Raw genomic sequence first — 72089 nt, forward strand, 5'->3', positions numbered from 1 at the left:
TTTTTTCTTTTTTTTTCTATTTTCTACCATTTTTGTTGCTACCACATAGGCATTTTTCAATGCCATGTCAGCATATTATTACTAACAATAGTGAACAAACAAGAAAATGGGTGTTTTTTCATACCACACCTTTCCTGATTTCCAAGGCATGGTCTAAGAAAACATGTTCTTTTTTTTGGAAAAAATGCATAACCAAACATGAGACGTTATTTGAAAAAATAGATTTCATATGTGATACTGATGTGTCACCGTTTTTTTAAGAAACGATATCAGTTCCAAACACCAACTTAATCCCCTATTCAAATGGAAGATGGAGTTTCATTTGTGCAGGTATATATGCCATCGAAGATGTATCATAGTTGCACTTTCAAAGTAATCATGTCTAAATTGAGCCACATGGTCCCCCCATTGGAAGCATGTTCCGACTTTCCACACTCACCTTTGAAACTTGATTCAAGAATTGTTCTTTTGATGCTTCTTCCAATGGTTGTTGATTCCAATTTCAAGCAATTCATTATATGGACGTTTTTAGTTCAAGTACCCCCAACCAAACTTGATTATAACCATTAGATTAATAATGCCCATGTAGTGTTGATGTGGCACCATTTCTACTTGAAATAACTACAGTTTCAAATAGGACAAAAAGTTGTATGGAATTCTTTTCCTTGAATTTAATTAGGGAGAATATATTGGTTATGTTTGGTAACATGGTTGTGTAAGTACATGGAGTTGGTCACCCCACTTCTTGCAATGTGTGATGAGTGCAATGAACACCTAGTAACACGGTAAAGCATATAAAATTGTAACATTGCATTGAAACTCATTGCATCGCAACCTCACATCACATTTAGTCTCTCATTGCATTCTCTTTAACCCCATTGTGCTTTCATCACATTCTCCAAACCCTATTGCACTCATCGCATCCTTTATGACTTTATTGCACCCTTGTCATATTTCCTCATCATACTTAGCTCCCCATCGCAACTCCTTAAGGACTTGGGAAGGGTTGTAGCTATTCACATCCTCATGTGTGCATGTTCAAAAAAGGTGGGAGCCCAAGTACTGAAGTAATTGCATGGGAACATGGTAAAGCCCTAACTAGTCCAGGTGGCATTAACTAAACTACCTTGTAACAAACTCAAAAAGAAACCTTCTAGAAGATGTGGGAACTAAATCACTTTGTAAAACTCAAAAAGGAGCTTTTAGAATGGTAAAGCTTCCTTCTTGAGGAAATCTATAAATAAGAGATATTGTTAAGAGACTTACACCTTTTACTTCCTAGTTTTTAATAGTTCCTATGAGTACTATTTCCAACATCCGAAGACCCCCCTCACCCTCTTGAACCTCGAGACTGAGATCTAAACATTTCTCCTGCAATTCCCTTTAGCCTTCCCTTAATCTTCCCTTGTGCCATCTACCATCTTTCAAGTAGACTACCTAATGCCTAACTCCATAGTTCTACATTTAGAATCTTTGGTTACCACCTAATCACATAGATGGTATCAAAGAAAGTTAAGACTTCTAAGAGGACCTGATGAAGGAGAATCAACAACAACAACCAATCACTAGTGTATCCTACGAGTATGAGGACAGGACAATGGGGAACTAAAGATCCTTACTGATAAGGTGTATGGTGTCAATGACCGAGTAATTGGAATGGAGAGTTAATTAGAAGGAATTGCTACTGGACTCCAAAAAATGAACCAAATTTATCGCTTAGAACAACAATAAAATAAAAATAAAAATAAAATCGAGGAGACGATTTGACAACTCCTTCAATAGTCACACCAAGTTCAGCAAAATCATCATTAGCAATAGCATTAAGCAAGGCCGCCATAGACATTACAACTAGTAGTTTCCGAGGTATCAAATCCAATACTCTAGCCACTAGATCCTCATAGGTCCATGTTCTTAGTGAAGAATGCAACTTGAGTCATTATGTCTACATTGTCACCATTAAGAGGAACTACACAATTATGTGCAAGGGTTGATTAAAACCAAGGAGGTAAATCCCATGCTACCACAATATTGTAGAAGTTGTATACTACCCAAATCCTTCAAAAATCCTACCTAATGGTCTACCATCTTTTGTAGTAGTGGTCTCTTTACGGTGGACAGTTCGAAAGCCTACAAGAACACATCAAAAAGTTTAAGGACTTGTTAGGTCCCTTTGCTCTAGACAAAGACCTCAAGATACATGAATTCTCAAAATCTAAGGGTCTTGCTTACTTGTGGTTTGTAAATATGGACTTAAGCAATATTTATTCTTAGGAAAAACTAATAGAGAGGTTCGTTAGAAAGTGGTTTATGTTGGAGTGAAGAATGGTAATGGCTTACCAACAAAACATCGAGCAAGGGTACGAGGAAGAATTGCCCAACTATGTATTTATTGCATTTCAAAAGGGTAGTCTCCTTGTGTTTGACAATCATGTCCTGGAAAAGGATTTCATTAAGTAGTGCGTACGAGGGATGAGGCTCTAGTGTAAGGGAACAGACTTATATATCACAATCATATCATCATAAGATAACCATAAATAGGATGCCACAACTCTCTTACCATAGGATAACCACATCCATGAACTAAAGATTAACCGCAATGTCCTCCTTATAAGTTACAGCCCTCCATATGGGTGTGCAATATTTGCAACACACATGTGGTAGAGTTGTAGAGGAATAAGTAATTGCAGCCTTCACAGGATGACTTGTCCCCATCCTATGATTTAACACATGTTCCCATCGAATTAACTTGGGCACTCAAGCAAGTAACTATCTTAGGAATATTCTAGAACTCTTCACTCCACGCATGTATGTACCCTCCTCTCCTTCTATAAATAAAGGTCCTCTTGATAGGGAGGGGGACATTCATTAAAACACTCATTCACTCATTTGGTCATCCATTCTTGCTTCCAAAGCTTCCCTAACCAAACCTTAATCTCCTTTTCTCATCTCATCATCAACTTTAAAGCCAAGACCTCCACCACCACTACCTTATATTAAGAATATTTGGTTATAGTTCTATCTTGATGAGAAGATGCCACCAAGAAAAGCCATGGTTAGGAAGAATCTCAACAACAACCTCCGTTAGAAATGCCATTGAAATCACCCACCCAATCACCACTTGATTAGCCAAAAGACAAGACATTCTACAACCATTTGGTCGGTCTTGCTAGAAAGGTTTATGAAATGGATGAACACTTAGACAAGTTAAAGGGGTTGCAACAATAGAAGTTTGGAAAACTGAAGGGAAAACAAGACTAGCTCTTTAGCTGGTTAAAAGAAAAGTTCTCATCACCATCATCCAAAGTAACAACAATAGTAGGAGAGCCTTATTCCTCAATGAAGGCATCCATTCACCAGCAACCAAATCCAAAGATGTCAATCATATTGAATCTTCAATAGAAGTTGAAGCAGTAGTTGCTAGTCAATTCAGTCTGTTAATAGCCACATCATCCACCTTTGTCTCCCCACCCTCTTTCACTGACATTTGTTCCAATTGTGAGTCTCAGATCTAGTCCCCATAGTGGGAGGAGAGTGGAATGAAAAGATCTAGAATCTAGAAAAGAAGAGCTCTAGACTATTTATAGTCCATCAATGGAGGTAGTTCCACTAGTAGGTCCTACCAAGCTCTATACAAGAAACCCTATTGTCAAAGAATTGCATAGAACACAGAAGCATCATCCTCCATGCTATTTACCACCTTCTACTTGGCAACAATATGATGGAACAAACAGGAATGCTCGAGAGCATGAGAGTAAGTTTGAGGATGCACTCAGATCCTTTGTCATGGATGGAGACCTGAAGACATAAGGAATGTGAGAGATGGATGAGGGAGATATTGGAGTATGTTTAGAGATTTAGATGTGCAACCCAAGAGCTACACGATGGCTAAGCACTAGAGTCCGATTTGTTGGAGGAGTGCATAAAAAACATGCACCCTTACTATAGGGTCAACAAAGAGAACTTGGATTTGCAAGGCCTTGGTAAACAAACTATGGGAGTGCATACAAAGGACAATCAGGACTTTGAAATGGTTGCAAGATGACTAAAAATGGGTGTCAAGGACAAAGGAAGTGTATACAGTAGAAGCCAAACAAGGAAGGTCATCCTCTATAGTCTTTTCTATGTGGAAAGAGGGAGGTTATCACGGTTATGAATAAGTTGCTAAAAGGCAACAAGATTGAGAAGCTACACTTACAAAAATTAATAATGTAGAAACAAGTGAGACCGTCGTAGAATACACGACAAAGTTTACACCTACTCCAAGATGTATGAATAGAGCATTGACACAGTTAAGGAAAGGCTAGAAGAAAAAAGTGTTTTACTAGGCACCTACATAAGCCAAATAGGGCTAATGTAGCCAAAAGTGCAAAATTGCAATTTTGACAATTATGGACCATTATGGTGATTCAATTAGCTAGGTGGACACAATATTTTAAGGGTGGATTTGGAAACCAATGTTTTAAAAAATGACCTAGAATTGGAATTGTTCTGGCCACCAGTTTTCGAGTTGATGGTTTGACCATCTGGTCTGAATGGATAGCCCATTCTGACCAAAGATTAAAAAAAATAAAAAATATAATTAAAATAAAAAATGGCAAAAAACTATTGAATGAGTCGATGGTTTGACCACTCGGGTCAACGGGTTGTAGGTCGATTCGACAGGTTTTTGCTAGGGACCAGGTTTAGGGTAAAACAAAATTGGTTACCTAGATGGTTCTTGGGTTGAATGGTCTAATCTTCTGGGTCAACGACGGTTCAAAAACCATGTTGCAAACTCATTTCACCGACAACAAAGTTGGTTTCAACACATGCACACATCAAGAAAGGCCAGGTCAACCAAATTTTTGAATGATAAGTTTTAACCATTAAGGACCATGGTGGTGGTTCTATGGTTAGGTGCACACCTTCTTTTAAAGGTAGATGTTGAAACCAATTTAACAAATGGCAGAATTAGTGGACACTTGGACATGCTTGGCAAGCTTGGACAACCAAAATTGTGATTTCACAATTCAATTGTCAAGGACTATCATGGCCAACACCACTTGGCAAGGCATGTCACGGTGTTAAGACCAACTCCATCATCCGTTAGATGGGTTTATACATCTAACCATAAAAAATAGTATCCATCCGACCATCAAAACCACCATAACGGTCCATAATGTTAGAGACTACAAAATCATAATTTTGGCCAAACAATCATTTACTTGAATGTTAAGTGTTAAGACCAACCATCCATTAAACGGGTATCCACATCAATCACTAAAAGAAAGTACCCATCTGACCCCTAAAACTACCACAACAGTTCTTAACAATTAAAACTTCAAAATCATAGTTTTTGCTATCCCAACCCTGCCCAGTGTGTCCAAATCTTGATACCAATTTTTCCATCTATTAAATGGATTACCATATCCAACCATAGAATACAATGCCTAACCAACCACTAAAACCACCATAACCGTAATTAACAATTAAAACTATAAAATAGCAATTTTGTCAATCCGACCATGCTTGATGTGTATATGTGTTGAGACTAATTCCCCCAACTGTTAAATAGGTTTCCACATCACCCCTAAAAGGTGGTTTCCATTTGGCTGTCACAACTAGCATAACGGTCCTTAATGGTCAAAACTTTAAAATTGCAATTTTGGCTGGCTCAAACTTGGAAAGCATGTATAGGTGCCAAGAACAATTCTACTATTCGTTAAAAGGGTTTGAACATCTACTACTAAAACACTATGCCCATTCAGTCACTAGAACCACCATAATAATACTCACACAAAACTACAAAATTACATTATTGGTGGTGTAGACACCCCATTTTTGTGCCCTTTAATCTTTCTACAACACTTTAAACTTCAACCATGCTTCAACTAACTTCTCAATTAACTTAGGGGTATTTTTGGAATTTTATAAAAGTTTGGGGCTCTAGGATCCAATATCATAGGTATGTAGAGCAAAAAATTCTAAATCTGATGGCACTAAGATCACTCAAATCCAACACCATTTACCCCTTAATCTTAAGACCTGAATCCAAAACCAATTATAATCGTTCAATTTGGGGTCATTTTGATCTTGAACCTCATCTCACATTAAGCCAGAAATCCAACACCATAGGTATGCATATAAAAAAATTCCAAATATGATGATACCAAGGTCACCTAAATCTGACAACATTTACCCCTTCGTCTTAAGACTTGAAACTGAAATTGATTCTGATCATGATCATTTTGATTCTAAACCATATCTCACATAAAATAAAAAAATTCAACCTTCTAGATCCATAGAGCTCAAAATTCTAAGTCCAACAAAACCAAGAACATCCAATTTCAACATGGTTAACTCCTCCATCTTGAGACCCGAAGCTAGACTTGATCTGAATCCTTCATTTGGAATCTTCTTTACTACAACTTCAAACTTAAGGACACACAACCAGATCTTTCTCCATAACTATCTTTAAATTTAAATTCAACCAGCTAAGGAGTCGCCAATCACTTAAATTTGGAATGTTCATTTTAAGCAAGTTTCTAAGACATTCCATCAATTGTCTTGATTGATTAAGAAGACCTCTCACAAGGCTGTCATGCCATCCCTTTCTCATATTTAATCTTCTCAAACTCAAATCTAAGCCATCCATTCCCTTTTAGAATTCTCTATAAAACTCTAAAAATACCCATTCTTTCTCACACAAACACACACAATGGGAACCTACAGAGAGCCCTCACCACATACAAGGGCCCAAGGCAATCCTTACACGCCTATCACATCCAAACTTGAGAAATCTTTTCCACATCCCCACAAAGACCCCTTGGATGCTATGAAGCAAAGAAAGAACCATGCTTGAATTCAAACAATGTAACGATAATATGACTTTCAGTAGACATTCTACACTACTTGGGCCATATAACCAACTTCCTCATCACCTTTTAATGGTTAAGGTTTTCCACCAAGCTAAGATTGACATCTAAAGAGTTCAAGACAACCCAAGGAACGTGTAAGGAGATTTGTCATCTTTATCATTTTTTTTGTGACCATGCCTTTGGTATGACCTTATGTTCCAATCAAAATTTATCTCTTACATACATTTTCTCTCATGATGACATTGTCAACACCTAATTTTTGCTTAGCCCGTTGCCTGAACCCCTAATTCACTCCAAAAACCCGATCAGACCTTTTTGATCCCTTCAAAACACCAAAAACCCAAAGAACCTGAATTTTAGCCTAGAAGCCCCTAGATCCACTACTAAATCTACCAAATACCAATATGATGGCCCCGATCAACCCTCATCTACACCTCAACCCTTAGATCAAAAACCACCATCATACCCAGGACATCTTATAATACTTGCCTGTAAATTTTGATTCAAAACCCCTATTTACCCTTCATCAATCCATTGGCTTCATTTTCTTCGATTTGGACCCTACTAAACAAATCAGACATCACCATTAGATACCGGATATCCTAAAGTCTCTACATACAAAATTTCAGCCAAATCTACCCTTTATTGCCCGGTCATTACAAAAAGATTCCATTTTAAAGATTTAGATTAACTAAATCACTTCCCCTCCAAATCTACTTGACGTGAGACCGGTTGAACCAATCTAATCTACCAATTGATCCCAAATGCATAAAAGCCTCACGCTGCAAAATTTTGGCAAAAGAATATCTTTGTTTGCTCCATCGCATAAAGTTTCTGTTTCAAAACTCTAGATTAACTAAATTAAGCCCCTTCTAGATCTACCTAATCCGGACCCAATTGAGCCAATCTGACCCCACCATTCAACCTATTACTTAAAAACCCCAACTTTCCAAATTTCAACAAAAATCCCCCCGATTGCCCACTTATCTAAAAAGATTCTATTTTGGACAATCTCGTTAGCCCCCACACACAAAATCGTTGTGTATACTCAAACCCATCTCCAGCCTCCACATTTTAAATCAAAATCCCCACCATTGGATTGGAATCACGGTTTTACGAAAATTTTCTGAAATAAAAAAAATGCCCTTACTCCTCTGTATAAATCTAATCTAATATTTTGAAATTTAACCTAAAGAGAGGCACTATTTATCCTAATAGTGCGCACCAACCAAAATCTCTCCACTCTCTCGGTTTTCTCTCTCTCTTTCTCTCTCTCTCTCTCTCCCTCTCTCTTTTCCTCTTCTTCTTTTTCTTCTTCTATCTTTAGTTTTACTCATCGTCTTCACAATGAGAACAAAGGAACGATGACAACAACGCCCACTCTCATTATCCCCTAATTTCTAGCATATACTTCATCATTTTTTAACTCTTCTTCCCCCTTGCCATTTCTTTTCATTCCACCATTCTCGGCTCCCCAAAATCAATTACCGAAGCTTCTATTGTTTGCCGATAAAGCAGAATCGTTGGTGATAGTCGTTACCCGGATTGTTCCATCTTCTTCTCAACTCCAAATAAGATTTATACCTTGAAGATCGCCTCTCTCTCTCTCTCTCTCTCTCTCTATTCCCACGGTTGCAAGCTAGTACCACCACTATTGTTATAGGAGACAATCAGAGGCGAAGAAAACTGAGATCCTCTATAGTTAGAACTCAGGCTATAAAGTAATCCAGGTAGGTTTCCTTTCCCCTATAACCATCCTTTTTTTTCTTTTCGATTTTTTTTTTATTCTCCCTCTTTAGCCATAGAATAATAGGAATTGGGTTGTGGAAGTTGGTGATGAGACTTCCGCCATACCAACTCCCGTGAAGTCTCGGGCATTAACCTAATCTTATCAGTTCATTCATGCATTTTTATTTTTATTTTTTCTATTATTATCATTTTCTTTCTTTGACGATCAAATTCAGTTCGAATGGATGGCTAATGAACTCTGAATCTTAATACATTATTCATTCTATCTTAATACTGCCTTAGTGGATCAATGTTTGTTGTGTTCGACGTGTTAAGGACTGATATGATCATGATGTTTTCCTCTGCTTCTTTGTTAGTTAGTGATCTGTTTAGAATGGGTATGATATCGTTTTCTTAGTTGTAGGAATATGTCATCTATTAAATTGAATGGTTGCCTGGTTAATTTTGTCGCCTGAAATTGTGACTGAAGATGTTGGGTTTATTTTGATTATTTGGCCTCAATGACGTTGAGGTCAAAAAAGACTCTTATGTAGCCCCAGTTCTAGAAACCTGTTTTGATCATAACAAAAATCTAAAATAAATAATCACAAAAAAAATAATGGTAATAAACTAATAATTAAAAGGGAGTAAGCTTAATGTGTAAAATAAAATGGGTGCAGAAAGGCGAAAATCGAAAGAGGGGAGCGGAGTTGATCTCTTAGTGTGACTGGGAAGAGGGAATAGTGGTAAAGAAAATAAATGTAAAACAAAAGGAGTAGATAAAAAATAAAGAAAGAAATAATAAGTGTCCACAAAATATCTTAAGGTAGAATAGGATAAATAAATTCAATAAATAATTGGTAGATAAGTACATAAATAGAGTTCCATGAGAAAATAATAAAATAAATAAATAGATAATTAATAAAAATAAAAAAATATTGAAAATAAAAAAGCAAAAATATATTAAAATAAGAATATATATAATAATAAATATAAAATAAATAATAAAAATATATAAAAAAATAAAGAAGATTCCCTTTTGTGTTGGTTTGTTATTGCACTTTGCTTTATTAGTATGATTGATTAAATAATTGTGTTAATGTTTGTGTTTATTTCAGAATCCCATGTGGGCCCCACCTATCGGACCTAGGGTCTTGGAATATGAGACTTACCCTGATTGGTTTAGTTAGTGCCTTGGGTTTTGGAATCACTACAAATAAAAGAATTGATTTTTTTGATACCATTCTAGGAGGCCCCATCGCCTCCATCTCACATAATTGATGGGTGGCCGGTGGCGGATCTATGTAGAACTTAGTGTGGGGAATTGTCCCCATTAATATTTGAAAAAAGGTTTTATATAATTGTAAAAAAATGAAGAAATTTATTTATTTTTTACAATTGCCCCCACTCAAATAAAATAATAGGGAGTCAAATAAAAATTGGCTTCCTAAATGGGATCATTTTTAAAAGGTGAATGGGTAAAAAAATAAAGTGTACAAGAATGACACTTACATCTCTATTCCATATTGACCAAGTTATGAAGTTTGGGATCTAGGATTTTAAGTTATATGTTTTCTAGTCCTTTGATTTGTTTTGCCAGTTAGCATTCCTCAACAACTCAATCTCATCATCCCTTTACTTCATTTCCTCTAACCTAGAGATGATAGGTTTCCTTGTCCTCATTGGGTACCCATGGGTCTATTTTTGAAACTGCACCGATTTTATCAGTTTCTAGAAACCGGTAATTGAAACCGAACCAAAGCTGATTAGTTAACTGGTTGACCAGTTCGGTTAACTATCAGTTCAGTTCATTGATTTTTTGGTTTTTTATTTACAATATATTATAAAAATATAAATAAATATCCAATAAAAACTATATATATATATATATATATATTACATAATATTGCTTATCTACTCACTCACGCTCTACACACATCATCCTGCATTAGATTTAGCATTCCTTCATCCTATAGGAGTGGGCCTATAGTTGTTTATTGCTTATCTACTCACTCAGTTTATACACACATCATCCAACGCTAGATTTAGCGTTCCATCATTCTATAGGAATGGGCTGGAAGCTTATGCTACTCACTCACACTCTACACACATCATCCTACATTAGATTTAGCATTCCATCATCCTATAGGTGTGGGCCTAAAGCTTAATCCACGAGATTAATGTACTTGCTGGCCACTAAAGGTTCTTAACCAGCCATCAACCTGAGAAGCCCATTTGTCCAATGGGTAGAGGTTCAGAGGTTGGCAAACTTCGTTGGACCCATTGAGTTTGAGTATCAAACCTCCCCTCATGCATCACACTCTACATGTCAGCCTAGTTAGTTAGGGTGTCAGCCACCTCAACTTTATTTGCTTGCATACCCCATGTGGGTCCCACAAAAAGTAATAACATAAAATAAAATGTAATAAAAAGTAAAAAATAATAATAAGTCAAGAGTCCAATAAAACTAAAATAGAATAAAACACTAAAAATAAAAATATCACATAAAATAAAAATGAAATAACTATATAAATCAAAAAATAAAAAAGAGAAAAAAAAGAAAAATTGAAAGAAAATGGCTAGGGAAGATTTAGCATTGTTTTTTGGATAATCAAGACGAGAAAAGCATTATTATCACAGATACACATAAAAAAATAAAAAAAGTAATAATAAAAAATCCAAAAAAAATCAAGAGAGAGAAAAAAAATAAAGGGGAAGTTTTGAAAGAGAAAAAAGAATAAAGAAAAAAATGAAAGGAATAAATATTAAAATGTAAGAAAATCAAAAGAAAAAACAACAAATTTTTGAAAAAGCAAAAAACAAAATGAACTATCAAAAATAACAAAATAAAATAAAATGCCAAAAAAATAATATAACAATTGAAAATAAATAAAAATATCAACTATATGAAAAATAAAAATACAAAAAACATAAAAACAAAAACACATTAATAAATTATAAATTAAAAAATTTAAGAAAAAGTTAGCAAAAAGTGAAAACAAAAAAAAAGGAAAAGGAAATGAAAGAAAAAAAAAGAAACAAAGGAATAACTAAAAAACAAAAAACAAAAGGAGGAAAGAGAGGAAAAAAAGTGAAAAAGAAGAAAGAAACACAATCATAAAAATTCACAACAACAACAACGACAAACAAATAGGTACAAAATCATAAAAGATAGAAAATCTAAAAAAAGAAAAAAAAAAAGAAAACAAGAAGAAAAAAGAAATTAAAACTACAAAAGAGAAAAAAAGAAAAAATGAAGAAAAAAGAGAGACAATTATTTAAGTGGAAAAATTCAACAATATTTCTTTTGGACAATTAAGTAAGATAGGAGAAAATCAATCATATTACAAACAAATAAAAATGATTATAATAAAATAGTAACATAATTAAAAATAGAAAAAAATCAAGCAAAAAATAAAAAATGAAAATCCAAAAAGATATTGAACAAACAAAACCAAATAATATTATTTAAAGATGGGTAAATGAAAAATATAATGATAAAAAACACAAAAATGGGGGAAAACAATAGAAACAAAAAATAAATAAAAATGAAAAAAATAAGAAAGATGAAAACAAGAAGAAAGTAACAAAATTATTTTAGTTGGAAAGGTTAAGAATATTTCTTTCGGATAATTAATGAGAGGATAAGGAAAATTAGTCTTAGCACAGATATAAAAAAGAATATAAAAAATCAGAAATAAAAAATCCAAAAAGATAATAAAAAATAAATAACAAATAATGATAAATAAAAAAATTTAAGAAAATAAGAGAAAATAAGAAGAGAAAAGAAATTAACATACAAAAATTACATGGGAAGTTATAAAAAGGAGAAAAGGAAAGAAAGACAAAGTAAAGGAGAAAAGAGAAAAGAAAAACAAAAATTAAAAAAGAAGAAGAAAGAACAAAATTATTTAAATAGGAAAGATTAACAATATTTATTTCTAGATAATTAATTAGAAGATAAAAAAGCTAATCGTAGCATAAATATGAAAAAAATAAAAAAAGATCAAGAATTAAAAATGCAAAAGTGGTAATAAATAAATAATAAAAAGTAAATACAAAATAATAAAGAAAATAAAAATGTAAAATAGAAAATGGAAAGAGAGAAAGAAGAGAGAGAAAATAAAAATATAAAAATTAAAAGGAGAATTCATGAAAGGAAAAAGAAAAGAAAAAAAGGGAGAAGAAATTCAAAAGGAAAAAGAAGGGAATTTATAAAACAATAGTGATAATAATAACAAAATAAAACTTTTATACTAGAAGCTCTTCTACATTATAGCCTTTTAAAGGAAAAAGAAGGGAATTCAAAAGGAAAGAGAGAAATAGTCTAGACTTTTATAGATCCACACACTTGTGGTGAAAGCACAGGGTTGCAAGTGGATCTACAAGAGGAAGAAGGGCCCTGGTGGAAATGTTGAGACCAATAAAGCTCGGCTTGTAGCGAAAAGGTACACTCAATAAGAAGGAGTCGATTATGAGGAGACCTTTTCGCTTATGGCCATGCTTCCAGAAACTGGAACATCCAATTTGACCCAACAGTCAAATAATTTGATTTTGAGTAGAATCTAGATGAACCTTGTGTTTATAGAAAGGCAGTGGGAGATAAGGTTACATTTATGATTCTGTATGTAGACGACATTCTACTCATTATGAATGATGTAGGAATGTTGACTATGGTGAATGTATGGTTTTGCAGCAATTCTCCATGAAAGATCGTCAATAGATACAACTTGCAGAACTCTAAGAAGGGTTTTTTTCCTTTCAGGCATGGAATCACTCTCTCCAAAGGAAAGTCACTTACAACCCTAAGGAGATAGAGGACATGAGAGAGGTTCTCTATGCTTCAACTATAGGGAGCATCATGTATGTTATATTGTATACTCGGCCAAACATTGCTTAGGTTGTTAGTGTTGTAAGTAGATACCAATATTATCTAGGACAAGAGCATTGGATTGCTGTGAAAAACATACTAAAGTATCTATGAAAGATTAAAGACTAGTGTCTTGTCTTCAGTGGTGGTTCACTATAGATGGTCGGGTATACTGATATCGACTTCCAGCCTGATCCAGATGATAGAAAGTCTATATCTGAATACTTTGGGACCCTATGTAGTAAAAAAAATTGTCCACAGTCGAGGCCAAGCACATTGTCGTAAGTGAGGCTACCAAGTAGTATGGATGAAGAAATTCATCTTGGAATTTGAGGTCCTACCATATTCCTACTCCACTATTGTATGACAACATTGGATCTATGGGAAAGTGTTGATAGAGGGAACATCCTGATTTAGAAAGTAGCATTAATGAAGAATGTGGTAGACCCATTGACTAAGCCACTAACATAGAAAGTGTTTGAGGAACACATGGATAGTATGGGACTGAGTCTTGTCGATTGGACAATCTCCTAATTTGATTAGGAGAAGTGCTCCATTAAGAGATAAAAGAAGAAGATGGTGAACCAAACTAGAACAACACTCTTTCTTCTCCTCTTTTCTTATCTTTTATCTTCCAAGAAACCCTATTATGGCTTAGGCTTTCAAGGACTAATAGAGATCAATTTTCTGTTGATTTTTGCATGAAAAATTCAAAGGAACTATATGCTCACCTTCCCTAGTTTGATCCAAGCAGTTGGTTTGCATTTTTGTTGAAAACTGTGCTGGTGAATTAGTTTCACCTACACACTACGCCATTTTCAGTGGAGGCTGGTTTTAGGACTGATTTGGGCATGGATTTCCATATTGGGATATGCATTTGTGGTATCCGTATCATGTATAAATCTCCCTCTTTGATTGGTTTCAAATTTGGTTTGATTTAGTGTAACACCGATCCTAAAAAATGCAGTTTTTCAAAACATAGGGAATTCGATTCCTAGAAGGATTAGGAAATTTTTGAAAATTTGCCTAGCCATCTAGCATGGTTCAACCATCCATATGATGGATCCTAACCTTTCCAATAGATAGATCACTGCTCTTTCTTGAAGACCAAGAATATCAAAAGGACATGAGTTCAACATCAAAGACCTTGAGGAAAGGGTAATTAATGTGATTCACTTGCCTTGTTGTCTCACCGATTGGAGCAAATTGGGAATTCTTGTTGGACCAAAGGTGATTGACAAACTCAAGGATTGCACCATTTGTGGAAGACCCTACCCAATTGATTTTCCCTTTGCAAGAGCCTGTCCTTAATTCTCGAACCAAGGGGTCAATGCTTTCTACCCTATAAGTGGAATGAAAATCCTTTTTGCTTGAACTATGCTTGACCTAATCCCTTTAAAGGGTACGTAGGTAGCCTTGGTTTACAAGGCTTGACTGTTTTTTTTTTTTTTTAATTTCCTTTTGTCCAAATCTTGTTCCTATTTTTATTCCTCCTTTCGATCTTACAGGAATCTTAATCCATCTCATAAACCTTTGACTTCAACCTTGAGTTAGATTTCCTTAAAGCATCCTTAATTAGATCGAGTGGAAAGAAGAAAGAAGGCCAGAAGCCAACTTAAAAGAAGTTAACCTTGGGACTAATGATAATCCAAATTTGGTTAAAATTGGAATCCATTTAAGACAAAGGCAGAGAATTGATATGATTGAACTATTAAAAGAATTCAGAGATGTGTTTGCATAGTCATACAAAGTCATGCTAGGATTGGATGTAGGCTTGATAGTGCACAAATTTTCCATATATCCTGATGCAAAGCTAGTTAAGCAAAAGTTCAAGAGGCTCCATTTTAAATGGCCTCTAAAAATTTAAGAAGAGGTTAAGAAGCAATTTGAAGCAAGATTTCTATAAGTGGCAACTTATCGTGAGTGGCTCGCCAATATTGTACTGGTGCCTGAGAAGGATGGGAAAATCAAAATGTGTGTAGATTTTTGGGATTTAAATAGAGTTAGTCCCAAAGACAACTTTCCCTTACCAAAAATTAGCATCCTTCTTGATGACATGACAAGGCATGAAATGCTTTCATTTATGAATGGATTCTTAGGATGTAAATAGATAAAAATGGTAGAAGAGGATAAAGAAAAAGCATTTCATAACACATCGGAGAACTTTTTGCCACAAAGTCATGCCATTTGAACTAAAAAATGCTGGGGCAATCTATCAGAGGGAAATGATAGCAACACTCTTTCATGATATGATCCATAAAGAATCAATGGTTATGTGGATGATATGATTGCTAAGTCTAAAAGGTAGATAACCATTTGAGGGACCATCTAAAGCTTTTTGAGAGGCTCAGGCAATTTCACCTTAGATTAAACCCCCAAGAAACGTGTATTTAGGACATCCTCGGGTAAGCTATTGGGTGTTATTGTTAGTCAAAGGGAAATTAAGATTTACTTTGCAAAGATGAAAAAGATTGTTGAGATGCCTCCCCCTTAGACTGAAAAGGAAGTTAAGAGTTTCTTGGGCTAATTGTAGTATATTTGTAAGTTCATAGTGCAACTTACACTAATATGTGATCCAATTTTCAAGTTACTAAGGAAGAATACCCTAGTAATATGGAATGAGACTGCCTAGAAGCATTTGACAAAATTAAGGAGTATTTGACCAATCTACTAGTGTTAGTTCCCCCAAGCTCGAAAAACCCTTACTCATGTATTTGTAAGTACAATAAGACTTTGTTGGATGCATATTGTGGTAGCATGATGAGACTGGGAAAAATGAGAGAGCTGTTTACTACTTAAGTTAGAAGTTCTGTGACTACGAGACAAGATACACTATGCTAGAGAAAACATGCATAGCTCTCATTTGGGCATGTTAGTAGTTACACAATTGCTTATTGCCTTATTGGCCCGTCTAGTGTTGCTTATATCTAGAATGGACCCCATCAAGTATTTGTTTGAGAGATCAATAGTTAATAGTTGAGTCTCTTGTTGGATTATACTCATTTTTTAATACAACATCGAGTATGTGACATAGAGAGCAATCAAAAGACAAGTCATCACAAGCCATTTGGTTGATAATCCTACCTCGGAGTATGAAGCCATCCTAACAGATTTCCTAGATGGAATCATTCTAGATATACAAATTGTAAAAAGATGGAAGGCATATTTTAATGGAGCTTCAAATCAAAGTGGATGGGGAGCAGGAATGATCCTTGTGGACCCCCAAGGTATGCACTTTCCTTTGGTTAGTTGTTTAGATTTTTCTAACATCAATAATACTTGTGAATGAGAAACATGCTTAAGACTAGTCCAAATGGAACTAGACAATGGCATCAATGAATTAAAGTATATGGGAACTCTTTCTTGATCATTGGTCAAGACAAGGGTGACTGGAAGGTACAAGATGAGAAACTGGCATTATAACACAATTGTCTCAACGAGTTAATCAGGATGTTCAAATATATCTCTTTTTATTACCCACCTAGAGAAAATAACTAGTTTGTAGATCCTTTAACTTCCCTTGGGTCAGCAATGTGTTTACCTCCTAATATGGCAATAGAATCAATCAATCTAAGTTGGGATAGTAAACCTCTGCCTATGTGAGTAGCATACTTGCAATCACACCAGAAGATCAAGAGTTAAGAGTTAGATGGCAAGCCGTGGTTCTTTGATATAAAAAATTTCTTGAAGCATCAAGAATTCCTAGATAGAGCATATTTCAAAGTGAGGAGCTATAACCAGGCTAGCAATGTAGTTTATCATATTAGGAGGGGTATTGTACCAAAAGTCCGTAGGACTACCTTGGTTGAGATGTTTAGTTAAATAAGCACCAAGGAAGATGGAGGAGGTATATGACGGTATATGTGGCGCTTACATGAATGGGCACATGTTGGCCAAAAAGTTACTCCAAATGGGATTTTATTAGATGATGATGTATGGGGATAATTGTCGATTATCAAATTCATCAAATCAAGTCAAGTTGACTCATCGAATATCGAAAATCAAAATTAAGTTCATCAAATCAAATCAAATCATCAAATATCAAAAACAAGTTTCTCAGATTAAATCAAATCAACTCATTAAATATCATAAAATCAAAATTAGGTTTATCAAATCAAATCATCAAATATCAAAATTATCAAATTCATTTAAATAAAAATTAAATTTATAAAATCAAATTGAATCATCAAAATTATCGAATTCATTAAATCAAGTTTATCAAATCAAATTAAACCAACCCATCAAATAACAAATCAACTCATCAAGTTTTAAAAATCTATAACAAAATTATTAAAATTATCAAATCAAATCTATCAAATGAAATCAAGTCAACTCATCAAATATCAAAAATCAAAATTAAGTTTATCAATTCAAATCATCAAACATCAAAATTGTCCAAAATTCAAGCCAACTTATCAATTATCAAAGGTCAAAATTAAGTTTATCAAATCAAATCATAAAATATCAAAATTGTCAAATTCATCAAATCAAGTCTATCAAATAAAAAAGATCAAGATTTCGAAACATATCAAACATGTTGCCCAATCAATAAAATCAAAATCAGCATAGCTTATCAAATATCAAAAATCAAATTTATCAAATTCATCAAATCAAACTAAATTCCATATAGATCAAATTGAATTTGACTTTTTAGATAAACTCATCAAATATAAAAAATTAAACTTGTCAAATTTACCAAGAATCAAATAAAATTATATCAATGCATCGAAAATTCAAACTATCAAATTCATCAAAATTTATTATTGAAATAAACTTTATTAGAGAAAATATCAAAATTGACAAGCTTTAAATCAAGTTTATCAAATTATGAAATCAAATTTAGTGCAACTTATCAAATATCAAAAGCAAGGATTGTCAAAAATATCAAAAGCATCAAAACAAGTGCTTAGAATCATAAATAACCAAATGTTACAAAAAAAAAATTACAAAAAAAAATAACAACATCATAATCAAATGGTCAAAGGCCAAATTCATTAAAAAAGGAAAAGAAAAAGAAAAAGAAAAAAAATTCATAACCTCTTCTAGGATGGCACCACCTTGTTGTTTGCGTGACAACTATATTTGCCTCCAAAGGCTTGGAGTTGTACTACACCTTTTTCGAGCAAGAGCGTTGCACTACATCAACTTCGACTTTGACTAAAATTCCATTAATAGAATTCAACTTTTATCTTCTTCGCCATCATAAAAATCTCTATGTGCTCCTTTTTTTTTGTTATTCAACATCTTGCTGCATCCAAAAAAGAAGGGCAGGTGTTAGCACCCAATTATTGTTCAGTCCCTTCACCTTACCTCTTTATACCATATTTCAAGACCCTAACACTTGAAAACATAACCAAATCAACCTGAGATTTCTTGAAACTCAAAATTCCACTTTTTGGTGCAATTCACACATCATCCTTCCTAACAATCTCAATTTACATGATGTTCATACCTTGACTCCATAGAATCAAATCCAACACATTCATTGCCTCAAGATCATTAGGATACGATTAACCCCAAAATCCCACGTCAAATCTATAATGGTTAATGTTAAAAATACCATGTTTCTATTTCAACGACCCTAAACGAATAGAGCTAAACAAACAAGATCAACAAATTCCTCCTTAAATCTAACTGAATCTCACCTTAATCCATGCCCACTTGCCAAATTTCAACTCAAAATTCTCTCATTTGACACACATCTAGACAATATTTTATTTCAGAAAATCTTATTGATTAGAGCTTATTAGGCATCATACAAGCTTTATTTGACCAATTAGTCCTTACCATCATTTTCAGAGACCCAAAAATCCCATCCATGTCAAATTTCATGACTTAACTCCTTTGTTAAGGTGTTAAACAATCAAGATTCTATTTCAAGCATTCTCATTAATTGATAAACTATAACCTAATTCCTTGATTTACACTAAATCTTTCAACCCACACCTCTTATCAAATATTCACCGTTTCCATTAGATTCAGGATGTAAAAAATGCATACCCACCAAATTTCATCCACATTCTCTCACTTGACCTTCCATCAAGCTAAGATTCTATTTTAGTAAATCTCATTAATTAGAGCATACCACCTACAGATCATTATAATCCAATCTTTATTTAGCCAATGTGATCATGCCACCTTGTTCAAATACCTAAAAACCCTTGTACATCAAATTTCATAGCCTAATTCACCCATTTGACCATTAAACAAAAAAGATTCTATTTTGATGTGCTAGATTAAACCGCCACTTCAACTACCCAACCTGAGATCTCAACAAGATGGTATTTGACTAGTTAAAACACTTGGAACAATAAAACTAGGCTAGTAGACTTAAAAAAAGACCCAAAGATATCCCCACTTAAATTTAGGAAAAGACAAAATACCATTTATAAGTAAGTCAAATTTACGTTTTATGCTACTAACAACCCCAAATATGAGATCGTAACGCAAGCATACCCAAACTCTCATTGGATGCGCAAAATACATAAAGATATATTTAAATTGAGGAAAAGGCTTGCACAAAGACAGAAAGGTCAAATGCAAGCCTTTTCCTCTCAAAATCTTTTCCATTTTTCATGAATATGCTTTTCTGAAGCCCATGCTCCTTGATTAGAAAAGAGACCCTAAATGCATTCCTAGCCTCTAGAGAAATCACATTTTCTAGAGAGGTAAGCCTCTCATTCTATTGTTCAACTCAATAGTTCATTTAAGTTGGAGATTTGCAACCAAAAGCACCCCTAACTCAATAGTTCATTCAAGCTCCAATTACTAGAAGATTCTCATCATGGTCTCATATGAGAGGTAAGCCTCTCATTCTACTGTTTGTACTCCTATTTCATTTTAGTTCTGGGTTGCTTAAAGTCCTGAAATTGTAGTGGATTCTTATTCTTGGCTTCTTCTAGATTGAGATAAAGAAGTAAAGAGGTGAGGGTCATAGGGAAATTAGTACTTAAGATCCGATAACATCACCTCAAATCAGTTTTGAGAGAAGTTGGGAGCATTTTCACTAAATTTTAGGAATTCTTACCAATCACTTTTATTGTTTTTTTTTGTTGTAAATTGAGCCTAAAGAACTCCCGTATTGGTTGCTACAACAACTTGGAGAGAGGGTGCCTAACAATGGTCAAATGAGCACCATTTTTTATAAGTAGATGTGGAAGCTTGTATAACGAATGGCATAATTGATTCTAGTACTTGGGCATGCCAAATAGGGTCGTGCTGCCCAAAATTGTGATTTTGCAATTTCAACCATTAAGAATCATTATGACGGTTTTTGTGGACGAATTTGCATCATTTTTTCTATTTGAATGTGGAAACCAATTTAATAGATAGTGCGATTGGTCTTAGCACATGGAACCATAAAACAAGAATGGGCTATACAAAACTGTGATTTAATAGTTTCAATTGTTGAGGACTATCATCAAGGTTTTGGGGTTGGGATAGGCACCTTCTTTTACCTACATATGGAAACCAATACAATAAAAAATAGAGTTGGTCCTGACACCTAGAACTACAAAATAGTGTTGAGTTGGATAAAATTGTGATTTCACATTTTTAACTATTAAATGGGGAATTTTTGTAATTGGATGGCTACCATCTTTTTTAGTCAAAAGTGGATACTTGTGTGGTAGAGGACACTGTTTGTCCCAGAACTTGGAACTGTCTACAGGGATGAGCTAACCAAAATGGTGATTTTATAGTTTCAACCATTAAAAACTATTATGAAGGTTTTGATGATCAAATGAGGATTATCTTTTACAATTGGATATGGAAACCCATATAATGCATGGTGTGGTTTGTATTGGCACATTGAACTACAAAAAATGGCCTAGCTGGTGAGAAATTTGATTTCACAATTTTGACTATTAAGGACAGTTATGGAAGTTTCATTAGCCAAATTTGCATCACCTTTTACAAATACACATGGAAGCTTGTATAATAGATGGCAAAATTAGTTGTAGCACCTAGACATGCTAAACATGGCCGAGTTGACCAAAACTGTGGTTTCATAGTTTCAACCATTAAGGACCTTTAAGAGGATTTTGGAGACCAGATGGGCACCATCTTTTATGTTTAGATGTGGAAACCAGATAACAGATGGTGTAGTTGGTTCTAACACCTAGAACCATAAAACACGATTGGGCTAATAAAAACTATGATTTTACAATTTTAACCATTAAGGACATATACAAGAGTTTTGGCACTCGGATGCGCACCATATTTTACCTACAATTGTGGAAACTAGTATAACAAATAGCGGAGTTGGTCTCAACACTTAGAACTGCAAAATTGGGCTGGGTCAATTCAAAACTGTGATTTCACAATTTTAACTATTAAGCATCATTATAGGGTTTTGGCAATTGGATAAGCACCATCTTTTGCGGGCAAATGTAGAAACCCATATGATAGATGACACAGTTTGTTTCGACAACTAGAACTATCAAACAATGCTAACCAACAAAAACTGTGATATCATAGTTTCAACCATTAAAAACCATTATGGGGGTTCTAGCGATTGAATGGATAATCTTTTATAATTAGATGCGTGTCAACACCTAATTTTTGCTCAGTTAGTTCACCCAAAATTCCTCTTTTTAGCACAGTCCATACATCAATCACTTGACTAATAAACTAAACCCCTAATTAATGAGGACATTGAGATCAATATTTGACACTACGCATGCTTTAGTACACCAATCAAACATGATCCTTGGACTTAGGACACTATAGTTTAGCTACACATTAAATTTCATAACTAAGCTCCAAAGATTCATTGTTTATTACACTAACTTCCTCCCTAATGGTTCCAATTTACACAGTGTTCAAACTTTGACTCCTTAAAATCAAATCCAATATATTCTTTGCCTCATGGTCACTAAGACACAATCAACCCCCAACCCCTCAAATCCTACATCAAATTTACAACGATCAACCTCTAAAATACTAAGATTCCATTTTGAGAACCTAGAATGAAAAGAGATAAACAACCAAGATTAATATATTCTTTCTTCAATCTAAACCTTACACCTAACTCCTTACCTTAATACGTGCCTACACTCCAAATCTCAACTCTAAATTCCCTCGTTTGACTTACCACCAAGCCAAAATTCTATTTTAGAAAATTTCATTCATTAGAGCTTACCAACCATTATCCAAGATTTATTTAACCAATCATACTTCACCATAATATTTTAGAGACCCAAAATCCCCTATATATCAATAAGTAAGATTCCATTTCAAACCTTCTCATTAATTGATAAACCATAAGTTCAGACCTTGATCTGAACTTAATCATTCAATCTACATTTCTGATCTTCTATTCGTCTCTTCTATTAAATTTAAGATGTCAAAAAATGCATAGCCACCAAGTTTCATTACAAAATTCCCTCATTTGACTCATTATCAAGTTAAGGTTTCATTTTAATAAATCTCATTAATTATAGCATACCAGTCGTAAATCTTTATCATCTAAGCTTTATTTGACCAATCAGACCTCACCATCATGTTCAAAGACCCAAAAAGCACATGTATATCAAATTCTATAACCCAATTCACCAATTTGACCATCAAACTAGAAAGATTCAATTTCAACGTATGTGTTCAAATCGAAGATAACATCTGGATTTTTGGTAAATTTTCCTACCAGTGGTGGAGACATAGGATAAAACCATATCATTGTCAAGGGTTGGTAGCTAACCACCATTGTGTAGTAGACAATTGGCCTAACAAGAAAAGGAAACACTAATGTGTTGCAATCTAAGTAAAAACTAGGGTATTGATTTTGCTAATTTGGTAATTGTTTTTGTTTTGGAAAGCAAAATAATACATGCTAGCAAACACCCCCTATATAGAAAATGTTGGATTTTTCATTAGCAAATCTCATTGATTATAGCATATTAATCATAAATCTTCATCATCCAAGCTTTATTTAACCAATCAGACCCCACCATCATGTTTAGAGACCTAGAAACCCCATTTACATCAAATTATATAACCTAATTCACCCATTTGATCTTAAACTAGAAAGATTCAATTTTGACGCATGTGTTCGAATCAAAGGTGCCATCTGGATTTTTTGGTAAATTTTCCTACCAATGGCAGAGACATAGGATCAAACCCCACCATTGTCAAGGGTTGGTAGCTAACCACTGTTGTATAGTAGCCCATTTGCCTAGCAAGAAAAGGAAACACTAATGTGTTGCAATCTAAGTAAAAACTAGGGTATTGATTTTGCTAATTTGGTAATTGTTTTGCTTTGGAAACAAAATAATACATGCTAGCAAATACCCCCTAGGTAGAAAATGCTGTCTTTTTCATTAGCAAACACCCCCTCTCCATTAAGTTGATTGATAGAAGTTAATTTACCAAAATACCCACTTAAAAAGCTTCTATAAAACGAAAATTGCAGCAAATAAAAAAATCCATGAAAACTAGAATTGCAACAAATACAACATATAATTAATAATTTAATATTGACTAAACCAATAACAAATAAAATTGGTAAAAAATAGTAAATGAACCCAACATCCCAACACTTTTTAAGAAAATCATTGGAGAAAAGAGTAATTTGGAGATTTAAAAAAGTTTAAGTTGTAAATGCATTAACAGTTTGTTTTAAAGTAACACATTTTCCATTGCAGTAAAGATAAGAGATATAAATATAGCATAATCAACTCTCAATTTACTAAAAAATAAAGCTTTAATAAAACGTCTTGTCCATGCACTGATACGGATGATGTACCCCAATGTTCTAATCCTTTGTATAGTACCAATATTTTAATCCTTCAAGCAACCAAACATGCAGATCTAATGCAACTTGAAACATTACATAAAAATTAAGGGGGTGTTCTATAACATAGATGCGAAATTGGGTGTTGTGTTTTCATCCAAAGCACACCACACCCCCACATGGCAGTTGTTCTGAACCATGGACAAAGAAGTGTGGATTGAACCACACTACACCTCATGGGTTTCTACAAGGTGCAGTGCATTTCAATCCACACCCTGTGTTTTGATTCCATGCATCTCACTTATAATATGTAAGGTTGTAATTGGATCAGATGCATCCGATCCAACTACTGAAAATGTGCATCCGAATCCGATCAGATTTAAAGACTCGGATTCAAATTCGAATCTTAACAAACTCTATTCAAGTTCAGATTTAACCCAACTTTGCTTTGCATTTTTTAAAATACCAAAAAAAATTAAAAATTTAATTATTTTTCAACTTTTATATATAATAAATTTATGTGTAAATATAACCTACTAAATTTATTATATATATAAATTCACATATAATATAATATATAGAATATATTTTTATAATTTTAAATATAATTATATAAAATTTATATATTAAAATTAATAAATATTGTAATATAATCAAATTCGAATAGGGTCAAATCCGAATCTGATCCGATTACATAAATACATCATCTGAATCCGAAATAATCGGATCGGATTTCTAGGAGTTAATAAGAAAAAAAATATTTTATTTTATAAAAAATAAAAAAGTCATTAGGTTGCCAAGAGTACTAATTTTATATAAAAATAATAACTAATAAAATACACACATTTAATTAAAAGATTACATAACATTAAATATTATATAAAAAGAAAGAATTAATATTTTATTTTTTAATAATATCCATAATAAAAAATGTGGGATAGATTGGGTAACAAAGTTCCATAGCAACATGGATCAATCCACGTTAAAGATAAAAACATGTGGATGAGAAATTGGCTTGTGGTGTGGCACACCACAAACCAACTGAATACCTTAACTGATTGTAGTGCATTTCAAAACTGGCTTGTGGTGCGGACTGATCTACGAGATAATGTGAATCAGCCCACACCACAGGCCAACCAAACACTTTTAACTGATTGTAGTGTGTTTTGAAAGCGCAATATATCATGATCTGACCACGATACCGAACACCCACTAAATTTATGAGAAACCATACCTTATTTGTTGTAGATCTAGCACTCAAAGCACACTCTGATTAAAAAAAAAAAACAATTTCCCCCAAACTTTTAAGCCAAATTAACGAGATTTGAGTATTTGAAGGCAATGTTCAAAGTATCGACACATATCGGCCCATATCAACCAATACATATCATATCGAGAGCACCCTGATACGCCCCTACAGAGGGTGTATCGAGGTTCTGACCGGTTCAGGGGTGGAGCCTTAAACCGACCCCTTTGAATCAGTTTTGAAAATAAAAATAAAAAAAATAAAAAAAAGTATTGATACTGCCCAATACACCCCTACCGACGTATCTGGCATATCGATATTTAGAACCTTGTTTGAAGGCTATGGGTTTGTAATTGGAATCTAAAAGCAATAGGAGAAACATTCCCCCACAATGTCAATGTAGGATGATCAGTTAATACAGAAAAATGTCACCCATTTATTTCAGCATGATATTCAAACCACCGTTGACTCGGATGGTCAAACCATTTAGCCCAAGAATCCAGAAAACCGGTTCCATTTTATCCCAAACCTAGTCCTTGGCCAAAAACCATAGAATTAGTCAATGACCCATTGACCCAAACAATCAAATCATCAACCCCGTTCAACAGTTTCTGATATATATATATTTTTATTTTTAATTATTTTATTTTTATTTTGTCATAATAGAACATCCATTTTGAACCGAACAGTCGAACCATCAACCCAGAAACTAGAAACTTGTGGCCAGAACGGTTCCGTTTCCGGGTCGTTTTTTAACCATGTATTTCAGCATTCATATGTATCACAAAAATCTGACGGACTAGGACCGACGCCAGCAAGCACTGCAGAAGGTATTTTGATACTTATATGGACAGACAAATTCAGCCATTTCGATACCACTCGGACTCGGCCTGTCGGCCATTGTGTTTTCCCAGAAGCAAACAGGAAACCGCCTCCGCCTCAGTCTCTTAAGGTCATTTCCACTAGGACCAGCTTAGAGGAAGCAGAGAAGGACGAAGTAGGTAAAACATTCAAGGCTCGCACATGATATTGGTACTCAGTCTCAAATCATAGATGATATAACCCGGTACGCTTCGAACAGAAGAGCCTGGGTTTGCCACCAGAAGAAATCCTGCCCGGGATTCACCAGAAGAACAATAATCAAGATTCACCAAATGAAATTTGACCATCTAACTCTAGACTCGAAGAGATATTTGGCTCAAATGCCATCGACCAAATAATAGAGTAATTTCAATAGCTAAAGATAATTATATCTTCTGGACATACTGTGCTTGTTCTCAACGAAGATTCTACTAATCAGTCCAGCATTAATATTTAGATCCCTATTAAGACATTATGCAAGCTGAAGTGGTGACAAATTAGGGACTCGAACAATCAAGAGGATATCATAATTCATGGGGCAAAAATGAGAAGAAAATGGATCAATAAAAGCTTCCAAGAAAATTGAAGGATAAATGAATAGGAATACCTCTTGCTTTCTCTTTTCCCTCTATTGTACATTTCTTGTAAATAAGACTTACATGTTACAAATCAAAATTGTGCGGTGGTGTAGCAAAGACCACTCCACGCTTCTCTCAATTAGATGAGCCTTTAAGCTTCAAGAAACAAATGGAAAATAATTGCACAAGTTAAGCCATCTTTCCAAACCACATTTCCCTTCCTTTCTATTTGGCTTGACATGATTTGGAGTATATGGCATGTCTCTCCTGATACATCTATGATGGCTCTCATTGATTACTACTTACAGAAAGAGAAGCCACAAACCCTCTCTAATCCCAAGTCCTGTAAAGATGCACCAACGTATGGAGCAAGCATGATGGGTAATCTGACACATTTGATTCCATATAAAACAATTTCAGGGCAAGGTGAAGGCACAAGCATATATTACTGCAACAGATTTCGGCAAAATTTATACCTGAAAGAACAGGGAGTCTAACAACAGGATAATGCAGTATGAGAAACTGACAACCTCAAGACCCAGAAGCTGCCATACCTTCAAAAAGGGTCTTTCCGGGCCCCTGCAGTGTTGAGATGGAAATGGCGAGAACACCAACTCCACTGAATATCAATCAGTATGGAATGACATATGGCAGTGCACAAACATCAGCTGACTCTATCCGCAAAGCTTTAGCCCACACCTGTGTTATCTCATCAATCCCTGAGGATTGCTGCTTGGGCTTCTCCAGTCGGAGGTTATCACTGCTGAAGAGCCATTCTTGGTCATCAAAATCAGACCATTCCTCCATTTTAGGTACTGTCAGTATCTGGCTTAGATACTTGAAATCAGGATGTGACGGTTTTGTAGATGCTTCACCATTCCCATTAGCTTTTACTGTGGTGAAAGAAAGCTTTGCTGAGAAAGCAGAACTAGGTTGATCTTGTATTATACCATTAACCTTGTGTTCCTTATCATCCACCTTATGGTTATTGGCTGCCCCCTGCCTATCTGAAGTAAACTGGATAGCAGTCTGGCATGTTTCTAATTTCCTTCCATTCTCTGGGAATGGGTGAGAGGAAGAGCTGGGTCTTGGTAACTTATTAGGCCGAATTTCATTGTCTGAAAGAAAATTAAAAGAAAACAGTACAAAGTTGCGCATCAGCTAATAAGAAGCTAAGACAGGAATAAACCCACACAAGACAATGATTTTTTTTTTTTGATAGATCACACAAGACGATGAATTAATCAACAGAAAATGATCCTAACCAGTAGGAAATAGTTTAGTCGAAACCATCGGTCAGCATCCCCAAAACAAACCATTTAAGGCCATCAAGTACTGCAATGCCTCTATTACATCCCTAGTTGAAAGCACACAGTTCAAGATGTGCTTCTAACAACTTGAGAGAAACAGAGATGCTACAGTACTACAATAATGCAGCACAAAGATGAGTGACTCACCATGTAAAACTCCATTCATCTCGAAGTGTTTTCTTTTCTTGAGGTTTCCATCCGTAGCAGCACTCTTTTCATTGTCCTTGGGAAGGTGAAAGGTTTTGACATTTGGAGTATCTACAGGGTCTTTCTTGCTACTCTCCCTGGACTTGTCCTGCTCTCGAAGCTCGCTTTTCTCCTTCACTTTCTCCTTTTCTTTATCCCTGTTTTTATCCTTTCCTTTGCCTTTCTTCTCTCGATCTTTCTCCTTGTGTTTACCCTTCCGTCTATTTTCCTTGTCTTTATTTTTTTCTTTCCCTTCCATCCTCTTCTCAGTATCGTTCTCCATTGGTCGAGCCGTTTTTTCAGCTGTTCTTTGGTCCATTTTGGTGGAGCTCTGAAGCATTGCATTTCCCATGCCTTTTTCCTCATCTTTGTTTCTTTGCCCATCTGCCCTTCTATCATCACTTTTCTTGTCCTTGTTATTTTCTTTCCCTTGAACGCTATTTTCCATATCCTTCTCAACCAATCTGCACATGAACTCTGCTTTCCTATGATCTGTACCTGTGAAGTTCTCAACCATTTGGTTTCCTGTTCCCTTGTCTTCATATCTGATCCTCCTGCCCAACTTCTGCACAAATTTAGAATCTTTGATCTCCTCAGCACACTGAATGTTCTGACCAAGTGTCTCTGCATTATGCCCCTCAGGTCGCCCTTTATTTCTCTTGTCATCGAAGGTCTTGTGTTTATCTTTATCCTTTTCCTTGTCCTTCTTCTTATCTTTGTGCTTCTCCTTTCGATCTTTCTTCTCCCTATGCTTATCTTTGCTTTTCTCCTTGTTCTTCTTCTCCTTTCCTTCTTTCTTTTCTTTGTCCTTTTTCTCCTTTTTATGCTGCTTCTCCTTGAGTTTTTCCTGAAAATTACCACCCAGTTAGGATCAAGGTAAATCCAACTGAAAAACCAAACGGAAGAAGGTTCACGGAATGTCATGCCCAAATACCATATAATTTAACTCCAAGTTACAATAAAATTTTCTTTTATCAAAATTTGATGCTTTCTTTCAAGAAGACAAAGACTTGAAACAGAAGTAGAAAAATTACATTGTTGATCAAAGGAATATAAATAATGGGCTCTTTCGAGTTCAAATGAGAGCATGAAAGCAGCTTCCATGAATTACTGACCATGAAAAAGTTGAAAACTGAAAATACATAATGTGTATTATCTGAAATCCAGAAATACCCCTAATTAGAGTTGCTGATTTTCCATTGAGGCCTATAGAGTACAACTACCAAATGGTCAATTTTACCATGGGAAAAGATGGTGAATACGCATAAGTCTGCAGGGTGATGTCAAGGAAGGAACAACATAATGTTTAAACCATGACTAGACAGTAATTTAAACCATCATCCAGATGCCAAAGTGGGTCTGGTCAACAACCAATCCAATTTTAATACTCTCTCCAACCACTATTGGCCAGAAAAAAGGCATTGGAAAGAACTTTATAAGGAAAATCCATTTCTTGATCAAAAGCCCAATTTGCCCTTCTTATGTCTATTTTCACATCTTTTGAGAATTTAAATGAAAAAGCAATAGATGGCTAGGATTTCCAACTGAAGAACACCACAATCCAAATATGGAAAAAATTCAATTTCTTTAATTAAGCATAAAGAAAATAAAAGAACAATTTGGTCTTCTTTGATCTACATGCAGAAAAGCCTTTTTCAGAGGAGCAAACCTCAGGCCCATTGCAAAAGGTGACAGGATGAGGTCCAGATAATGCAACCAGTAGCAGAAGAGATGATCTCAAAGAATAAAGGAGAAAAGGTGATTGTAATGGTCGACCAATCCGCAACAGACTCTCCAATAGCTGCCGCAATCTTCTCTACCTCTCACTGTTTGTCTTCAAACACTCTTCTGTTACTTTCTTTCCAGATGATCCAGCATACAGCAAACGGTAAACAGCTCCACACCACCTTAGCTTTCTTACTCCCCCCAAGTGATAGCCACTTGGAAAAGATTTCAGCCAGAGACCTTGGTTGGAACACTTGCATACCAAACAATGCTGAATAATGTTTCCAGCAGAAACCAGACAATCTACAAGAGAAGAACAAGTGAAATTTGTTTCCTCATTCTCCATGCACATCAGATGGATGTTTGACATGCTGAAACCTCTTGATTTCAGATGCTCTGAAGTTGAAACATTATCCATAGTCACCAGCCACAAAAAGGCTTCTACCCTTGGAGGAACTGGGTTGCCCCACACACCTTCATACCTGATTCCATCCACCCGCTCCTTTAGTAAAGCTGAATAAAAGGACTTAACAGTAAATCTCCCATTCTTGCACCCCTTCCATAACAGCTCATACCTTGAAGAGCTTGACACCTTTGAGTTTTCCAACAACTTAACACACTCCACCTCCCAATCTCAAGGAGGCCTTCTGAATTTAGGACTCCAGACCAGCTTATCCCCATACATCTCATAGTGTCAGTTGATAGTGATGCCATGGTCAGTCAATCTAAACAATCTTGGACATAACTGACATAACCTACCAACTCCACTCCAACCATCCTCCCAAAATCTTATCCTAGTCCCATTCCCTACCAAGAATTAATAAGATTCCTAAATTCTTGGTTAAGTTTCATAATTCCTTTCCATACACTCACCCCAAACATAGAACAGACCTCCCTCGATTCCCACCCAAATCTAAACACTCCACAATAGAGCCGTTGTCCAAGTGGAATACTCAAGTCAGTTTTATGGTGCGGTAATGCTTAATGATGAATGTCTATGCCTGTCTATGCCTTAGCAGTGTAGGATTGCTATGTGTCTGATTTTAAGATGTCAAAGTGGTGTAGCAATAGTAATCAGGTCACAAGTTGTGCATTTCCAATCTAACCATGGTGTTGTTGAGGTAATCAGGCCACTGTTTATCCTCCTCAGTCCTGTGGGTCGCATGTACACAAGCTGGTTCTCATTCTGGTGACATTTCAGCAGTGATTTATTCTTATTAAAGGCAAATATTCTTGCTGCTTGGATCAGACCTACTCTGTTGGTGTTCAGCTTATTAGAGTACAAGTTGAAATAAAAAGGCCACCCCTAGTGGTGAATCAAAGCCTAGATTGATGGTGACTCCAGACTTCCTTAACATCTACATGACTTCAATTCAATCAAATTAGTTGGAATGAAGAGTATATGATGATGAAGAAGAAGAAGAGAGAATAAAGAGAAAGAAAAGAGAAGATTTCAGGAGAATAGGACGTGTTACTATTCACACCCAAGAAAATTTTCATTTTACTTAATAAAGGAAAATTACATATATGCTCTTGAATGGCACCTAGATACAAATATGGAGAAAAGACATAAATACCCCTGCCCACAATGCATAATCTCACCACTCCCCTTCAAGTTGAGTATAAATATCTATCATGCCCAGCTTGCCTAGGTTTCTATCAAGCTTCAAATTGTGGAGGCCCTTGGTAAAACAATCAAGTTGATCTTTTGACTTGACAAAAGACACATATTTCGTCATTGCCTAACCCTTCTCTAATGAAGTGTTTGTCAACCTCAATGTGTGTGTGATCATGTTGGACTGAATTATGTGCAATGTATATAGCAGCTCAATTATCACAATACAACCTCATTGGAACTTCAGCTTGGATTCCAATCTCAAATAACAAGGTCTTCAGCCAAAGTAATTTTGATACATTGTGAGCCATAGCCCTATATTTTGCTTCTGCACTGGATCGAGCTACAACTGATTGCTTTTTACTTCTCCAAGACACAACATTACCTCCCACCAATGCATAATAACTAGAGGTGGATTTCCTATTATCTACAGAACCTACAGTATAAGCTTCAACCTTGAGTTGTCCATGATAGGAGTACAACATTCCTTTGCCTAGGCACTCCTTTAAGTAGGCAAGGATCCTATTAACTGCCTACATATGTGAAGTTCTAGAGTTATGCATATACTAACTCACCACACTCACGGCATAGGACATATCAGGTTTGGTCAAGTACAAGTAGATAAGTCAACCAACTAGTCTTCGCTAAACACCCTTGTCTAGAAGAACGTCTCCATCATCCGCATTTAGTTTATGATTATTGACCTTCAATTGGTTTGCACCCCCAAACTTTGCCAACCTCATGGAGGTCAAGAACATACTTTCTTTGCAAAATGAAAATCCCTTCCTTTGACTTTGCCATTTCAATTCCAAGAAAGTATCCAAGATTCCAAAGATCTTTGATCTCAAATTCAGAAGCAAGAAATAACTTTATTTGGACTATTCCAGAGTTATCATCTTCGATGACAATAATGTAATCAACATATACTATCAGTAGAGTTACTGGGCCATTAACTCTTCTTATGAAGATAGTATGATTTACTTGTGATTAAGTGAACCCAATTTTAATAACAACCTTACTGAATCTATCAAACTGAGCTTTAGGAGATTGCTTGACCCCATAAAGGGATTTCTTTAGAGAACAAACCTTCCCCTCACTGCCAGCGAAGCTTACTCCTTGGGGAAGATCCATGAAGACCTCCACTTGAAGATCTCCATTAAGGAAGTCATTCTTCACATCCATCTGGTATAGAGGCCATGAATAGTGAGCAGGAAAGAGACATAATCACTCGAATAGAGGAGCAAAAAGTGAATCTAATTTCTAGGATAGAAGAGTTGGATGAAAGAAAGGCTCAATCTAGAATGGAGGAGGGGGAGAGAGAGTTCTGAGGGGACAGTTGAAGGACCTAGAAGAGGTCCTATTGAGGGAAGAAATAAGCTGGAGGTAGAAATCGAGGCAAAGATGGATTATGGAAGGGGATGGGAATACTAAGTTTTTTCAGGATGTAGCAAATGGAAGGAGAAAAAATTGTGTCTAAGTTAGAGGTAGGGGAGGAATTCACTAACCAGGAAGTTTGTAGAACATTTCAAATCGATTGTCGGAGGAAGATTTGGTTAGATGGTTGGAAAGAAACTTTGAGAAAGAAGAGATTAGGAAGGCAACGTTTTTGATAGACAGATCCAAAGCTCCAGGACCAGATGGTTTTACAATGGCTTTTTACCAGGATTGTTGGGAGGTGATAAAAGGTAATCTTTGTGAGAAGCATATAGTTAGCATATAGTTAGTCGAGGCATTAATTCCACATTCTTGGCCCTAGTTCCAAAGAAAGTTGATGCTCTCCATCCTAAAGATTTTAGGCCAATTAGTTTGGTGACTAGTATTTATAAAATCCTGGCCAAGGTCCTGTCTTTAAGGATTAAAGAAATCCTCCCCTCCATTATTAGTCAGGTTCAAGGAGCTTTCATCCAAGGACGTCAGATAATTGATCAGATTCTGACTGCCAATGAATGTGTGAAAGAGATGAAGATGTCCAAGAAAAGAGGCTCTGTTTGTAAGCTTGATCTGGAGAAAGCCTATGACTTGGTGGACTGGCAGTTCCTACTAGAGGGGGTTTGGGGAAAGATGGTGTAGTTGGATGACTGGTTGTGTTAGATCTTGTCACTATTCCATCCTAGTAAACGGGGTGGTGAGGGATTTTTTTCCAACTAGTAGGGGTATCAGACAAGGGAACCCACTTTCACCCTTCCTCTTTACCTTGGTAGCTGATGTGTTTAGTCAAATTATCAATAGGGCTGATAGGGAAGATGTGATAAGGGGTTGGAGAGTAGGCACAAACCGAATTCTAATCACTCACCTTCAATTTGCAGATGACTTGATGATCTTCTGTGAGGGAGGCTTCGGTGAGGTGGAAATTTTGAAAGAATTGATTACAGTTTTTGAAAGAGTCTCTAATTTGAAAATCAATCTAGGAAAAAGTAGCATAGCCGGAGTAAATTTAGTTTTTGAGGAGGTTGAGGCGATTGCAAGCTGTCTTGAGTGCTCCATTTCCTCCTGGCCTTTTTCTTACTTAGGGCTTTCGTTGGGAGCAAACCCTAGGGAGAGTAGGTTCTGTGCCCCATTCTTGGAGAAGTTAGAAAAGAGATTAGCTGTGTGGAAGAAAAATTATATCTCTTTGGGTGGGAGAATCATTTTGATAAAAGCTACCCTCATGAATCTACCTAGCTATTATCTCTATGTCTTTAGGATACCGTCTAAGGAAGCGAAGAAGTTGGAAAAATTGATGAGAGATTTTCTGTGGGAACCGGGAGAAGGTAAAAAAGACTATTTAATTAATTGGGGAGTTGTGGGTAGAAGCAAAGAGGAAGGAGGATTAGGGCTAGGGAATGTGCTTAAAAAGAACTCAGCTCTATTAGGGAAGTGGTTGTGGAGATGGCCTTTGGAGCAGGATAGACTCTGGCACGAAAGAGTGAAGAGTATTCATGGATGTTCAGAGAGTGGTTGGAATGTTAGTGCATCAAGGAGGGCTAACCTAGCCACACCTTGAAAAGCAATTCACAAAATTCTTCTGCAGTTCCTCAGTGGTGTCAGGTATGATGCTTGCTCAAGTAATTCTATTCGGTTTTGAGAGGACATTTGGGTTGGAAATCAACCTCCGAAAGACCTTTTTCCTTCGTTGTACTCTGTTTCCTTGTATAAAAAGGAGGTGATCTCAAAATTCCTTCCATCGAATTTATGTTTACTAGCTTTGTCTTGGGATTTTGGTTTCTGTAGGGGGTTAAGGGATGAGGAAATCAAGTGTTAGTCTACTCTTTTGTGTCTCCTTGATAAGGTTTGGCTGGATCCCTCGAAACCTGATAAAAGGATTTGGGCCATTCACCCCAATGAGTCTCTCTCTTGTGGCTCCTTTTTCAAGTTCCTCTGCCAATCTCCCTCTCAACAGAGTTTCCCTTCTAAAGAAGTCTGGTGTAGGCCGGTCCCCCCAAGGTTATGGCTTTGTGCTGGGAAGTGTGGCATGGTAAAGTAAACACGATTGATAACCTACAAAAGAGAAGACTCATCCTTTGTATTTCACCAAACTGGTGCATCCTTTGCAGATCTCATGGTGAGGATTGTAATCATCTATTTTTATCTTGTAGTGTAACTATAGAGCTCTGGGCTTGGCTTCTATCTTTGTTTGGGTATAGTTGGGATATACCAGCAGAAGTAAGCACAATCTTTAACCCTTCTTTCTTCTCTTGGCCCCATAAAAGAGGAAGGAAAATGTGGAGATGCTCGCAAGCAGCATTGTTATGGACAGTATGGGAAGAAAGGAATATCAGAATCTTCCAAGAAAAAGGAAGAAAAGCCTTAAAGGACTGCATTATGTCCAGGTCATTACATTGGTTAAAGACTAGAATTATTTAACCATTTCACTTTTACTGGTTGTTGGAAGGATTGGAAGTTGGTAGCAAGCTGTTCCTCCCACAAGGGAAGGGTAGTGACTAGCTGGGTCCCCCCTCCTCTTGGTTCTGTGAAGCTGAATTTTGATGGGAGTAGACAAGGTAACCCGGGCCCCTTTGGGATGGGAGGTGTACTGAGCAATGAGGCTGGAGAGGTTATCTTAATCTACTCTGGCCCTTTAGGAGTTGGGAACTCTATCCGGGCAGAACTGTTAGCTGCAATACAAAGAATACTTCTTAAAAAAGAAGTGGGCGTGGAGCAGCTTTTGATTGAAGGAGACTCTAAGACAGTGGTGGACTGGTTAAATAAACAGTGGTGGACTGGTTAAATAATCCGGAGGATGTCACTTGGGGCTACAAAAATGAGTTAAAGAAATTCAAATGGCTGACAAGAAATATGTCTATAACAGTACAATGGGTTGGGAGATCAGCAAATGCTTTTGCTGATGTCTTGGAAAAACAAGGGATAAATAGGGAAGCATTGTTCTAGGCACAATTGTAACTATTGTTTTAATTTCAACATTCATGCTTTCTCTGTTGTAGTTTGTGTATTTGCTGTTTGGAGAGGCTGCTCCTCACACCTCTAAGGGGATTTTCTTGTATTTATTCTTTATTTTAATGGAATTAATGTTATTTATAAAAAAAAGCATAAACTACTAAATGTAAATTAAGAAGTATTTGATATAATTGGTCCACTAACATAATCGGTTTACTATTATTCCATGATAGAAGAAAACTGAGCACTTAGGAAATAAATTAGCATGACTTCTAAGCTTAAAGGTTAGCAACATTGCCGCTAACCTGAAAGGCTGCTAATTTTAATTGGACAGAAAGCAAAATAGACTAACTTGGTCAACAGTGAATTCCAAATAAATCAGTGCTCCAATTTTTCACTGTAAACAACAAGACTCTTCTCAAATAGTGGAGAGACTGAAAATTATAAATATCCCATCCCATTGGTTCTCAAGGATTGGAAAAAAATTTGCTGTCTAAAAGAACCTCATAACCAGACACATTTGGCTCATATCTAGCAATAAAGCTAGGAATTTGGTCTTTGTTTATGATTATAGGGGTATGTTATGAACAAAATAAAATATAGTAATTTGGGGTCCCCAAAATGGTTTCAAACTTTCAATAACAACAGAAAATTGCTCCAAAATCACTCTTCTGTCCCTATTAATGCCAACTAATAAGTAGGCCAATAATGACATCCATTATTCCTCTGATAAAGAGATACAATGAATAAGCGGTTAGCTTAAATGAATTGATTTGTCGTAGTAGTAGAGCACTTCCTGACAACAGTAAAAGATGCAGATTTATATGATACAAAATCAACCAAGATACCTCCATGTCAACAAGATATTACTAAGAGAGGAAATGATATAAGCTTGATAATATTAGACCATTACGATGCCATCCATGAGGTCACCTGGGAGCAATGCATTGTACCAGTGACCAAGTGAGGTCTAAGTAGGCAAAGATTACCAAGACTTTCCACTGAACCAGCACGCTGCATCTGCAAATGCCTCTAGATGAATTAAGTGGGGAATAGGATTTTTATAGCTGAGACAACTGGGATTCAATGCAATTATAATGGTGATGGTGAACAGTCCAAAATCCAAATGAGTAAAAACGACATGGATACTGGGAAATGTCAGATAATTCTGTTTAACTTGAAATATGCTTGGAGGGACCAAGAGTGAGAGTTTGGGAAGATCATTAACCTGGGGTTGAGAAGTTGTGGGTAACAAGATTATACAGGCTGAGTACTAAAGATTATACAGGCTGAGAAGTTATGGAGACTAAGCAAGGCCTGGAGACAGTTCACAGATGGGAGTTCTTAAGCAATGAAAAGGTCCTGAAGCCTGCAGAAAGCATTAATTCTGAGGATTTTAGGTCTTCCTTTCCATCTCTGGCTCGAAGAAGTTTTACTAAAACGCCGGAATCCTTTCATGGTTCCAACCTTCATTCTGCAACACTGAGAATAGTAGGCGCAAAACCAGAGTAGGTACCGAGGATAATAGAAGTTTCCGTTGATGATGTAGCTTACAAGGCCTGATCACGTCCTCCATAGAAGCTTGATGGTGGAAGGAGGTGCCAGTGAAGAGACGATGCTGACAAGGAGAGAGGAAGTACGCATGGCCTGTCGCAAGAGGAGATGCAAGGGATGGGAAGAGCTTATACCAAAACGGAAGAACAGAAGTCTGGAAGATGGAAAGGCTCTGGAGAAAATTCTGCAATTAATAGTAGCTGCAATCCTCAGAAGCTTAATGCAAGGACCCAGATGAAATCCTTTCCTCAGGTGGTTGCTTTTAAAGATGGGCAAACACCTGCAAACCAGATGGCAGGCAGTTTAAATGCAAATGGCAGTCAAATGCATTTAAAAAAACCAAGTGGAGTTAAAGGGTTGAACCCACTCATCAATGGGTCGGTTCAAATAGGAGGGCCACAAAAGGTAGTTGGGTCATTTGTAAAAGGTCCTTTTAGTAACCACATGACTGTCAAGAGGAAAACAAGTTTAGTACATGGTAAGTTGGGTATATTTTCTTCTAAATTGACCCACAACAGGGATGTTACAGATATAAACTTGGAGATCCTTTCCTCAGGTGGTTGCTTTTAAAGATGGGCAAACACCTGCAAACCAGATGGCAGGCAGTTTTCAAATGGCAGTCAAATGCATTTAAAAAAACCAAGTGGAGTTAAAGGGTTGAACCCACTCATCAATGGGTCGGTTCAAATAGGAGGGCCACAAAAGGTAGTTGGGTCATTTGTAAAAGGTACTTTTAGTAACCACATGACTGTCAAGAGGAAAACAAGTTTAGTACATGGTAAGTTGGGTATATTTTCTTCTAAATTGACCCACAACAGGGATGTTACAGATATAAACTCGCAGATGTTGTTACAGTGCAGAAAAATATCTCCTTTGAGCTCTCTGAGCATAAGCCTAATCCAAGATATGATCGAGCGAGGTCGGAGGAGCCTGAGGATGGTGATGAAGATTGGATGCCCCACTAAGATTTCAACAGTGAAGAAACACATTCAATGGAAGGTTCCAACATAGGAAACATTGGCAAAGGCAACAATTTGGAGGGAGAGAATGATATAGATTTAAAGACTGATTGTTAGGGGAAATGAAGGAACATGGCATGATTTCTGAACCTCAACAAAACTGGAAGAGGAAGGAATTAGCAACACTCTAGCGCAGAGGACATAATCAGAGGAGAAAACTGAAAACTCAACTGAGGAAAACTTATATCCTAAATCTCAACATTTACAAGGGGTTCTGAAAGAAGGTAACTTTGATTACCAAAAACCTAGCAGAGATGCACCGGTCAGGGATAAGTGAAAGACACTTGAAAGCAGTCCAAGTAGTTATAGTGGCATGACACACAAACCCAACTTAGTAACACCCCTAGTGGAAGATGCTGCTCCTAGATCTGGATGGGAAATCAAAGAACGATTTGTTAATTGTGCCAAACATTCCCCCTCCGTAACCAGTTATTGAAGTCAATTCAGTTTTTAGTACCGATCCTTCTTTTGTGCCCGAAACAGGTGATCCAGTATCCTCTTCTCCTACCCATCCAAGAGCCAATGAATCGCTAATTCCAATTAAGGTGGCTGACGGGGCAATCTGGAATATTGAGGGGGAGGGAATAGAGAAAGAGGGGAAAAAATCTGGAGTTTAATTAGTGAATTTCTTGAGGCATTAAAAATGAAAACTGGAAAATTTGAGAGAAGTCTGAAAGTCCCTTAGCAGATCCAAGAGGAAAAAATCCTGATGAGGGTCTGAGGAGCAAGTTAGAAAAAGGAGGGGGAGGAAGATTCAGTTGCTGGCTTTATTGGGAAATTAGGCTGTAAGATTAAGGATCCTAACGAACTGAAAGCCTACCTTAGAAAGATGGAAGAAGGGGAAAAAAAAAGGGAGAGGAAATTAAGTGAGGTTGAAAGCTTACGAATAGATGTTGAAGGGGACAAGGAATTCAGTGGTAGAGGGGAAAGGTGAACAGGGGAGTAAAGAAGAGGGAACTAGTATAGGGTTTTTCTGACAAAGTTAGAATGAGGATAATAAGCTGGAATTTACATGGTTTGAGGAGTGCAAGGAAAAGTGTTATAAGAAAATAGGCTCTCAGAAAAGAAAAGCCTGATGTGGTCTTGTTACAGGAATCCAAATTGGCAGACTTTGACAATAGATGGGTAAGAAGCTTATGAAAATCCAGGGGCATAAGTTGGGCATGACTCCCCCTCTTGGGGGGCCTCGGGTGGCATTACCACTCTATGGAGGACTGAAGTATTGGAAGGAGTAGAAGAATTGATTGGAAATTTTACAGTGTCCATTAAGTTTAAACAGGTTAAGGATGGGTTTTAATGGGTTCTAACTTCTAACCAATATTTATGGACTGAATACCTATATAGTAAGAAATGAAATGTAGGAAGAACTTAGTGCTATCAGAGGCTTGCAGGAGGGATAATGGTGTATTGAGGGTGATTTCAATGTTGTCAGATTTTCAAAGTAAATAAATAATCCAAATAAAGGATCACAACTAGCATGAGGAAATTTAATTAATTTGTGAACTCCTTTGAACTCAAGGATTTGCCTTTAGCCCATCACAGCTTTACTTGGTCAAACCTCCAACCTAACTCTGTTTGCTCTAGATTAGATAAATTTTTATTCTCAGTGGATTGGGAGGAGCACTGGGTGGTTTAATTGCGAAGGATTTACCAAGATTAACCTCAGACCATTGGCCGGTTGCACTTTATAAGGAAGGCACGAAGAGTTGAGAGGTTGGGTCCCAACTCCCTTCAGATTTGAGAACATGTTGTTATGTCCATCTGGGGTTTATTCATAAAATAAAGGAGTGGTGGGAAGAGGTAGGCCCAGAGCCAATTGGAAAGGAATGCAATTCCATAGGAAATTGCAAGTGCTGGAAGCCAAAATCAAGGAATGGAATGTTTTGCACATTGGCATATTGGAAGAAATTAAAGAAAAGGTTTTTCATCAAATTGAAAAGTTGGATAACAAGGAGATCCAAGGCTCTCTTGAAGATGGGATTTGAAGAAAAAAATGGAGGATATATTACTAAAATAAGAAATTAGTTGGAGGAAAAATCGAGAAATAAGTGGGTTAAAGAGGGAGATAGAAACACAAAGTTCTTTCATGCTGAGGGCAACAGAAGAAGTAAGAACTTTGTATCCAAATTGGAGATTGATGGTGAGGTTCTATCTCCATCAGGTGAGATTGCAAGGGCTATTGTTGATCTTTTTTTTTCTTTTTTTTTTGATGAATGGCTTTTCTGGATCATTTTAAATCTATTTTCAGGCAGCCCATTGGTGAAAGAATCTGGATTGAAGGGTTGGAGTGGCCATTATACCTGAGGAGTTAAAAGCTGGGTTGGCAAAACCTTATGAGGAAGAGGAAATCAAAGCAGCTATAATCTCAATGGATAGGTCTAAAGCTCTGGGGCCAAACAGCTTCACTATGGCATTTTACCAGGATTGCTGGGAAATAATAAAATTTGATATTATGGAGGTTTTTAATGAATTCTTTGAAAGAGGAGTAATAAACCCAGGTTTAAATGCCTTTATCACCCAGGTTCCTAAAAAGTGTGGAGTTATTCACCCAAAAGACTTTAGGCAATTAGCTTGGTGAATAGTCTTTACAAAGTAATTGCCAAAGTCATATCTCAGAGGATCAGGAAAGTTCTTCCTGCTATTATATATCCAAATCAAGGAGCTTTTGTGCAGAACAGACGAATTATGGATCAGACCTTAATTGCAAATGAATGTGTTGAGGATATTAAGAGATCAAAGTAAAAAGGTCTGATTTGTAAATTGGATTTGGAAAAAGCCTATGCCTTGGTCGAGTGGACATTCCTAATCAAGATTTTAAGGCATTGTGGATTTGTCGATTGATGGTTTAAGTGGATTTGGGGTTGTTTGAGGACTTCTCATTACTCGGTGTTGGTAAATGGTAGAGTGGGTGATTTCTTCCCTGCTAAGTGTGGGACTAGGCAAGAAGACCCCCCTCTTCCTTCATATTCACTCTTATTGCAGATGTTCTGAGTAGGATCATTTCAAGGGCAAATTCAAGGTGTTTAGTGGAAGGGTGGAGAGTGGGAAAGGAGAGTGTGTTGACCACCCATTTACAACTTGCAGATGATACAGTATTGTTCTGTGAGGGAGGTGAATGGAATGGGTGAAAAACTTAAAATTGTCAGTACAACTCTTTGCTAGAATGTCAAATTTAAAAATGAACTTTGAGAAGAGTTGTATTGCTGGGATCAACATGACTGAAGGGGAGATGGCAGAATGTGCAAATATTTTGGGGTATAGCTTAACTCAATGGCCTCTGATGTATCTAGGCCTACCTCTTGGTACTAATCCTAAAGAAATTAACTTTTGGAACCCGGTAATAAAAAGAATTACTCAAGAGGCTTTCATCCTGGAATAGAGGGTATCTATCCTTGGGAGGAAGGATTACTCTAATTAGGTCAGCACTATGTAACCTACCAGTTTATTACTTGTTAGTTTTTAAGATCCCAGTAGGTGTAAGGAAGAAGTTAGAGAAGGTAATAAGGGATTTCTTATGGAAAACGGGGGAAGGTAAAAGGGACCATAGGATAAGATGGTAAGTGGAATGTAGGGACAAAAATAAAGGGGGTTGGGCATAGGGAATATACAAAAGAGAAACATTGCATTCCTAGGGAAATGGTTATGGAGATTGTTGTTGAAAAGAGAGAAATTATGGGCTAAGGTCATAGCAAGTATTCATGGGCTCTTGGACAATGGATGGGATGCTGGAGCATCAGTAAGGGAAATCGAGCTTCTCCTTGGAAGGCCGTAAATGAAATCCTACCATCTTTCCTTCCCTTCATCAAATATAATCTTAGCAGTAGTAATGGGATTAAATTTTGGGAACATACATGGCTGGGCTCTTCCCCTCTAAAAGAACAATTCCCCTCTCTCTTTGCCCTTTCTTGTTTCAAAAATAAGCTTATCTCCAAGTTCCTTGTCCCCTCAAACTCTACCAATGGGGTAAGTTGGGATTTAAGGCTCAAGAGGGGTATAAGAGACTATGAGCTTCAAAATGTGGTGTGCTTACTCCAATTGTTGGTGAAAGTTTTCCTTGAACCTTCTAAACTAGATAGTCAAATTTGGACTTGTACTCCTAGTTTTTTCTCTTGTGCTTCCTTCTATAGAGTCCTCTCTCAAACTAGATAGCCCTGCCGCCAAGGCAAGGCTAGGCGACAGGGGGGCATCTTGTCACCTAGTCACCTAGACATGCACCTAGGCATCACCTAGGCGGTGGATTCTTTTTATGTTGAAAACATAGGTCCTAAGGTAGTTCCCTAGGTACCATAACCATACTTTCTTAATAATTATTCATAATTTTCACAAGAAAAGTATAAAATTCATATTAAAGTATAGAAAATCAACATACAGTAGTAGTTGTAGTAGTAGTAGTAGTAGTAGTAGTAGTAGTAGTGTAGAAAAAGAAGAAGAAGAAGAAGAAGAAGAAGAAGAAGAATATATGGAAGAACAAAATGTGCTGACTAGATAAAATTTTAAGTTCTTGCTTACTTGGTTCAGGTTTTGAAGTCTTTGAGGGTTCAATACAGCATTTAGCAATGTTTGTGTTGATTAAACCCTAATAAATAAGAAAACAATAAAAAGGAATTAGTATATAAACACACAAAATGATTATTTTGATTTAATTATGTCTATTTTATAATTATAATCTCAAAAAAGAATGAACAAAAAAGTACTTTATAGTAGGAAGTAAAAAACTGCTTGGCGATCAAGCGAGGCAAGCCTCAAAGGGCGCCTTGTCACCTAGGCGGTCGCATTGACAACTATGCTTATCCCCACACTGGTGTGTTTTATGCAAAGCTAATGGTTAGAACTGTTCCCATCTACTTATCTCTTATTCCTTTACTGCATATATATATATATATATATATATATATATATATATATATATATACTTGTTTTTATAAATGATGAAATTTCAACCTATAAGCTTAATAACCAGTTTCTACACGGTGATTTCTAAGTTGCTGACCAACCGACTCAAAAAGGTGATTGGTAAGTTGGTCCTTCCTTCTCAGGTGCCTTTGTGGACCAAAGGCAAATCTTGGATGGTCCTCTTATTGCAAACGAATGCATAGATTCTCGACTTTTTTATCAGCAAGGCATAGATTCTCAATTGCGGCAAGGGGAACCTGGTTTGGTGTGCAAACTAGATCTCGAGAAAGCCTATGATCATGTGTTTTGGCCTTTTATTGACTACGTGTTACGGAGAATGGGGTTTGGGGTTGTGCGGAGGAAATAGATTTCCGACGTATTTCAGCTCCCTGGTTTTCAGTGCTCATTAATGGGGAGTCGGAAGGTTTTTTTCGAAGGAGGAAGGGGTCTTCATCAAGGTAACCCTTTATCCCCTTTTCTTTTTACTTTAGTAGTGGAGCCATTAGGCAAGTTGGTGAACAAGGCAGTCAAGGAAGGCTTTATTCAAAGTTTTTCGGTGGGTACTAATGGCCCAATGATTACCTTGTTACAGTTTGCTGACAACACTCTTATCTTCTCAAGAGCTACTCACTCACATTTGTTGTTCCTCAGATGTTTACTGATCTGTTTTGAAGCAGCGTCAGGTCTGAAGATAAATCTGCAAAAAAGCCAGATCATTCCGATAGGGGAGGTCCCACAAGTTGCATAGTTAGCTGCTACCTTGGGCTTCCGGATAGGTTCTTCGCTTTCAAATTATTTGGGCCTCCCTCTTGGTGCAAATTACAGGTCTACTGCTGTTTGGGATCCAGTTATTGAGCGGAGTAAGAGGAAATTGGCAGGGTGGAAAGGAAAGTTCTTGTCTGAAGAAGGGAAGGTGGTCTTAATTCAGAGTGTTCTCTCTAGTCTGCCAACCTGTTATTTATCACTATTCTCTTTGCCTGCTTCAGTTGCCAGTGTTCTGGAGAAATTAAGGAGGGATTGTTTATGGGATAGACCTAATGAGGAAAAGAAATTGCATTTGGCTTTGTGGAATTCTGCTTGCACCCCAAAAACTATGGGAGGTTTGGGTTTCAAAAGGTTGTGTTTGTTAAATGATGCTCTAATGTGTAAATGGTTGTGGAGATATGGGGAAGAGTTGCACCAGTTGTGGCACCTGGTCTTTTTTTTTTTTTTTTGAAAATTAAAGAGCACAATTCATTAAAATAAAAAGAATTACAGAGGAAGGTGATAAGAAATCACCCGAGAGAAGGAAAGATGGAAAGACTACTTGGACACTTCTTACACTAGACAATAGCCACCAAAAGACTCTGGAAAGAGAACAGCAGAACTAATTCCTCCTGCACCAAATCCTAGACCGAAAACAACAAGGACAACTACAACGAACTAATTTCTCTTGCTCCACAACAGGCCTACAGCACTAGTGTTTGCAATGGAATAATGGCTCGGCTCCCTTTGTTTCAGCAACATGTCTCTTTCAAGGTGGGGGATGGAAGTAGAATCACCTTTTGGAATGGTATTTGGTGTTCGGACCAGCCTCAGGCAGAGTTGTTCCAACCCCCTTTTCTTGTTATCTGTAAGGATGGTGCTGTTAAAGATTTCTTTGAGCTGATTAGTAGGCAGGTGGTGTGGGTTCCCAGATTTCATAGAAATCTAATGACTCCAAGTGGATCTCCTGGGAGGGTTGTTAAGCAGTTTGAATGCTATCCAACCCAATCCTAATTCCAGGGATGTCAGGCCGTAGTCGAACAGGAAGGAGGTTCAGTTTTCAGTTCGTTTGGTTGGCTGTTAAGGATAAGGTCCAGTCTGATGAATGCCTGTTGAGGCGCGGAACAGAGCTGGATACCACCTGTAGCCTTTGTGGCGTAGCATATGAATCCATCAATCATCTATTGATTCACTGTCCCTACACCTATCAGGTCTGGTGTCATTTCATCAGGCTGTTCCACCTGGTTTGGGTTTCCCCCAGTGTTTTAAAAGCGCAAGGCGCAAAAAAAATGCAGGGGTCAATTTGTGCCTGAGGCGCAAGGCGTGCACCTTCTTAAGCAAGGCACAAAAATAAAAAAAGGCTAAAAAATCCAAAAAAAAAATGCCAAAATTTTTCAAAAAATGCAAAAAAATTAAAAAATTATTAAACATAATATTAATAAAATATAAACTTTAATTTTAAAATAAATGCTTTAAAAAACCTAATATCTAATATTAAAATACATAAATATAACATGTAAAGCATATTCAAATGAGAATTTAAAATAAAATTAAATATATAAAGCATTTTCAAGCATATAAAACCCACAATCTCTTTTTCCTCAATTGCACTACTTCAAGTAGTAGCTAATGTGATGTAAAACATATTACATTCCTGATTCTATGAGTCGCCTTTGTACCACAACCCTCGAGGCAAGGTCCACGTTAGGTCTTAAACTCTTAGTCCTCACACACAAAAAAAAATAATGATTTTATAGTTTTAATTGCTTTTTAAGAAGACATTTTATTAGGATGAATGAATGAACAACATTACCAAATAGGGGGTTCTCGAAGCCCCTGGCCCAGCCACTAGACACAAAAAAAGCAAAAAAGCATCAAAGTTTCAAAAGGCACACGCCTAGGTGCACCAGGCATGCACCTTTTGAAAGGGCAGCGCCTAGGACCTGAGTGAGGCACGCCTACCCTGAGATGCGCCTCACCTGTGCACCTAGGCACGCCTTTTAAATCACTGGTTTCCCCTGCCTCTGTGGCCAATTTAATCTCAGGTTGGAGGTTAAACTGCTTCTCAGATAAAGGCCAATTCTTGTGGTAGAGCCTGCCTTTTGCAATTTTTTGGGTGGTGTGGAACGAGCACAATCAGAGGATTTTTTAGTCTAAATCCAATGCAGTGGAGGTGGTTTAGGGAAGGTGGAAAGGCTGCTTGTGAGCTGGACTAGGTGATCAAAACTTTCTGTGGATGTGCCTGCTAGCTCTTTCTCTTATCAGTGGCAGTCCATCATTTTTTGAGTTTTCTTTCTTTTGGAAATTATAGAGCTCTCTCTGTACATCATCTGTGCATATTAAAGGCACACTTCTTTTGTATATGATTGAGGGCTTCTCGCCCTCCTCTTTTCACTAATACAATACCTTCTTATTATCTATAAAAAAAAGGTTTGAGAATGAAAGCTCATACAACCCTCAGGGAGGCACGCGTTGCAGCCTCCCCCAATAAATTACAAGGAAGAAACAATACATATCACAATTGAGACCAGAAAAGGTCTTCCCTGTTTGCCCCTGCTTGGCTAACACATCTGCCAAAGCATTTGCCAATCTCCCCACCCGCTGTATAGAAGTAGACATATTCCTTGTCAATAACAAGCAACTTTCATTAATCATTAATAAAATTTAAGTACAAAAAAGGGGAGCTAAACTGTCTTAACTGTTTTTACTACATATAAAATTAATTAAAGAAAAAGATATTACATGAGAAACATGACAAGAAATCACCCGAGAGGAAAACAGACACTAAAAACTTACACCCAGGACCACCTAAAAACATAAAATAATCAAGACAAAAGACTCCACATTAACCACCTTTAATCAACTCCAAATTCAAGGACCCTAATCAGAATCCATACACCCGATCTCCCTACATCTCCTCCTCAAGACTTAACCTCCTCCCGTCAATTTCTTCATCCCACAAATCACCCCTTTTCTTGACTTCCAATTTCTTCAGCCTCTCTTCCATCCTCTTTCTCTCAAACACCTAAAAAGCCTTCTTAGCAAACTCCTCGCCTCCCTAAAAAAAATTAAGTCAAGACTTTTACCAATCTCACCTTCTCTCTCAACAATTTTCTTGATAGGGGCTCTTCTAGATCCCTCCTCCTGCTCCTCAAGACTGCTATCAACCAATCTCACTTCAGAACTGACAGCTGATTCGTTTTCTTTAAGCACCTGATAGTCTGAACTGATGAGAGCCCAAGAATCCACCTCCCCAAACTCTTCAAATGAAGATGCTAAAACCTTCCCCCCTCTTCTTTTATAAACCTTTTTAAATTTTTTTCAGTCCAGCACCAACCAAACCATGTTTTAGCCAACCTCCTCTTCTAACTTTGTCGGCACTTCCGCCCTCTTCTAAATGTAGTAAAGGTCCCAGTCCCGAAAAGGTCTCCAACACCTCCTCCCACTGGTCCCATTTCACTCTCGGGCTTATTTTCAACTCCGTGACCCTCCATGCTTCTCAAAATGTGTAAAGAAAATAACTCAAATATGTAACAAGATCAAATGAAATACTTCTGGAACCAACAACACCTTTCTGGTGTCCTAGACTGTCTTCCCACAAAAGATTCCTTTTCTGTAAAACAGAAGAAGAGAGAGAAGAGGCAGTCGTTCTCTCTAGAAGCCTCCAAATCAGGCAGGACTTGAACTGCCCCTTACAGAAAACTCCAAGGAACCCTAAAAAATTACGGTGCCACTTCCTATGTCAAAATTGAAGAGTCCAACAAAAAACATGACTCTTCCCCTTTCTCCAGTTTTTCCTGATTCTGATGAGAAACCCTAGACCAGCTACAGGGCAAACAGGACTCTTCCCCTTTCTCCAGTTTTTCCTGATTTTGATGAGAAACCCTAGACCAGCTACAGGGCAAACAGGACTCTTCCCCTTTCTCTAGTTTTTCCTGATTTTGATGAGAAACCCTAGACCAGCTACAGGGCACACAGATCCACTAACAAATCCAAAAACTGGGCTTACCTAAGAACTTCGATCAGCCTCTTAAATCACCATGCAACCGGTCGATCTAGGGCTGCATGAGGAAACAACTTAAGGAACCTTCAACCTTGCTCTGATACCAAGTAGAAATCACTGATTGTAGATTTAGTTGAATTTCTTGTGAAAGGAAAAGGGGAGGAAGATAAAGATTTCAGTAGTAGAGAAGAAAAGAAAGAGAGAAAAGAGTAGGAAGTCAACCAGGATTCTTGAATTAACCCTAGCCGCCAACCCCTCATTATATTTATACTTAACTTAAAGGATGAGATATTACAAGGATGCCCTTAGTAGGGTGGCTACTAATGTAGCTGAACAATCACAACTTAAAAAAATAAACTAATGGGCCTAAAGCACAACAACTTCCTAACTAAATATCTTAAAATAAGAATAAAAAAACAACTAGGCCCAACTCAACAGAGACCACACTCCCAGGTTTCCAGCTTGCATCCACCCTATTACCAGCTTGGAGTCTCCTTCCACTTCTAATTGCTGCATCACCCATTGTTTCGCCAGTTTCAAACCTTTAAGTAAGGCCATTACTTCTTCCCTTAATGAATCTCCCACCCCAATTGGGCCTGAGTAAAGGGCCAAGACTATTCCTTCCTCGTTTCTATACACACCCCCAACTCCCGACTAACCTGGATTACCCAAGGAGCTTCCATCAAAGTTTAGCTTCACCCTAAACTGAAGCGGTGGTACCCAACATTCTTGTATCACAGGGGAGGAAGGCAAGGATACAACTATAGCACTCCAATTTCTAATTAAGTCAGCTGAAGAGAAGTCCTTGAAGAGATGATGTACTTTCAACCAATGCATAACCTTGATGGTGACAACCTCCACAAGTGCTTCCTTGGACTTTTCTTGCCCTAGGAAGATCCTATTGTTTATCTTCCCAAATTGACCATAGGATGGCTGCTCTTGTTATTCTCCACATTACCCTACCCCTTTTCCTTGGTTGTCGAAAGAAGCTAGAGTAAAAAAGGTTCAGCACACCCAAGGGAGGTCCCATCTATAACTAAACAAAGAAGAAAATCAATCCCACAAATAATAAGCAAAAGGACAAGAAATCAAAAGATGAGTCGATGTCTCACCATTTCTTAAGCAAAGGTAACAAATATGTGAGGAAAGGCTCCAGTCTGGCCTTCTTCTTTGAAGTACATCCATAGTATTGAGATCTTTTGAAGAACCACTTCCCAGCAAAAAGCCCTAACCTTTAGCGGCACAAGAGAATACCAGATTTCTTTAGCAGAAAAAGAGACAAACACAACAGAAGACTGAACTAAGGCGTTGAAAAAAGATGAACAAGAGAAAGTCCCTAAAGAGGACTCTTTCCAAATTCTACTATCTAGGTAGGAAAGATCTAGGAAAATTGAATTCAACACAATGAATAACTCACCTACAAAAACCAATTCTAAATCCCTCAAGCCTCTTCTCAAACCCAAATCCCAAGTCCCCTCAGACACACAGTGAGGATATGATTTTGAATTTATTTGGGGAAAGAGAATATATTACCGGGAATCTATCCTTAAGGGGGGTGTTCCCAAGCCAAAGGTCCTCTCAAAACAGAATTTTATTACCTGAGCACACATCAAATCTGATGAAAGGCTGAAAGGAAGGCAAGACTCTAGTAATTGCTTTCCAAGGGGAGAAATGAGAAGCCCTAGGGTCGACGACAGCATCCCATCCATTAGTTGCCATCACATGAATGCTTTCCACCACCGAGTGCCACAAACTGTCTTGCTCCAAAGGAAATCTCCACAACCACTTTCCTAACAAAGCTACATTTCTTAATCTTATATTGCCAATGCCTAGACCCCCCGCTTCCTTTTTCCTAGAAACTACTTCCCACTTCACTAAATGGTTCTTTTATGAGTCACCCGGTTCCCACAAAAAATTTCTCATGAACTTTTCTAACTTATTGGTAACCTTGGCAGGAAGCTTAAAGGTAGACAGAAAAGACACCAGAAGGTTGCTAGAGTGGACTTGATTAAAGTGATTCTACACCTGGTGAGATATAATTTCTCTTCCACCCTGCTAACTTAGTGAATATTTCTAAAACTAGGTACCAAAAGTTTTATATTATAGGATTTCCTCCCAAGGGCAAACCTAAATATACCAGAGGCCAACCACTTACCTCACAACTTAAAGCCCTAGCCACCAATACACAACTCTTGTTCCAATTGATTTTCATATTGGAGACTCTCAAAATGCATCACCACCAATCTCAAATTATCCATCTCCTCAATTTCCCCTTCACAAAAGAGAATGATATCATCCATAAATTGTAGGTGAGTGACAATCACTTGTTGCCTCCTAACTCTCCAACCTTTTAGTAGATTTCTTGAATCAGCCCTAGAAATCAAGACAATTAGGACATCCAATACCAAGGTGAAGAGGAAAGGTAACAAAGGGTCTCTTGTCTAAGGCCCCTCTTTGCAGGAAAAAAGTCCCTACCTACTCCATTCACTAAGATTGAAAAGTGACAAGAGGTAATACAACCCTTCATCAACTTACACCATCTCTCCCCAACGCCTCTATTCTTCAACACTTCTAGCAAAAAATCCCAATCCACCAAATCATAAGCCTTTTCTAAGTCAAATTTACAAATCAGACCCTTTTCTCCTTTTCTTTTTTTGTAATCCACACATTCATTGGCTATTAAAATCTGATCAATAATTTGTCTCCCTTTCACAAAGGCCCCTTGATTTGGTGAGATTAAGGAAGGACTTTCTTGAGTCTTAGTGCAAGAACTTTAGAAACGATCTTATACAAACTCCCAATCAGACTGATCGGTCTAAAGTCCTTGGGCCGAACTGCAGGCACCTTCTTAGGGATCAAAGCTATGAAAGTAGCATTTGCACCCGCATTTATTTTTCCTCTTTCAAAGAATTCCAAGAAGACCTCCACTAGGTCATCACCTAAAATGTCCCAACAGTCTTGATAAAAAGCCATAGTGAATCCATCTGGGCCTGGGGCTTTTGAAACCTTTTCTTATGTAACTATGGATGATATTCTTAGGAAATGGAAGAAGCGGCAAAAATCTGTTCCTTATACACCTGCTACTACTCATCTTTGGTTTCCACCAGAAATGGGATTTATCAAACTTTGATGGTAGTAGAATGGGAAACCCAAGACCATCAGGAATTGGAGGTGTATTTAAGGATGATGAGGGGAGAATAATCGCATTATTTTCAGGCCTGGTGGGAGAGGGAGATTCTCTTCGAGAAGAGGTTTTGGCAATGATGAAAGGAGTCCAAAGCGCAAGGTCTTTGAATATTAGGAGATTAGTAGTGGAGGGGATTCACAGTTGGTTGTAAATTGGCTGCATAGTGATGAAATGAAGATGTGAATTTACAACAATGAAAAGAAAAATATTCAGATGGCTAACAGGGATATGGAAGTATCATTCATCTGGTGCAAGCATAGCACCAACTCTTTTGCAAATACTCTAGCAAAACAAGGGGTGGGACGACAAGTTCTGTTCTGGGCACAATTGTAAGGGAAGGGTGAAATTAAGGGGAGAGAAAAGATGTTTTATCTCTCACTGTCTTTTCTATGTTTTTTACTCACTGCACTATATCATTTTTCTAATCTAATGAAAATTTACAGTTGCTGATAAAAAAAAAAAAAAGAGCTAATTCTGTGGTTTGACATCTTAGGTTGAAATTTGAAATCCAAAAATGAGAAAACTGTTTTCTGTTGTATGTATTTCTTTTTCTGAGATGGGGTGCTAGACCTTATTTGGCACCATACTCTTTTTTATTTTAATTGCAATATTTCCTTGATTTACTATTCAAAAAAAAAAAATGCAACATGTCCTTCAAGAAGTACATGTGGTCAAGAAGAGAAAGTCCAAGCACCATGAAATTCCAACTCTAGGAATTCCACTAATATATCCAAGCACCACCTCAAACATTATAATTGGCAGATTCATGTATCTGAACCAGAAACTCTGGGCTAAGGTAGTTCTGAAAAATATGCAGAACAAAGCCTCTCATAAGGTCTTTTTTTTTGTGTGTGTGTGAAAGGTCGCATAAGGTCTTGATATCGAAAAACATAGCTCAAGTGGCACCAATTATGTATAAAGGATAATAAAAGTCCATTTAGCTTTCCCTATGGACACATGGGACAGACTTATTAACTGACATTACCTAGCTTGTTTTTATTGGGCTATTTTTATAATTAAAACTTTCCCAATGCTACCAGATTTACATGCAAATAGTCTGATATTCAGGTATTGGCAATCGATCATATAAATGCAAGGCAACCATCTACACTAGATTGAAAAAGATTTATTGAGTACCCCAAAAATCAATTGTAAATACAATATCCCCAGGTATATGAAAGAAGATATCATGACCGGATTGCCTTAATTTTCAGCTGCACTTTAAGGTGTCAGAATTGAATTGCAAAGAATAAATCTGAGGATATGAAAAACAAAAACTTGTATTTATTTTTCTTTGTCCTTTTTTGTTTCTAGCCTTTCTCAATGGTTTATTCATATGAGTAGATGATAAGCACCATATGGCCCAATTCATAAAACATTTGCAGGAATGGATTGAACACGCACAAAGTGTTATTTGCATGGTTTAAAGTATCAATACACACAAACAGGCGTATCGGGTGTTCAATGCTTTATAACTTTTTTTTTAGTTTTTTTCAAATTGTTTCAGGGGGTTGGTTTTAGGCTTGCCTACCCCCTGAAAGTGGCAAATTTCCAAAACACCCCTTATTTGGGGTTTCAGAAAAATAACGATAGCCCAATACGGGGTGTATAGTATCAAAATTTTGAACCTTGGTTATTTGCAACAAAACCCTGAGAACATGGGGTGGAAAATATGAACCCATGATTTAAAATACTTCGCTTGGTAACCTAACTGTTTCAGAGGCTCTTGAGAAAGTAGCCAATTCAACACATAGGAACTATCAGCATATATAACATAAGTTACATAACAAATTTAATAGTTTAACCCAGACAGAATGTCATACCAAAGCTTCATGAGACATCGTATGTCACTAACTCATTGATAAATATCATTGTAAAACAAGAAAATAGGAAGCTACAATAAACAATTCCATGCAAAATAACTGTAACTGAAGCCAGCAAATATGTTCAATCAAGAGAATTGAGAAAATAAATAAGAGATGAACCTTTGTCAGTATGTCGGCATCATCAGTCCTAGCCTTCTTTCCATATCCTGGTGGCGGAAATGGAAAGCAGCGAGACATTGCACGGAAGCCCAGAATTAGCAACTTGGGCTCCTTCTACCAACACAAAAAAGTGACTTAGTTTCCAGTACTGTTGTTCCAAGAAGGGAACGGACCAGCAACAGCGCTCCTGTCCATGCACCATGTCCCCGCAATCATTTCCAGGTTCAATAACGCCCCATGATATTCTCAGCCCCAAAATTTCCCAAATTCTTCTCTTGCCAGAAATGGAACCGGGGATTGAGCAGATGTGTGTAGATTCCACGCAAATCAAAACTAAATGAACTCAACCTATTAAATCTACTGCAAGGGGTCAGTGCACTAGCTTGACCGGTGCCCAATAGGGAAAATACCAGAAAAAAACAAATCAACCGTATCCAGACAGTGAACAAGGTTATCTCATCCCAGACAGAAAAATTGAATAACAAGATAGCATCTGAGGTACAGAATACATCAAGCTAAGTCAATCCAAATGGCTTCTTGAGGAACGAAGAATGTCCACTGCAATCCGATTCTCTGCCTCCCCTTACGGGACAATAAAGAACCATCACCTGCTCTTTATCGGAGAAAACCAATGTAAAGGGCATCTCCCAGCACAGAAAATCAACTACTCGGGGAGCACAAGATACAAACACCCAAACCTCCAATCAAGGAAATACGAAATTCTGAATCACCATTTTCACATTCTAAAATACAATCTTCTTCCATGTCCAGAAAAGCAATCTTCTACCATCTCCTACTGCAGATTCACCGTACAAAAACGTCGTTAAACACAACCCCAGAAGAGCTGAATCCACAAAGCCAACTCAGAACAAAATCCAAACTTGCGCCCATAATATAACCCCTCTCGATCTCGACTTCACACTGAACACCACCACCTCAATAATCCAATACTCCCCTCCTTATTCCGCCAACCTGTACACTGATCGTAACCCTAACAGTCGAACCCCACAAAATTAGAGCCGTCCCCACTGACGATCCGATCAAACCCTAGCAAAATCCATCAGCAGAAACACGCCAATCACACCCCCAGTAAGAAAAACCCTAATATTAAATTGTTCAAAAGCGAATAAAACATACAAATATGTCAAACCCAGTAAATTAATAAAACAAAGAAACTATTATTCTCTATCTCCCCTTTCTTCTCGGCTTCTACCGAAACAGAAGACGAGTTGCAGAAGCTCGATTGAGAGCATTAATGCAACGAGGGGAAAGGGAAGAGAGAAGACTTATGATGATGAAAACCTTATTAATTTTTATGTATAATTACCTTGTCCGCTACAAAGAAGACATTGTAGGAGGACAAGATCTCAGAAATCAAAACCGATTTCAAAAGCTGTTCTTGTTTCTCACTCTCTCTGTCGTGGGTGTCTTTCTTTGTGTATGTGTGTGTTCGGTTCTTTCTTCTTTGTCTACTCTGTCCATATATTTATATTTATTTTTTTCTTCAGACCCCAAAGGAGTCACACGCGATGGAAACTTGAAAGGAGTGCGACCCCAATTTCTCGAAGGGTCTAAGCAACGCCAATTTATAAATGCTGAGAGGAGAGAGAAAAGAGAGATTGGAGATAAAGTGATGAGGATTAATAAAAGAACACAACAAAACATGCTAAGAAATTAAATGGGGAGGAAAGTGGCCGAGGGGGTTTGGGTTGTAAATGGGGTAAAAAGTGCACAAACTTACACATACAAGAGAAGTCCTAATTGGGAGAACATGTGGGTTGATTTTCTTTCTCTACTTATATCTAACACGTGGCAATATTGATCCAATCAGTTCTCATGGTATTTAAGGATTCGCTCGCTTTTTGATAAATTATTTATCTCAGTAAATGCAATTATTTGGATAAGTTTTTCCTAAGAAATACTTACCCGAGTAAGTGTATTTACCCATATTCTTTTATTTTTCATGTAAATAAAACAATGACCATTTTAGTCATAAAAATTTATTATTAAAAATGGCATTTTTGTCCCATTTAAGTTTTGGCAACTTTCCCCCTAGGTGGGAAAGTTATTTATCCACCTAGGAGATGGGTATCTAGAAAAATAAACTTTTCATGGTCCCCATCTGAAAAAAGAACATGAGATTTTTGGTCAATGGGAACCAAAATCCCATTGATCAACTTCCCCCATCTCAAAATCCGAAAAAAGAACACCCCCTAAATCTGTCCATACACGTAGCGGTTATTTACTATAGAGTGGGCAATCCATCTGTCTAATTGGAGTGCTCTTGCCAAAAAAATATGGCTGTGCTCTTCCTTCAAACCAAACACAGCCATAGAGTCCTTCCTACAACTCACTTGCACAATCTTTGCGAACCCAAAATCAGTGATTCGAGGTTTCAAAAACTCATCCAAAAAGTGTATTGTTTGATTTCCTATCACAATGTATGACAGGCCTGTCATAACAGTGATGCAGGTATTCCAAACCCTTAGGCTATCTTTGGTTTGAAGGAAAAAGTAGGGAAAGGAAGGGAAAGGTAGGAAACCTATACAAGGTACAAGAATGCACAACAGTAGCTAGCAACAAAGATATTTGCTTGGGTTTTCAAATGACGATAAAGTACCAAATTGGCAACTTGATTTTCTTTTGGTTTTTGTTGCCATCGATCAAGTATTGGCATCCATTTCTTCGTTTAAGGCGATGAAGATGCAATGGTGGTGATTGGTTTTGTCAGCAATCTGATTTCCTTGGTAGTCCAAAATAGAGTAAAACCATGACTTTTGTCGCCACCAATCAAGTATTGGCATCCATTTCTTCACCGATGGTGGTTTTCTTCTTCATCTCAAGCGATGAAGATGCAGAGGTGATGATTGTTTTTTGTCAACAATCTGATTTCCTCTCACCAATAGTTCAAAACAAAGTAAAACCACAGTTTTTGTTGCCACCGATTAGATAACGACGTCCATTTCTTCTTTGATAGAAGCTATCTTCTTTGTTTCAGGTGGTGAAGATTCAGCAGTGGTGTTGTTTTTTCTCTTTTGATAGGGTTCAGACAATTAAGGTTTTGAATCTAATAATGATGGGGTATTCTTGGAATATTGTAAACTAGATCAAATATATGGCAAAGGGTAAAATAGTAATCTACAACAAACGTTAGTTGGTTTAACATAAATTTACTAACATGGGGTTCCATGGACATTTTAAAAAGTTATGGTGAATTTAAGAGAAACGCTGAAAAGTCATGGTGAGTTCACTACAAGAAAATTGACCTTTGGCAACAGACCAAATATTGTTTCCAATATAAAAAAAAAAAAAACTATTGCCAAATGTTTTATTTACAATTGAATGAATTGTTACTAGTGAAGCCGTTGTTAAAAGTGTTTTACAATAATTAAGTGTTACTAAATATGTTTTTTACAATAGTTGGTCCAATTGTTAGTAAAAATAGTGTTTTGCAACAACCATTTGCAACCGTTGCCAAACAAATTGTTTTACCAACAGTGTTTAAAAATTCTTACCTATATAGTTTTGACAACAACCAATTACTTATTGTCTAATGTACCATCCCTAACAATTTTGCTAATTCTTTTGTTAATTATTGCTAATTGTAAATTTGTAACAATTGAAGAGTTGTATCTAACAATCATCTTAGACAACAACCTGTATAACCTTGTTGTCTATTGTTGAAGAGCAACAATCAAACAATTGTTGCCCCAAAATTCCTTATACAATGATCAAGTTAATTGTTGCCAATTGTCAATTAACAACAACTGAACAATTGTTTCTTATAAATATTTGTGGCAACAAATTTTATGAATTGTTATTAAATTAATAACAATCAAGCACTCGTTACCTTAAGGTTCCATACGCAACAATCAAATCAATCATTGCTAATTGTAAAGTGGCCACAATTAAATAAATGTTTCTCATAAATATTTGTGAACTATTGTTAAATTACATCCCAACTATATACAATTAACACATAAAAATTTAGTCCAATGTATCCATCCACATATCTAAGAGAAGACTGGTAACAAGGCAATGCATTCATTGCATAAAGTCTACAGTTCTCTCCCTGTAAGGCCGAGCAAGCTCCTCAATAACCCCAAGAACCACTTCTTCAAATTCCCCAACAGAAACATGTACTTTCCTTGCCAACTCTGAAACTGCAAACGCCCAATGATGACATGGTAGAATTTCACTTGAAGATTTCTCATGACAAAGAGAATTTTATCAGTAGACAAGAGCTTCCAGTTTCAAACGTGTTGGGAGGTTTGGTTAAGCAGACTGCTCAATTTCCATTGAACCAAGGAAACTTGGTGTATCCACCATAGCTAATAGAGGTTTCACCATTGCAAAATTAACTATCAATTGTGACCCTTTTATTGCTTTCCACATGTTTAAGGAGTTCAATTTAAATTTCAGCAAGTGTGAAAGATAAAAATCTGTGGTTGCACCATGGAAATAATTGAAGTGAGCACTCTATAGTCTATCATTTCAATTTTCACGTATGTTGTATGCATGAAGTTTCAACATGGAAATAATGCAGGTGAGCACTCTATAAAATATCAATATGATTTTCGATTTGTATCCTTATTCTCTATGACTTCATTTTTCTATTATTTGCTCATTTTTTTTTCTAAGTTATGCAACTTTTCCATGTAACAGAAAAGAAAAAACAAAGAAACTAGCCTAAGCAAAGTATTTAAAATAAAACAAATAAAAGTTGAAAAAGAGTAAACCAAAGAACGGGCTATTAAGTCTACCTCCTTGTACACATCAACAGGTAGTGGTAACCTAAGAAATGATATCCATGTTTTAGTGGACACCAACTACATCTTTCTGGTGATGGAGGATGTAGACAAGACCTGAATTCTTTTTTTTTTTTCTTTCTTTCTTTTTTTGTTTTTATTTTTTTATTTTTTGGGAGGCGGGGAGGGGGGTCCTTTACAAACTACCCTACATGGGAACTCAAATACCAACTCTAACCGCTAGAAGGGTCATTACCCAACGTTGGTGCTGCCTATTTAGGGTCTTGGGAGGGGAGGACTGGATATGGACCTAAAATTTGGCATTTTTGTATAAAGTGGCTACTCTCAAATTCCAACTCACATTATCCTGAGATTTTACACCCGTACAAATTCTAACTGCTAAAACACTAAATATCAATTAATAATCCTACTACAACTTAAAAATCAATTACTAACCCTACTACAACTTACCAAATGAGCACCAACCAAGAAATAATAAAACTATTGACCAAGAATTAGAAAAAAAAGTAATTAGCACATAAACACCATTTATAAGGACATAGTGAGAGCAACTAGTACAGCATTTTTTTTAAAAGTTAGGGTAAAATTGTATTAATATTAATCAAAAAGAAGTATACAAGTATGTTAGTTCACTATACAAAGAAATCGTGTACATATGAACCATTAAGAGACCCCAAAAAATGTCAACAACAAAAAAAGAAGACAAAAGATCATCCTTGAGCTGTAGGTTAATACTCAACCATCTTATAAGGTTTTCAATAATTTGTTTAATCAACACCTCTTCTTGAGACTGTTTTTGGTAAAAAATCATTCTATTCCTTTCACCTCTTCTTGTCTTTGCTGATTTCACTTGATAGGTAGCAACTATTTGCCATCCTCTCCAAAGGTCATTAATATACTCACCACATGCCAAAACTAAATGGGCAATTCACACCATAGTAAGGCTAATGAAGGAGTTAGTGTCTAACTCTTTACCTTAAAATATCTTGCCATTTTTGTCAACCCCAATGCCCCCATAAAAGTCACTCTCCCTATCCTCAAAAGACAGATCCCAAGCAACAATACCCAGAAAATCTGCCCTCAAAAGCTAATTACAACTACCCCCCCCACAAAGCATACACTTCATCCACTAACCTATCATCCTCACACTACCCTCTAGCATACCCCTATCTCTGAAATTACTGACATCAAAACTATTTAGTTAATTCAATGGATGTGACTTCAGAATATTTAACCTTGTCCCTTCTAGTTCTCCGCAATCTGCATTGTCTCTTTGGAGGCTCTCATAATGGAATTTGCTTGTCTAATCAGTAAAGGTTGCTGCATCATCTTCTTTAATATTTACTCAACATCTTAATCCTTTTTTTTTTTGTTTGTTACGTTTTTTTGAAGTCAACATAATGCTAGAATGATGTACACTATGACATTTAATGTAAATGAATAAAGTACAAATTTGATTCATGTTATTATGACGTGTTTCTATGTAATACCCTTAAACTGGACACATATGAGACTTGTATTAATGTTTGATCATTATGAGCTGAAAAGTTAAGTGTAACACCATTGAGGGTAATACCTGATGGGCTAATCTTGTATCTGCCCACAGTCCTTGGGTTGTTATAAGGTGGCTTGACCCAAGGACCATTTAGTGTAAATGTTGGATCCATTAAGAGCCCATGATGATGGACTCAGGGGTTCACTGTCTCCTATAGTGAATTCAGCCAGACTTTGTAACAGAAGTTGGGCTGAACCTATGTGGCCGATGTGTAGATCAATGTTTGGGTTCCACGCCATATAATGATATCCAACTGGGCAGCAGTTTGGAGGGTAAGTGAGCAGATGAACTTAATGGACCTAAAGCCCAATTTGAACTGGCTTAATGAGATTAATTAAAAGGGGGTGGTTCTGGGATTTGGATCAGTAGATAGGATAAGGGATTGTCCCTATCCACTCAGAGAGTCCAGATCCAAATAAAGATTTGGATTATGAAACTTCTAATTAGATTAGAATGACTGATCTTTATCTACAGATAAGATAAGGGATTATCATTATCTTTTAAAGAGAGTTCAGATCCAAATACAAGATTAGGATTAGGAAATTCCTAATGGGATTAGGAGATGCTCTTTTTAAAAGCTATAAATAGAGGAGCAGAGAGAAACTCCAAAATACAATTCTCAGTTCAGAGATTAAAGAGAGAGAAGAACCTACAGTTCGATTGCTCCTGTCTTCTGCTCTTTCCTACTCCTACCGCCATACCAGTTCGATCTCCACCTATGGGAGCGATCAAGAAGTGTTCTTGATATTACCTTTTGGCAGAAAAGGTAATCAAAAGTCGTGCTCACTAGCCCTCCATCAGATTTTTGCTAAAGAGCCATCCTATTGATTCTGTTTCATCCTGCACCATGTCATATTCGGTGGATGCAGTATTTGGATCTTTCCTTGGGCTTGAATACCTTCATTGGAGGTTATTGTTAATTTATATCAGGTATAACCTTCAATTCCCTTTTTTGTTTCAAATCTGGTTTGGTTTAGGTTCAAGATTGATCATTGAAAGTGCAGTTTTCTAAAATAGGAAATGTGATTCCCATGTGGGAGAGAAATTTTTGAAATTTTGCCTACCTACCTACAGGGTTCGACCATCCATATGATGGATCTCTCATCCCTTCATTTAGTTCCATAATAGGGGCAATTACTTATTGTAATGCTATTGGAAAATTCTTGGGCTGCCATATGATGGATCTCTCATCCCTCCAAAGACCCTAGATAGCTGGGACCAACATTGGGTAATGGCCTTTTATTTTACTTCCAAGATATATTCCACATGTTGGTCAAAGAGTTCAGTTATTCCAAAATTTCTAAGCATGTTTCCTTCCAAGAAAATTGAGGGTGATTCGCTGGTGTCTCATAAATAAAGAGTTCATATCAATTTCAATAAAAAATGTTAAAATAAGTGCAAGATTTAGTACTAGGATTCTCCATGCATGTTATAAAGCCAAAACCATGTTAGTTTTGTACAATTATAGAGTCAAAAACGTCATACATATAAAATTGATGCATCAACCAGTTTGTGCAGATGAAGAGAGCCTCTCTCCACATGAAGAACTGACTATGGTATATAAACCTATGGCAAAGGGCAATATATTGTTATCTAGAGAGTAATAATCACATTGCCAAATTGCAAATTCGTGAGTACCTTATATAATCTGAAACTCTAAAAGGTTGGTACTTTATATTAGATGGTACAAAATAAAAAAAGAAATATAAATACCCTAGAGAAACATATTTAGACACTTTGCAACATCCCACCCCACCCAAATAAAACAATTCGATCAGCATCTGCAGGAGTACAAATATAGTAAATCCAGATAAACAAAGACAAGTCCATACCCAATCAGCATCAAGGCCACCACCAGGTACTAATACATTTATTTCACTTGACTTAGTTGTTGTTATAGAAGCCCCCAGGGACTCTTAACTCAGATATAATTGGCAGCCTCCTGTATTGTCCACTGAAATTGTTGGGGTCAAGCCCTGAAAGCAGTAGAAGATGGAAATAGTTGCAAGAACGAACTAAAAAAATCTCACTGTTTTGGTAAGCAAATAAAGAAAAAGTAGAAGAAGAAAACTCTAATCCATTCTCATATTTCATTCAGGAAGGTGAATGCACCTTCTTCTAATTGATAAATTTTTGCATAACCTTTTAAAACTCAAATGCTACAACATCCTGTGTTTCAACCATAAAAGCCACAGATCAGAGTCAAGTCCAATCTATGTTCAAGTCTCATGCAATAATAGAATAGCCATTTTATTCACATGTACTAACCGTGAATACAATCCCCATCTTAGAGAACTCGCCAACTGTTATATTATTCACTTTCCCTGCAAATTGTTTAGGTAATAATAAATTCATTTACTTTCTGATCATAAAACCTAGAAAAGTTTATTCATGGACTGGATGCCCAACCTTGTTATATATAAGTAGTTGGATAACCAGCCAAAAAAATACTGGTACAGCTTACGGGAAGCAGCAATGACCTTGGATTTGCAAAACATATATAGATTGTTTTGCATCACAATCATCAATAACCAAGTTCTTTCTCCCAATTTGATTCTTAACCACCCATCTGTTAAATATGTAACAATAGACAAATCAAATACCAAACCCACCTCTTTCATAAGTATAAAGCTTATCAAGAAAGATGCTTCCTGAAACATGGCTAGCTTTCATTGTTAAAGAAAATCTTAGGATCCTCACTTGCGACCCATTTGAAGCTCCAACAATGCCAGTTCTATTAGCACGGTTCTTTTTCTTCATATCATCCGTTACCTTTCTTAGACTTATGAAGGAAGGATTCAAATTAAAATGACATTATAAGCCATCTAAAAAAGAGATGACTCCATAAAAAATAGAATATATTGCTCCATTACCAGCAGTCGCAGGCTTCCCTGAATTGATTTCTCGAAATACTGCTGCCAACCATTCCTTCGAACGTGATTATGAAGCGCCAGAGGATTCGGGAGTAAGGAGAGAAGTGGGTTGATTCCTATAAAACAATAAATAAAACAACATAACTAATTAGCTAAACAACGAGACAAATTGCAGTTTACATATATCAATGTTTTAGCCCAAAAATCCATCTAAAGTTGTTCCTAAACGAGCAAGAATAACCACAATTCCTTCCCCAATTAAACTAAAATTCCCAGCAAAATTAGGGGAACTGAAAAAATGATAGCTTTCTTCATCCATAACTAAAAAATCTAAACTTAATAACACATGTGGATATCAACTCTTCTCTGCAAACCCTAGATTAGTAATCAACAAGAATAACCCAAGCAAGCTACAATACTTTGATGCGGCACGATCCGGACATTCCTAACTGGCAGCTGACTGGCTCCTTGTTGGCAACAGACAGCACCTGAGAAGACGAAGAAGAAAGATTCCCGGCGATTAGCCCAACGGGAATACTTTAAAGCTTAAGTTAGAACGTTGGAGAGGAAGAAAAGAGTGTAAAAGGCTAAGAGTGTAGGTCGCGCTAGATCACTGCGCCCGTGAGGTTAGCTCATGAGCAAGTAAGATAATTCAAGTTCAGATGAAAATTCCAGAGTGAGTGAATGTTCCTCTCCCCTTCGCCTAAAAGGCTTTTATAGGGGCGTTCTTGTCAAATCGGGCGTAACCGCCACTAGGCTCCTGTCGCAGCCGTTACCTGCCAGGTCTACGCAGGCGATTGTTATAGTGGACTATCCGCTTGGCTGAGCGACATGTCCCAAAGGGGGCAGGCATGCCTTCATCTATCGAGAGACGTGGGTGCAAACTGTCGAAAGGACAACGACTATGCCGCCAGTCGAGAGATGTAGCGCAGTCTGACCGATATGGTCTTGTCAGGTGGAAGCTTCATGAGAGCGTCGCATCATTCAGTAGCAAGCTACTTCGTAGCGAGCCATCATTGCCACGAACTACTTTGTAGCAAGCTCTTAGGGGTACTTTGAGGTGACCCTCATCAAGGTTGGTCTTTGGGGCAATTCTTCTAGTCAGGTGCTAGAGCGAGCTGGTTTCCCTAGCTCGTGAGCTGAAATAGTCTTGGAGTATTCCCTTCTCAATAGTTCGGGGGGCCTGGAGCTCGCGTTGTAGCGAGCTCCCCCTATAGCGAGCTATGACGTAATGAGCTGCTCTACGGTCTTGTTACTTAGTTGTGGTCAGGCCATGATGCTGAGTTGTTGCTCGTGCTAAGTCAGGTCCACCTATCATCGTCTTAGTAGGTCGGGTCAAATCATCCTCCATTAATTGCCCCCCATTCCTCGGGCTAAGAGTGCTGCCTTAGCGTGAGGAGTTCATGAAGTGTGACAGGTTGATTTGACCAAAATTCAAAATTGATTGACTGCTCATATTAAATGCGTGTGGGAATCAGGGGATTTCTGACTTTTCGAATACTGAAAATGTGCTGAAGCAGCTCTTAACTCTGGGTGTCGTGCAGCCGCCATTACCTCAATCATGGGAGACGTGCATCTAGTCACATTTCGGTTTCAGAAGGCGTGCAGTCAGCTTGATTGCGAACCGTTGGATCTGCCTCAATCTAGGCCGTTGATTTGGAGGCACAATGACTATAAATAGGAGGCCCCCCTAGGCCTCATTTCCTTGATGGAAGCACCGATCTGAAGCGTTTGGGTAGGGTCTTCTGCCGAGGCTGGGATAGAGACGATCTCTTCTATGGGCGCATCTCACTCCTCGCTCTGCTCCGTAGGTCACTCCAGCTCGAGGTCATCGACCACCTTGGTTTTTCCCTTGAGGGTGGCGACATAGCATTTGCGAGACTCAAGCTGGTCTCCTCGCACTACCCCGATACCGAAGTCCGTGGGGAACTTCATGGCCAAGTAGTAGGTGCACACCATAGCCCGTAAGGCATGGGTAATTGGCCAACCTATTATGGCATTGTACGGGGAGGGGGTTGCGATCACCAAGAAGTCGTGGTTGAGCCTCACTATGCTAGGCTAGGTGCTGACTTCCACAAGTACTGTCACCCTTCCTAGGGGCCGAACTTCCTCTCCGCTGAAGCCTACCAAGAGTGTGTTCATGGGCTTTAGGTCGCTCTCCTGAAGCTGGAGTTTGTCGAAGGTCACTTTGAAGAGGATATCCACCGAGCTGCCTGAATCGACGAAGACTTGCTTGACTTCAAAGTCATTGATCTTCACCTTTATGATGAGTGCATCATCATGGGGGTTGTGGACCCCGCGTATGTTGTCCTCTATGAAGAAGATGGGGTCTTCTATCCTTAGCCGTTTTGGAGGGTTTTGCTCTTCCTTGCCGGTCTTGCAAGCTGATGCACAAGCTGTTGCTGAGGTGCAGCCCGCCACAATCGAACCTCCGACTATAACATGGATGATCCCCCGAACTGGTCTCTCTTCGGGGGGCTGCTTCTACGGCTGTTCCGCTTGCCCACTGGACTCGGGGGCGTCTCTACTTTGCTCCCCTTGTCAACCTACTTTATTATTATTATCATTACTTTGTACAAAATTTCTCAAATACCCGCAACGGATGAGTTCTTCTATTTCATTGCGGAGATTTTTACAACTTTCGGTGCTATGACCGTGACTTTATGAAAGCTACAATACAAATTTTTATTCCTGATGTTAGGATCGGCCTTCAGTCGAGGTGGCCACTTCATGTACGTAGTGTCCTTGATCGCCAAGAGGATCTCAGTCCGCTTCGTGTTGAGGGGTGTGTAGTCCCTTTCTGCTGCTGGAGCTCAGAAGGGCTGGACTGGCCTTGCCCCCCGAGTTGTGTCCTTCTTCTTCCTGTTGTTGCCTTGATACAGGGGATCTGGCTCCCTCTTTCTTTTTTCTGGGGCCTCCTCACCCTTCTGGTTGATTTCCTTCTCTGTCTCTATGAATTGATCTACGAGCTTAAGGAACTCGATCACGGTCTTGGGTTGGTTGACAACTACGTACCACTTGAACTCTTTGTGGGTGATACCTCACTTGGCTGCTGTGAGGCGAACTGCAGGATCCAGGTCGAGTATCTGGAAACAAGCATCATTGAACCGCTTGATGTAGCTCCGAATGGACTCCCCTTCCTTTTGGACTATGCCGAGGAGGCTTTCCTGAGTTCGTGGGCACCTTTTGCTAATGACGAAGTGAGAGGTGAAAACTTGCACGAACTGTGCCCAACTTCTTATCGAGCCGGGCGTGAGGTTTCGGTACCAGGTGCGAGTTACTCCTTTGAAAATGGTGGAGAAGGCCAAGCACATGCAGGACTCGCTGGCTCTTGCCAGGTTCATCTGGGAATGGAAGGCATCCATGTGATCATTTGGATCGAAGGATTCGTCATACTTGTCCAATGGAGGGAGTTTGAAGTCCCTTGGGATGGGGACAGCGAGGAGTTCTGGAGATAGTGGGGAAGAAATTGAGAGAAGAGGGGTAGCTTTCACTTCACCTGAGCATACCTCCTCTTTTCCTTTGAACTCGAGAGAGACTCGGGTAGCAGTTCAGCGAGATCGCCGGCGTCTTCGCCATTGCTTCGCTGGCTCGGCGTTGGTGCTTGATGCTTCAGTATCACCGAGCTCGACGGACTCAGACTGCTGGTGGTGACTCTGGACCGAAGGGCCCTGCCTATAGTCTGCGGCCAAGACCTTGAATGGATTCTCCATGAGCGGGAGCTCGAACTACAAAGGCCAGGGCGATACAGGCCTGGTTGGCTGGGAGGCCCCCGTCCTACCCACAGGATGCGAGGCGGGGGTAGTTGGCCTCTCCTTCTTGCTATGGGAAGAGGCTTGGCTCTTGGAGGGATCCTGAGCCTAGGAGGCCTCTTCCCGACGAGGTCGCTCACTCCGGAGGGAGGGCTTGGTCTGCTTTGTGGCCGGATGCTGAGGGGGAAGCGAGGGATGAGCCTGAGGCAGAGAGGGAAACTGCTACTGGTATTGGTATTGGGAAACCTGGTGTAGCACTTGTTGTTGGTAGAGTTGGAATTGTTGAAATTGTTGCATTTGAGCTTGCATGACTCACATGCATTGCATTAAGTCCTCCAATTGGTTCAGGCTGGCTGTTGGGGGCACAACTGAGGGTTCAACAAAGGTTGCTCCAACTGTGGAAGGGAGTGGAGTGACTGCGGGTGCCACTGTAAGAGGCACGTTTAGACTGGGAACTCCGTCCGCGGAGAGGGGGACGGTAAACTGTCTGATGCAGATAGTAGGAAACTAGGGCTGCTCCCCAAAAGCATTCTGGCTGGTGCCACATCCGACATTGCTAGAAGAAGCCATGAATGCTGAGTTTTTTGGAAGAAGGAACTGTAAAAGCTTAGAGGAAGGCTTTTAGAAGCGTTTCTCATAGATAGTGCCAAATGATGCGGCACGATCCGAGCACTCCTAGCTGGCTGCTGACTAGCTCCTTGTTGGCAACGAACAACACCTGAGAAGATGAAGAAAAAGGACTCTTGGGGATTTGCCCGACGGGAATACTCTGAAGCTTAAGTTAGAATGCTGGAGAGGAAGAAAAGAGTGTAAAAGGCTAAGAGTGTATGTCACGCTAGATCATTGTGCTCGTGAGGTTAACTCGTGAGCAAGTAAGATAATTCAAGTTCAGATGAAAATTCTAGAGTGAGTGAATGTCCCTCTCCCCTTTGCCTAAAAGGCTTTTATAGGGGTGTTCTTGTCAAATCAGGCGTAACCACCATTGGGCTTCTGTCACAGCCATTATCTGCCAGGTCTGTGTAGGCAATCGTTATAGTATACTATCCGCTTGGCCGAGCGACACATCCCAAAGTGGGCAGGCACACCTCCATCTATCGAGAGACGTGGGTGCAGACTGTCGAAAGGACAAGGACTGCGTCGTCAGTCAAGAGACGTAGAGCAGTCTGACCGGTACAGCCTTGTCAGGTGGAAGCTTCCTATGAGCATCACATCACTTAGTAGCAAGCTACTTCGTAGCGAGCTATCCTTGCTGCGAACTACTTTGTAGCAATCACTTAGGGGTACTTCGAGGTGACCCTCATAAAGGTTGGTCTTTGGGGCAGTTCTTCTGCTCAGGTGCTGGAGCGAGCTGGTTTCCCTAGCTCGCGAGATGAAATAGTCTTGAAGTATTCCCTTCTCAGTAGCTCGGGGGACCTGGAGCTCGCGTATAATGAGCTATGACGTAGCAAGCTGCTCTACAGGCTCATTACTTAGTTGTGGTCAGGCCATGATTCTAAGCTGTTGCTCGTGCTGAGTCAGGTCTACATGTCATCGTCTCAATAGGTCGGGTCAAATCATCCTCCATCAACTATCATCAAGGAAAAAAAATAAAAGCTTGAGAAAGCAAAATACAGGCTAAGGTTAGGGTTAGAAATCAACGCACCTCTAGAATTGAGATCATTCCTCTAAGCTTCGAGGTGATTGAGATTGTGAGTCTTCTGTCGGACCTGAAGCTGAAGGTCATCGATGTGTTGAAGATAATACTATCTGAGACTCTTCTCCTTACTTCATCATCTTCGAAGAGCACATCTCTTCTGGTGTTGCCGTGGCTTCCTACTTACTATCTATCGTTGTCATAGCCATTATCGTTCTGATTAGAGAGAAACTTCTTCAATAGAGGGGGTTTTCCTTCGGAATCAAATCAAGTAGCCTTGATGATCATGTTTTCATTTTCCTTACCTATGGAGGTTCTCCTTCATCGCCTATTGGTTAATGGCATTTATTGCCAAAACAGAGATAATCATGGAAATTGTCCCTCCATCAGTTACCATGTCCACAACCAGCAAAACACGAAACTTGAGTGGATTCCCCTTTTGGATGGAGAAGAGTTTCGCGCGCATGGCGTATCTGAGTGCCAAGCTAAAAATGGGTTTGTGCGGGTTTAGACTTTTGGTTTTTCTTTTCCAAATTAAAAAAATAACTTTTTAGATTTTTTTTTGTATAAATGAAGTTTTTAGTGATTGTTTTAAAAACCGACACAAAACACACATGGTTTTCAAAACCGGGCTGGAATAGATGTTCAGTCCAGAAAAACTAGGAATCGGTCAGGAGTCCGGTTCTGTTTTACCCTAGAATCGCCATTTTGCCAAAAACCGTTGATTTGGTCAATAAATTGCTGACTTGGGCAGTCGAACTGTCCAACAGTTTTTGGTCATCTTTTCAAAAAGAACTCTTGAATTGTTTGTGCTGTGTTGACCAGGCTTGTGGACCTAAAACCCCAAGCTCAACATTGCACAATTATATCAGGCTTGGCACGGTCCGTGGACCATCGTGCTGATTCAAATTCGTGTCGGGCTGCGGGCGACAAGACTTGATTTACACCTCTAGGCATAACAAAATGCCTCTATAACAAATAAATAATAATGTTACCTTCTTTAACGTGTTATAGAGGCATTTTTTTGGGACCACCTCCACCTAGGAGCCTCTAAATCTATATATTTTTGTAGTGTGTGTGTCTCTCTCTCTCTATATATATGTTATTTATTTATTTATTTATAAATATATTATTTATATTGAATTTTTGTAAATTTGTTATATTATTTAATTTTTTATAAAATAAGCATGTATCTAAATGATGAAAATAGTTGAAATATACTTGCATTTTTTTGTTTTGCTTTATTTAAATTGTTATACTTATTTTTATTTTAATAAATTATTAATTTTTTATCAAAATGGATCATATTCCAAATATTCATTGTCTTGCCTCTAGGTGATACATTTGTTTGATCATTTGGGTCAAACATGTCAATTACATGTATACATATAAGTTTTATTTTTGTTTATTTTATATTTATATTTTAATTTTAATTGTTTATTTAGACAAAAATTCTAAATATTAGGATTTAAGTTTAATTTAGTGTGTAATTTGTGAACCAAGGACCATGATTGGTTAATTAATTTGGTTAATGATATTGGTTCATTGATGGTTAAAAGTTAAAAACCAAACAAACGTTGGGATACTTCCCATATATATGTTGATATGGCATCATGGTCTGGCCTATTCGACCCAAACAGTCAAAATGGTGACTCATGACCTGGAGGGAAAATTAGTTCAACCTCCATTTGAGTTGATTTTTTAAACATTGATAAAAACCAGCCTAAAGGTTAACCATTATTGCCTCAAGGTCTCATTACTAGTTAAGTTTGTTATCATAGTTGAACTCCAAAATTAGAAATAAAAGGTTAAAACCCAAAAGCATTGAGTTTTCTTCTCTTTTTGTATTTTTCTATATTTTTAAACATCTCAATCATTATATTTAAATATTTAATATAATTTTTACATGTTTTCTTCAAATTTTTATATTTTATTATCTTATTTAATAATTTTTTCTATATATAATTATTTTAATTGTGATGTCATGAGTTGGTCCTATTTTGATTAATTAATTACTTGGTTGTCAAATAATCAAATAATTGGAGTTAATCAAAGCTTGACTCATTAAAATGAATTTTGTTATTTATTTATTCCATTTGTTGATTATCAAGTATGTTTGTAACTACAAATTTCAATGGTTGTTGCTAAAGATTCAATGGCAGAGGTAGAATTTGCGATGATTGATTCAAATTAGTTTCCAATTCATTGATTTAGTAACACTTGGATATGCAATAAGCAAACGATGGTAAGCTTTGTTTCTAATTCATTGCTTTAGCAACAGTTATAGATAAAACGAGCAACAATTAATTAAACTTTGTTGCCAATTCATTTAATTTAACAACAGCGTTGATCAATTGTTGCTAATGCTTATCTTTTGGAACAATCATTTATAACTGTAATGAAGTGCCTGTTGCCAAATGTCAATTTTCTTGTAGTGATTTTAGACAATTTCCCTATTTTAAATGACTAAATTTTAAATATTTTAATAAGTAAACCATGTTTTAAATATTATTTAAATAACAAAAAATATGTTAAATAACGAAATTATATAATAATTTAAAAATTTTATTAAAAACACAAAAATAATTGTAATCTATATATACGCTAAAATAAGGAAGTCTATTATTTTCCTTTTTTTTCTTTTAATTTTAGGTATTTTTTAATTCCCTGCTTAATATTCATTCATGTTTGTGGGTTCTAAACGGTCCTTTGGTTTTGTCAACATGATTAGCAATCACTAATGGTATTTTATTTTTTTCTATCTTCATGGAAAAATTAGACAAGACGAGTTCATGTGGAGTGCCATTAACGAATGAACCGAAAAATCTTTGGTTTTGGCCCCATTACATCAAATTAGTGGATGTCTCTACTACTTCGGATGATCACCATCCATCTCCAAAAGAATACACTTCATTTGCAAGTATTCAAGGCTTAGTTTGGAAAGAATACAAATACAAATATGTACAGTACAAATACATAAAAAATAAAATAAAACGCAAGGCTTTGTACCCAATAGTCATTAATACTGAATATTCTTCCATGTATCTTTTATTTCATGTCTTTCTAAACATGCCAATTTTTTCTCGGTTTATTGAACTCAGATATTATTTGTAGAACATTTAACATCTTTTTATTTATTTTTATAACATGGGTGTGCATTGCTTCCACTATTTAAATAAAGTTCCAACGCTTTGCTCAAGGATGAGGAAGGATATATATTCAAGTCTCTTTAGACCCGCTTAAGCCTTTGCTCAAGGGTCAAGGGCCCATAATGAACCCCATATAGCCATATTAGGTAATTTAGTAATGTATTGTAGATAACTATAATAAACAACCTTTCCTCATACCTTAATTAATTACTTTTTTGATTGGAATAATTCTTTCATTAACTAAGTTTCTTGAGGTTGTGTTTGGCTGCAATGCAAATAAATTTGTACTGATGCAAAACTATGGCAGTGCAAATTATTCAAGTGTAAATTCTGACCTAATTTTGTTTCAATTTTATGCTTATTTTGTTTGAGTGCAGTACAAATGGAGTAAATTAAGACATGCAGCAGAATAAAATAAAACCCAAAACAAAATTAAACTAGAATTTGCATTTTTTATTTTCATTTGCACACCTATGCATTTGTACTAGTGCAAATAACATTACACAACAACCAAACACAGCCTTAGGGAAAACTATTACATTAATTTAATTATATTTAGATAAATTTAATAGTACACAACTTTGGATTTGTTCACTTTACTTTGATTAAGTTAGACAATATTAATTTAATTATTAGTAAAATTTAATTACAATATTTTAGTTTAATTATATAATTTCAACTTAGATAAATATAACCACGTTAATATAATAATTAATAATTAAAATAGCTTGATAAAAGGAATAATTAAATTGATCAAACTTAGTTAATCATAATAATTCTATATACCTAAAAAATAATGCAAATTAATCTAAAAACAACTAATATGCATAAAATATTAGTGAAACTAATAATTAACAAATATTATTAAAACTTAAAAATCCATTTAGGTTCCAT

The 72089-nt window shown here is 37.2% G+C and overlaps 2 protein-coding genes across 8 annotated transcripts in view; one reads left to right on the forward strand and one right to left on the reverse strand.

Moving 5' to 3' along the window:
- Nucleotides 1–26047: 26047 nt before the first annotated feature.
- LOC148865343 (uncharacterized) lies at nucleotides 26048–55026 on the reverse strand. Of its 7 annotated transcripts, XR_016110061.1 has the most exons (6): nucleotides 54792–55026; nucleotides 53465–54511; nucleotides 28327–29212; nucleotides 27346–27987; nucleotides 26951–27255; nucleotides 26048–26541 (listed from the first exon to the last, which is right to left on the reverse strand). XR_016110061.1 is itself a non-coding variant. In XM_088978787.1 (4 exons), the coding sequence occupies exons 2-4, from the start codon at nucleotides 53540–53542 to the stop codon at nucleotides 27500–27502; spliced, it is 1452 nt and encodes a 483-aa protein (XP_088834913.1). In that variant the 5' UTR covers nucleotides 53543–54511; nucleotides 54792–55026; the 3' UTR covers nucleotides 26874–27499. The 7 variants fall into 7 exon arrangements, 2 of the variants coding, with proteins under 2 accessions (XP_088834913.1, XP_088834914.1); XR_016110063.1 differs by lacking the exon at nucleotides 26951–27255 and having other exon boundaries at nucleotides 27424–27987; XR_016110059.1 differs by having other exon boundaries at nucleotides 26951–27987.
- Nucleotides 55027–65952: 10926 nt separating this feature from the next.
- The window catches only part of LOC148865344 (zinc finger BED domain-containing protein RICESLEEPER 2-like), an 11238-nt gene continuing 5101 nt past the window's right edge, over nucleotides 65953–72089 (forward strand). Inside the window, exon 1 of the mRNA XM_088976376.1 lies at nucleotides 65953–65999. Within this exon, the coding sequence (XP_088832502.1) occupies nucleotides 65953–65999 (47 nt within the window). The remainder of the gene's footprint in view (nucleotides 66000–72089) is intronic.

The sequence above is a fragment of the Nelumbo lutea genome, chromosome 3 (assembly GCF_056320005.1).
Source record: "Nelumbo lutea isolate HS-2025 chromosome 3, American lotus-T2T, whole genome shotgun sequence".
Lineage (NCBI taxonomy): Eukaryota > Viridiplantae > Streptophyta > Magnoliopsida > Proteales > Nelumbonaceae > Nelumbo > Nelumbo lutea.

Excerpts from the sequence above, each read along its gene's own strand:
- LOC148865343 (XM_088978787.1), bottom strand. The coding sequence starts at position 53,542 with ATGTCTCGCTGCTTTCCATTTCCGCCACCAGGATATGGAAAGAAGGCT. Across the intron at positions 29,213-53,464 it reads ATGCCGACATACTGACAAAG|GAAAAACTCAAGGAGAAGCA; the intron begins GTTCATCTCTTA and ends GGTAATTTTCAG. Across the intron at positions 27,988-28,326 it reads GATGAATGGAGTTTTACATG|ACAATGAAATTCGGCCTAAT; the intron begins GTGAGTCACTCA and ends ATTTTCTTTCAG.